Source organism: Numida meleagris, chromosome 4 (genome assembly GCF_002078875.1).
Source record: "Numida meleagris isolate 19003 breed g44 Domestic line chromosome 4, NumMel1.0, whole genome shotgun sequence".
Classification (NCBI taxonomy): Eukaryota; Metazoa; Chordata; class Aves; order Galliformes; family Numididae; genus Numida; species Numida meleagris.
This window is the reverse complement of record NC_034412.1, coordinates 17,436,306-17,508,147: the sequence shown is the minus strand read 5'-3', so window position 1 is coordinate 17,508,147 and position 71,842 is coordinate 17,436,306. Positions and strand designations below refer to the sequence as shown.

The window sequence follows — 71,842 nt, the reverse complement described above, 5'->3', positions numbered from 1 at the left end:
AAGTCTAGACATATTTTTTTCCAAAGAGAGATCTAAATTTTATGCTACCTGGTTATAAATCAGACCCAGAGATACTTTTAATCCACCATAGCAGATAAAATATACCCAAGAAGTCCTGAATATAAATTCTGAACAAGAACATTATTTCCCATGTTAAAAAAGTCACATTTTTTCTCAAGCCAAACCTCTCACTCAATTAGTACATCACAAGTAGTCTAATGAATCTACCAAAAGAGAATAGACTCCATTAGTATGTGGCATTGCTGAGCTGACAATGATTAACTCACATGCAAAACTACTAAGGGATGGATAACAAGCCAAAACCATTTTTCAGTAACTTTCAGAAACATGTGAGATTATTTCATTTGCATACAGCACTATATTAAGATTCATTGCCAGCTGGTCAGAAATATTTATTGCAGATGGTAATGCAGCTGGCAAGAGGTAGATTGTCTGGGGCAAACTGTCATGATCGTAATATATATTCTCCTTTCAGTAACTTTCAGTGTATTTCGTTGCTTACATTAAGAAGTTAGTCCACATCGTGAACAAAATAAGGATGTCAAGGAGATCAGAACTGCATTAAATGCTTGCAGAATATTAAAAATGAACTGTCAAATGCTGTAGTTTGATACTTCTTTGACTTCTGACTTTGAATCATTATTCCTCTAACACCTAACTACCTTTTATTTCTCTCTTTGCTGTTTAACTACAATGGATAAGTCAGGCACTTGACTGTTTCTTTTTTCTTCATTAGTAACATTTTTGCGATTTTTAAAATTAATTAACTTCCTGTAAGCTCCCACAGATTATAGGTTCCACATAAAAATATCGTGCCAAAATCCAAAATGAGGCTGATTACATGCTCATTCTAATGCATTCATTTTCTACCAACACGCTTATTTTCTGAAAAGGCATATTATTCTGAGAACAATCTTTTAGGAGTGGCCAAAATTTGTAACATTGCAGAATTCATACCAATGCCCTCATGTCCCCAAGAGCTATATAATTTATACAGCAGACGTAGAAGAGGGAAGGGCTCTCAAGCATAAGAAGCTAACGGCACTCCTAGTATCCCATAGCTTCATGTGTGAGCGAGGCCAAAAATAGAATATAAGTTTTGCTATTTCACCTCCAAAAAATCTGGAGATTCGGAAGATTTAAGAAACCAACATATATTAACTGCCGGTTGTTTGTTGTAGGCCTGCTCAGAATATTCCCACAGACACTCTCTTAATAAAAAAAAGTAAAATCAGTAGAAGATCCCCAAGCTGAAAGTCCTGAAAATGTAAGCTCTTGGTTTTTTTGAATGATCTTTTTCTCTGCAAATATTGCAGGTAAAGAGGTCATTTGTGGAATTAATTGACCATTAAACAAAACATTATTTTTAAAATGCATAAATATAAAAGCTGTTTTATTTTATTTTTGGTAACAAAAGTTGGAAATTTCTCTGCAATATTATTTTCTGTTTTTTGACAGATATTGATTTTGCAACTCGTAAGGTTGCAAAACACTTGAAACAAACAAAGGAGATTATTCAAGATGGAGATAACTTCAAAACAAAAACACTCAGTACTTTGAGAAACTACGAACTGAACTACACTGTGGGAGTGGAGTTTGAAGAACATACCAAAGGACTCGATAATCGGGTGGTTAAGGTATATACTATCTGAGTTCTCTTTACACGACAGTCAGTATCAGCAATAGAAGCTCCAAAAACTAGACTTTACAGACACTTGAGGGTTTTTACAAAGCAGAACTAGTTTGCATCTTGAGATAGTTTCCTTTCCTGCTACAATCATTTATACTAAATATAAATCAGGATGGATGCTCACATAAATGAAGATAGTCATTAATTACATGTTTTTTCTAATAAGGGATTTTTTCAGCTTTTCTGTGACATGCCTTTACCTATTTAGAAAGTAACAAAATAAGTTTATTTTAACCTGTGTAACTTCCTTAAATAAATTGTAAATCTATCATTTTGATTCTAGGATCTTCTCCGCATAAACATTTTAAGCCCAGAATCAGTAGGTTCACATTGGATTTGTGCTGCTCAGCCTCAAGAGGACAGTTTAAAATTTGAATGCTGTTTAAAGTAAGCCTGCACTCAGCTATTAAACATAAGTGAGCTTTGAGAAGAGATAAGAAGAAAATGTGAGCCAAAGTTACCACTGGTACAGGTGCAAATGCAGACCTACAGACAGCCACAGGCAAGAAGGCCTTGCAATACAAGTTTTAATTTCTTAAGGATTAGAACTCAAAGTTCCCACAGGAAAGTTTGGGCATATCTTCAGACACCTTCAGTGAGCTATGCGGACAAGTAATGTTTGGATCAAGGATCATATTGTGTATTAGCACATCTCTACCTCCTACAATAGAGTCAGCTAGAAAGTCTTGTGAGGCATTCAAACCAGACCACGTCAGGGAAGTTAGTGAGGAAAACAATATGTATAATCACTGATTAAATTCATTTACTGAATTCAGCTTCATGTTTCTGTATTGATACTGCTTCTGTTTTATTCTCTTCTCACCCCTAAAACACATAAGCAATATTTTCAAAGGCAGAAAGGGTGACAGATTTTAAATTTTTATTGATTGTCCCATTCAGGGTCTTGAAAAGCTTGCATCACCTGCCTGTCTTGGTCATCATTCCCTAAATCTAGCTCTAAGGAATCAACAGTTACATCACTTCTTAAATCCTTACATCTTCACCACTATAAAAGGCATTTTCTTTCTCTCTGTGCAAAATCACTTCACTTGCAGACTTACTGATTTCCTCTTTATTACCAATTACTTGGGCAGAAGGAAGCACAGTTTGTACAATTATTCCCCTACCTGGTTTATTCATTTTTGTATAATGTCCTATTCTGAACAAATGATACTATTTGTTTCTAACAAGAGGAAGAGGAAGGAGGAAGCACATCAAGCCATTAATCTCCAGGTTACTCTAAAAGAATTTTCTGATCATTCAATAACAAAAAAATGCCTCAAACACATGAAGGTAATAAAACTGCTAGGCAACATTTAAACATAAAGTGGGCATGGATAATTTAAAAACCATGTAGCTTAAAAATACTGTAAATATGAAAGAACTTAGCTGAAATGGAATGAGTTTTGTCTTGCTACTACTAGAAAGCTCCCTTGTAAGAGAAATAAATCATCCAACTCTGAACTAAAATATGAATTAGGATCCAAATACTCTTGGAGATTTTTAATAACTCAACTTCCACTGACTGTAACCAGTCTCTGCTGAGGATTTAGCTATGATAAATGCAATGTCTTCCTAATTGACAAATCCGGAACAATTCAAAAGAAGTTGCTCTGTATTTACTGTAGCATACACAAGGGCTATTCTAAAAGTAATGTCTCCTATTTTATTACATCGGCCCACAAAGTTAGAGGCAGATGATAATGGGATGGCAGTAGAGGTTGAACCTTCCCACCAATATTCCATTTTGTTGCCATGTGACAGCAGAGGTGAAGTCTGACAAAATGGCGTCTGACATAGAATTGCACCTGAAGCAAAGGCACGCAACTGAATTCCTCCATGTGGAAAAAATTGCACCCACTGACACTCATTGACACTTGCTGAACATTTCTGGTGACCAAACAGTAGATTCAGCACAGTGAGGCAGAAGCTGGTGCATTTCAGCAGTGGCAACAGCAACAGTGGGTCACCTCCACAGGTGCAGATTTTTATGAGCATGGCATGCAGGCTCATCACTAGCAAAAATCCACAGCTAATGGTGGTGACTATGTTGAAAAATAGTGTTTTGTATCTGAGAATTTGTTCTATCAAATTGTGTTATTATGCTCTTTGTATCTGTTGTAGTTTCCAAGGAAATAAATAAGAGGCAATACTTTTGGAGCAACTTCTTAAGAGTTGAGAATTGATCCTGTAAAGACAACTCACTACAGATATGATCATCCTGCTCCTGGACAAGATCTGTTGAATCCAGTACCTTGTTTATTAGTGACAGACTCTGAATCACACAGAACCACAAAATGATTAAGAATAGAAGGGACCTCCAGGCATCACCGACTTCAGTGCCTTTGCTAAAGCAGGGTCAGCTCAAGCACACAGTCCACCACTGACACCAATCAGGGTTTCACTGTCTCTACAGATGGATATTCCTGAAACTCCCTGTGCAACCCATGTCAGTGTCTGATCATCTTCACAGTTAAAAAGTGTTTCCTTGTGTTCAGATGGAATTTCATGAGTTTTAATTTGGGTCAATTTTCTCTTTTCCCATCACTGGGAACTACTGAGAAGAGCCTCGCTCACTCATCTTCATTTCCTCTCATTAGGTATTTATGTGCATTGATGAGATTCCCCTTGAGCCTTCTCTCCTTGAGGTTGAACAGTCCCAGCTCACTCAGACTCTCTTCTTATGAAGCTGCTTCAGAAAGACTTCCCCATAAAAGAAATAACGACCTAGGAATGATCTAAAAGATAAATTAACCTCTTGGAGGTTTTGGATATCAGAATATCTTCCCAATAGTTGGAATTTCTTCTGATAGATAGTACTAGAATTACCTAGATCCCTTAGGTCAAACAAGCCTTTGTATAGAATAGTATACTCGAGGAACATACTGCCAGCCTTTCTGGAGAGAGAAATTCAAGCATGACCTCTACAGGGCAGAGCAAGAAGGTGTGAAAAAAAAAATTCACAGTTGTGCTAAATCCTTCAACTTTACAATGCCCACAAAGCTGCAGTTATCTCATGCATCTGTACGCTTTGGCAAATCACATTCTCCAGATTCTAACGGATATGAGCGGATTAGTCTCCAAATCTGCAAAACTCCTGTTTTATTTATTCATCATCTCTGATAATTAATACTGTTATGACTTTCTGAACTCATACGCCTATGTTCACTGGGTGACCAGCACTGTCCCATCCATATGCACAGTCATAATGGAGGTTAGGTCACACAGTCACTCCCGCATCTGCTGCTTATTCCACCTGGAAGAAGGGTCTGGATGTGAGCTCCAGGTGGAATGCACCAATGCACCAATGATTCCATTCAAATTTCTATCTAAAAATTTATTTTTCTGTTAAGCTTATGGCAATTTCTGCTTAAAGTTCTTTTGTGACAGTGCATGAAAGATGATATATAAATACATGTATTGTACAAGATAATGTAAACATACACTTCCTCTTGTTATTTTATGCAGAGCTAGAATAAGTATTAGCACAGCACTATCCGGGGTATAAGCCCCCAGAACTCCACTCATGAAACCTTATGATCTTTTCATTAGCGACTTTAAACAGCAAGAAAAAAAAAACGATTTCCATGAATTTTTTTTTGACTCAGCAGTTCACTAGCTGGTATCAATGCAAACTTAGTGTATGTGAAGAAATACATGGAAATTGACAACAAAGCTCTGTAAAAGGTTCACATCAAAACACTGCTGTCATCTTGAAAGCATTCAGGGTTTTGGATAACTGGTTGGTTTGAGTTTTTTTAGGGGGAACAAAGAGAGCAATGGTTAGAAAATGTAACTGTTTTTTTCTCATTGTTTGAATTAGCTTATTTTCATGTAATCATAAATTTCTTGTTAACATATCTGAATTAATTATTTGATTAATGCAGACGCTAGTGACCTGGGATGGTGACAAACTGATATGTGTTCAGAAAGGTGAAAAGAAAAATCGAGGCTGGAAGCACTGGATTGAAGGAGACCAGTTGCATCTGGTAAGAGCTGCTGTACAGATACATAGAATATAACAGTCTGCAACAAAGTACAGTTCTTCCATTTCAAACGTTTTCTTACTTATTCTAGTCAGAAAAGTCTTTATTTAGACAGCTCTGATATCTGAACTCGAAGGAAATCCCTCTCTCTGCTTCATCTCAGGAATGCTCAGTTTCTTTTCACCTGCTCCCAATTAAGACATAACCCTGCAGTGCTTTTTTTGCTCCAGTTCACTGTCCTCCAGCTATTAACCCTTCTTGTTACATTGCACCTCTAAAGTCTTCTCATTCTCCTTTAATCACTGGTAGGAAAAAGAAGAAAAAAAATAAAGTAAGGGAAAAAGATTGCAAGAAAAATGTTGGTTTTTGTCCTTAAAGAAGCACTATGTAATTTTACAGAGAACTATGTAGTAATTCAGATCAGAAATCACTCTCCGGGTACTCAAGAGGAGTATCTCCAATTATTTTGTGCTAGTACAATAACAACAGAAAAAACTGGAGCCCAAAAAAGAATGCAGTGAGCCTGATAGAGGCCGGAAGGGCTGTGCAGGAAAGGAGCACTCATTGGAGTATGGAAAGATTTCAAAATAACAGATCACATAATTAACAATATTCCAAAGTTTCTTGGGAGAACAAACAAGAAATGGGTAAGATAATGTTGGATGGTACAGTAGGTGGGTGCAGAAAGATTATGAAGAAGACTTTATTAATTTCTGTCTCGTGATACGCATTTAGATATCTACTCCTTGATAGTTTACCCTACAGATAGTTGGTATGGTGAGCCCCATTGCCTGAAGTCTGTATGCTTGAATGGTCAAGGCAATTAATTGAAAAAACAGTATATGTCACTGAAAGCCAGCTGTCCAGCACACATTTTCAACTCCATTTTAATACATAGTCAAAAGCTGATCTAACAAAGATGCTACATTCTGGCTCCAGGATTGAGCCTAAGACTCAGGGAAGCAGAGAGACCAGGCAGACTCTCACAAGCATTTCCAGGAACAATCTTGCAGGTTAGGGCAACTGTTGGTCAACCTAGCTGCAGTTCACTTTCAAGCCTTATCTGGCACAGCAATGCCAGCTAATTGGACGACTAATAAAACAGTGTACATTGCAATGCGCAAGTGTGCCAGACTTCAAGAGATCAGCTGTGGTGCTATGCAAAAATACTATTCCGATCTGGCTCCTAAAAAATGGCTGGGCGCTCCTCTGAAGTACACGTTCCTACCATTTTGAAGCATCTTCCCTTTTTTGTTTGTTTTAAATTTCCTTGTTTCAATAATTCTCATGAATTACGAGGTAACATGAAATATGAACTCTTATAGGATGTTGTTTTAACAACGGACCATGAAAAAGACTTGTATTAAAGATCACTTTTAATGTACTTTTTGTATATATTCATCTTAGAGCTCAATTCATGTGTCAAAATCTAATTACTGCAACATGCGGTGCATGCCTGCTGATTGATTTTATATAATTCATTATTCGTTCCTTATGTTCTCTTTTTCGTAAGTGTATCTTTGTAGTGTAATAGCAGAATTGTAGAAATTTCGGGGGAGTGTAGAGGGGGGAGCTTCTGGCTATGCAACTTGCACAACTACGTGCTTACTAATTGTTTTAATTCTGTAGGAACTGACGTGTGAAGACCAGGTGTGCCATCAGATATTTAAGAAGAAAAAGTAACCAGAAAACCACTTAAACCTTCATCACACTATTGTGCTTATGTGTTTTGTCTAAAAAAAGAAACAAACCAGATTTTGTAACAATTCTTTGAAACAGCTATGTGAATGCAATTTTGTGCATGTTTATGAAGAGAAACATTTTATAGAAACAACATCAAACAGTTATAAAGAGCATCATTTTTTCTTTTTCTTTTTTTGCTTTTCAGTCTTGGAATTAAATAAAAGTAACTGTCTTTCAAATAATGCTTTCCTATACCTTTACAATCTATTTAGTCCTTTCCAAAGAGACATCTTTAGCAACAAGGCTGAAAATGAACAGTCACAGTTATCTCAACCACAGTATGTCTCTCCACATTACGAGAGAATGTGAAATGCTGTGGCTCCTTGAACCAGTCAGTTAGAACTGGCACTCTGCTAATAATCCCAGTGCAGAAGTCAGCTGTTTGAAGCACACTCTCCATTCAGGAGTTGCTCCATGAAGTTAAAGCTGAGGCATACTTACGTCTATCAGAGGAAAACTGCTGAGTTTACACAGACTGCATGTATGCTGTGCATGCAGAGTTTACACAGACTGCGTGTACCCATGCATAAAGAGTACCCAGCATACGGCAGTCTTTACTTTGCACCTAGCTTTTAGAGTTTAAAAAGAATTTTAAAAGACTTTGAAAAGTAATTTCCATGCAACTGTCTTCAATTTTATTTTCAAAAGACTTCATGCTTTTTGCTATAGGCAAGTTTAAATTAACCATGGGTGGTGAGAGCTACTTCTGTAGATGGAAACTAAACTAATTCAACTAAACATGATGCATGTTCCACTGAAGAAGGGTTTGTATGCACAAAAGCTTGTCTGCTTTTTCCATCTGTACGAACCATCTGCAAAAGTCCAAATCTGATTAATACGTCACTAACATTTAGATGGACAGGTGCATAGAAGTGTAAATACCTATGCAGAGCCATTTTTATGAATTAGACTTTTCTCCTCCTGATAAAAATATGATATTGACCTGATATCAAACTTCTTGCATACTTTAGCTGAGCAATGCTCTGATGATAGTTCATAGTGCAGAAACTGCACTTGGAACTGGTAAATTCCTTCTTATTTGTTTCTACTCAGCCCCGATCTGGACTTTCCTATAGAAAAATACTTAATTCCTACGTCTAAGTCTCTAGTTATTAGGCTTACAAGGACCACAGTTCATTAAGCTTTCAAAATATTATCAGAACTAAGTAATCACCACAAGAAAACAACGTACACGTTGTAATCAGTGACATCACTCATATTTGGCTCTTGCCAAGAGAAAGCTTGCACAGCACAGGGTTTTACAACTCCATACAAATCATTAAACAAAAGAAAAGTTCTTACATATCCTGAAGAACGGTAATTAATCTACAAATGATGAGGAAATTATGAGGAGATTGATGTGGAAAATAAACATTCATTTCTTATTAAGTTTACAAGCTATATCTAGTGGATATGGATGAGAAGTAAATGAAGTAGGCAACGTGGCACTTGAGTAGACTTTGATTAGAGAGAAAACTGTATCTGACCTTATATTTTTGCAAATTCAGAAAATGAAAAGTCTTGACTTTTTAATGTGGGAGGGGGAATGTTCAAGTTTGTCTATGCCCCAAAACAGCAGTTTCTTCCTGAACATGCTGATATGCAAAACCTTGCAGCCTTTTTTATAACTACATTACACAGAACTGGGGACAGAGGAGATACTCATTGCGTTGCATTACAATTACTTCCAAAGGTATACTCAATTGCATTATATTTGTGGCATTAGGTTAGTCTCTAAGCTCTACAAAACCCCTTATCTCCTTGTCAGCAGATTAAATACTCACACTGAAGGAACAGACCTCACTGGTCAACCACAGAACGCTTATTCACATTTTTCAGCCTGCTGGCATGCAGTACTGTTTCAGCTGTTTTGAAGGACTACAATTTGCATTGATTCTTTTCTTCATAGATACTATTACTCAAATACAGCTAACAGGAATGGAATTTACCAGGAGATTTCTAATCCAGAGAGCAAAAAAGCCTGTACTATAACAAAAGCAATTCCTAATGAGTACAGTAAGAGTCAGAACCATTGCCTGTCACTGGACTTTTCAAATGACAATGACACAAATGTGCATAGGAAATGTTTACAATGGGATTTCTAAAAATTTCTGCATTGAGCTTGTCTTGCTCCCTGAAAGCCAACTGGTTAAAAGAAGGCAGCAACACTGCTGTAGGATAATGTTGTAAATGCTCCCACTAGTAATGTTCTGTGGTTACTTTGTAAGATGCTGCCTTTCTGTTAAGCTCTGAAGGTCCATGTAAGTACTACGTGCACAGAATGGCTTTCAATTTTCCCATAAATACCCTACTCACTCCACTGATTTGCTGCACGTGAAGTATGTCTATTCCACTGCCATCTGGCAAAAAGTCTGAGGTTTCTAAATCAGCAGTATTTTAAGATCTAACAAAGGCAAATAGAATTTCACCTCCAAAACAGTCATTTAATTGCATTTGTGGTTTTTTTTTAACCAGAGGTACATATTTTGCCCTAGTGGGGGGAGACTAATAGAAAGGATGGAAGCATTCGGATTTACTCTGAAGGGTTTTTTTTTCCACTAGAACACATAATTTTCAGGTTTAATTCATGCTTGAATGGAAGGGCAGAGGTTGCATATATTTTAATTTCAGCTTGCTGATTGCACATGTTATGCAGATGATGAAGATTAGAAGAAATCATTTTGTGTATCTGATCACTTGTTTTTTTCAAAATGCACTCATTTCTTTCTACATATTTGTAGGGAAAAAGAATGATAACAACAGAAGAATATGTTTTTTTTCTGGACGTAGCCTAAAGCTAAAGATTGCTTAGATTTGCTGAGTGATCAGATGTAGCAGAAATGCTAAGTCACAGCCTGAACCAGGGATGAGCACCTGGTGGGAAGGCAGGGCCAACCCAGGGGAGCTCAGGTGCATGCAATGCAGCTGAGTGACAGGAAGGGGTGGAGCCAGGATCCACCCCTTCCCAGGCCTCATTTAAGGGTTGGTATCTTGCTAGAGAGCCCTGTGTACCCGAGGCCTTTGAAAGGTAAGTAGTTTTTCTTTCTTTGTTTTTGTATCTGTGACTGCTGTCCTGGGGCTTGTTCTCATTTGCTGCAGCCTAGGATTGTGCTACTCTGCTATTATTGCTGTACTTTCTACCACATTATAGCATTATACCAGACTGGAGCAGTGCTCTTCCAAGATCCAGTGCAGTTGTCCTAAAACCCAGCTGAATTCATGCATACGTCTTTTCAACATGCTAATTGAAAAACACTTCTACTCCACTTCCAGTATCCTAGAAAACACATTCTACCTTGATCAGAGAAAGACTAATGTGCTGTAGTCACAAAAGCAGGTAAAGTCTTCTTAAAATTCAGTTGCTATCAAAAGCAAACCAAGTATATACTCTCAAAATGTATATATTTATCTCATAAGTATACTTTTTTAACTAAATTTCAACTTTTGAAATCATTATAATGGCATCAAACTGTAGATTAAAGCATTGTTTTGCAAGCTGTTCTGCGTAAGTCAGAGCACTTCAGTGGAGTCAATCACTCCACTTAGCCAGACTGGATCTTGAAATCCAGTTGTGCTCATCTTCTGATAATACGGAATATATGGACTCTGAAGTTGCAGAATGTAATGCACTTAGAACTCAAAATATCAGTGTCAGGAAACTGTGTTTTACTATTCACTGTTATTGATACTTGCATCAAAGGATCAATAAATGAAGACTGTGTAAGTTCCTGAAGATCTTAAGAAAAAGATTTTTAAGTTAAATATTTTTCTTTTCACTATGATGTTCAAAGCATACACAACAAAGAATATTCCCATGTGACAAATGGGATCTTTTCTGTTACATCCAAAAAATAATTTGAGAACTGACATTTAAGTAGATAATGTACCATGGAATTTTAAAAAAATATATTATCAGCAACTTAATCTAAATTGTAATTTAAATTGGACTCTCTAAAATTTTTTGGAGGATCAGTAGACTAGTTACAAATAACACCTGGACTATGAGCTTTACTGGTTAGGGGATTAAGGCAGAACTGAATCACTCCCTTTGTGTGAAAAGAGCCTTGGTTCTCTAAAAACACAGATTGCTGTTTGCTACTAATGGGTGCCTTGAGTAGCATTACAGCAAATTGCTTTCCTTGATGGCATAAACTGAATACACAGAAAACACGAACACTTAGTTAAAATGTTAGCACATCAAAAGTCACTAAAGGAAAATAAGTCTTTTCCAGAGAAGGGCTTTGTATGACCATAATTGAACTACTTCTGTTTTAGTGAACTTGTGCCATTTAAAATGCAATGCAGGACCAGATTTTCTACTGTCATAATGATTGCATAGCTGTTCTGCAGCAGTACAAAATGAATGCTAACTATGACTAAATCACAATGACAGGAATAAATTAACTGTTGGCCACTGGGCTGTAGAATCCAGTGTGGTCCTCAGAAAGTCTAGTCAGCTCCAGTCTGCACCACAATTTCAGCTTCCAGATATGGTATCTGCTTACAGTAACAGGTTACACCTCTTCCTATCTGCATCACCTCGCCTGTGTTGCACTGAAACATCCCTGCACTATGGAAGTCTATAGGGGCAATGCAGAACTACAAGAGGGTAATATTTATCAGTAGATGATCTTATAACTGGCTGAACTTTTCGAATGGAACAAGTTAACTCAAAGGAATTACAGAACATATTTTAGTAGAGTAGACCTATAATGCAGGTCCCTATTTTATAACTGCTGAAGTTGGATATTATCTGCTCCAGATACAAACTCATCAAATGAGGCTGGATTTTTCTCAGCAACACCATTGAGTGTGTATAGGAAGACAGCATTGTCGTATCATGCAAAATCTGGTAGAGGAAGATTTTTGTAAAGACTACAGCCCCTACACATACACACAAAATATATCACAAAGGAAAGAAATCAGACTGCCCAGAATCCCAGCCGGTTTGGCCTTGAACACCTCCAGAGATGAGGTATCCATATAGTTCCTGTTGGTCAACTTCATCCTAGTAACTGCTCCTCTGCAAATGTCTATATTGAAATACCACTTAACCAAAGATGAGGAAATCCCATCTTTTACTGAAGGGGAATGTGTTGTGGTTTTCCTAAGATTAATGGTAGATAACTTCCAGGTAGAAACATTCACACGGTTTACTGTGAAGCAACCAATCTATGGTAATTTGTTCTACTATGGTAACTTGTTCGTCCATCACAGACCTGAATTCAATTAGTGCAGAAACTGACAAATGAGGAGTCAGAACTACAGCACTTGTCTTGCTGCACTGAATGATCTGTGATTAAACAGATTTCAGTCTCTCACTAGCCTGGCCCACACAGGAATTATGCTGGTATTGACATATTTATATACATAAGTGGTATGTTTTTACAAATGTATGCGTACATGTCATAAAATAGACACAGTTACATGAGTGTTCAAATGTATTACAAAAGTGTAGCTTTCTCCCCCTTGTCTTCCTGGTAAGGAAAAAAACTGCACCAAATGAAGCACATGCATACAAGCAATTGCATGCTTATGAGACTGAAGTTAAAGGCAGCAGTCAATATTATAGTTAAATAATAACATTTAATTCAGTGAAATTCTTTCAAGATTGCCCTTTAAAAACAAATGACCATATTCTAAAGCATTCTTCTCCAGGAAGATTCACTTAAGAAACCGTTCCAAGAGTTCAGATGCAGGCACGAGTCGGGAAACACGGGGAGGCGCAGAATGAAGGCGCCACCTGGCGGCCGCGCTTCCTCACGCGCAGCCCGGGGATGCGTGCACTAGCCGAGTTTACAGGCCTCGACGTGAGCTCAAAGCAACAAATACCATCAGAATGGTAAATTTATGTCACCACACTTTGAATAAAAGCGTAAGAAAAATCTGTCGTGTTTTTCTTTTTAAGAACATAACTACTAAGACAATGTGTGTATGCAAACACACCACCTCTTTACAAGCGCTTTTACTTTGAGGGGATTAAATTCTAACTATGTATTAGTTACACGTTACTAAAAAGCATCTCATTTAGTTTGTGCAGTCTTATAAAAATAGCCCATATCCAATTCATAAGGGTGAATTCAACTGGCATCTTCACAAAGTAAAGGATATAAAATGAAGTATAGGTGACAACTATTATTGTAATTATGGCGGGAGTGGGGGCATGAACCTGACTGCATTAGACTGAATTAGAGAACTGTAGCATTTCCAAGAAGACGATGTGCAATTCTGTGATAGTTTATGCCAGCTAAAGTGATGCTCCTTTTATTCCCACCCCCATGAAACCTCAGTGCTATGCATGGTCCCAGGGAGTGAATTCATCTGACCACAAAGAAAGTTCTTTTAGGGAGCTAAAATTAACACCACAAAAATTTACAGCTTTCTAGTAAAAAGTCTTCGGGTTTTGATACTTTAGTCAATTCACTGTAGAATCAGACAAGCTATGCTGCCATGCTGTAAAATAAATAGTAAGAAGCTGCAAAATGAATAATTTCCTACTGCATTAACAATCTGTTTGTAAACAAAATATTCAAGAATTTTAAAGTATTTAATCATTAGCTTTCCCAACCAAACAACACTTATGGGACTAATAGAACAAAAAATTATACAGAAAATTAAAATATACATCAAATGGTTATCACTCGTCTGCTAATAGTCTAGTCATATAACAGCAGTTTACCTTTTTAATGTTTAAAATGATCCACATTGTTTTTAAATGCATGATTTTACCAAAATGTTTGCATTAATACATGTATATAGCACCTAACTACTGCTTTCAATGAGCATCCAGCCTCACCTGACTATGTATATGCTAGAACGTTGGATAAAACATTTGTGCTTTTAAACCAAACCAGCCATTTGAAACTTGCTTGTTTATCATCGTTACCATTACCGGAGCATATATAAAAGCATTTCTCTAGCTCCCATGAGAGAAATTGAACCAGAAACACTCAGAATTAAAAGCCTAAACTTGATGAAACCATGACGCTAGCTTAAACTATGATTTTACATTGATGCTCGCTCCTCAACAGTTTAAGTACCTCATCTTTGCAAGAAAACTTGCCCACAAGACCTGAAGTCTGCAAATCCCATATCAAGCTCCATTTATGTAGTATATTGTTAAAGACTGAAAAAGAGATAGCAAAAGCTAAAAGCATGAGTTGGTACAGTCTGACTTAAAATGTAAAGCCACCAGATACAGATGGTTGTGATAACTTGCACTCCTCAGACTGGATGAAAAGGGAACACAGTACACACTGCTAATATTGAATTACATATATGACCGTGTCTCTGCGCATGGAAATGTTTAACAACTCAGTTTCTATGAGAAACAGGAAAACAAAAGAAACAGAGCTTGTATTGGACATCTATATGTAACTACATTGTTAAAAGTGCCTCTGGCAACATGGTATTTATTTGAAATTAATATAAAAGAGTGAGGATAAAATCTAACGCAGCTTTCATCACTGCCTACTGTCATACATAGATCTCTTGTTACTCTTCTGTAGTGAAGAAAAAGCTTCAAATGCAAAGACTGCTACATTTCAGTGCTACAGAAATGCCATGCAATGCTGTGACTGCTAAATTTTTGAATTACGAGAAAACCTCTAACTATGCAGCTCAAACCACAAAGATTGAGAGTTCTTATACTTTCCTGAAGAAAACCTACATATTACAACTAATGTGGGGGGGGGGGGGGAACACCTGTTGACAGAGCTGCTTTTTATTTGAGAGGTACAGCTTAAGAGGATGGTTATGGATTAGTCACATTTTGGGTTTCTAGAAGCTTGTTCTGATACCCTGTGTAAATGAGCATGACCTGAAAACAAAACCTAGTAGTAGGGTTTGGGTTTATGTGCCTACCACGGCCCAAGCCTTATCTGCATTGGAGCCTGTGATAAAACACCTGCTAGGAAATCATAAAAGAAAAGATGGTTTGTAGCAGAGCATTGGGTCACGCGGGATGAGCGCTGAACCAGTAGGACTGTAGCAGTGAGAGTGACAGCTATCGTTGAACCTCAATTTCCTTCCCTTTGTTAAGAAAATACACAACTGAAAAAATTATTTTCTGCCCTACATCACTGCAGTCCCATTAGATTGGTTTTAACAGCATTCCTCTCCCTCTGAAATAGATAGTAACGTAGGATATTTAAGATATTAGTACTGTGGCTCATTTTAGCTCAATAAAAGTGTGATCTGAGAGTTTCGTTCTGTATTGTTATATACCTTGCATACTGTCACGGTATTATCTAAGGGTCTGCGTCCGTGACAAGGGGGACAGGCCCGAAAGAAAAAAAAACGAGAAAAGAGGAAGGAAAGAAAAAAAAAAAATTGCCGGCGATAAGGGCCAGCCCCCGGGCGGTCCGGTGGCTAAAGCGGCGGAGAAGCCGCGGAGCCGCAACCTGGGAAAACAAAGGGAAGAGGGAAAAGAAAAAAAATAAAAACAGCGGCACCAATCTGAGGAGGAACAACCAACTTTACTAAATATATCAAAATGAGGCTAGTAGAATTATATTAGAGAGTTTTACAGGCTGAAAATCTTACACAGTAAACTGCAGGAGGACCACGTGCTTTCTCCGCCGGGCAGGAAGGAACAGACCCCGCGCCTCCCACACGGCTTCACCCCCTCCCTGGGGGTGCACCGCAAAGACCCCTGGGGCGTGCACCGCCTCCCCTCCCCTTCAGAGGGCCACACCAAAAAAGGTAGTCTGCAGTAACCAGGGGATTAACTCTTTAACTGCCCGTACCTTACATGATGTAATGATGTGGAATACCGACAACAAAAAATCACAAAACCATAACACACACACAGCTGTTACATCAGGGACTGAGACCTTATCTTCACATCCGGAAAACACAAATCTGCTTGATCCAGAGAACACAAACAACTTTGATCATTCCAAGGCTATAGTCAGTTACCAAAGTCTGGCCCCTAACCTTTCACACTGACTAAGTGTCCCCAGTGTCTTTCTTAATCTTCCTTTCATTGCTGCTCAACTCTGTGTCAGTCTTGACTAGCATTAACAGAAAGCAAACGTGGTATTTGCCACTTGCCAGAGTGCTGGAGCAACAGCTTGTTCTGATGACTGGTAAAACTATTCAATAAATAGTCCGTGCAACCATAGGAAATATCCTACCCCGAAACATTTCCTAAGCATATTTCAACCCTGTGGTTATCAACGATAAGGTGATAATACATAATAGCAATTAAAAGTGAAAACAAAATGGTATTTCTGTTCACAAATATCACTGAAATTTTAAAATATAGCCTGAAGTAGTCTGAAATTTTAAATTGACTACGAGACTGATAGTCCCTAAGAGAAGAAAAACTGTGTTTTTTTTTTAGTTCATGTTGTCTCAAGACTATATTCAGGGCAAATTAAACTGCTTGCTGAATCAGATCTTTGAAATAGTTTGACAGACAGGTTTAATGAAAAGCAGAGAAAATTGAACAAGTTTATCTGAGGCCTCAGAACTCAAAAAAAAAAAAAAAAAAAGAACATTAATACCAATATTCAGCTACAGTGGAAAGCATGGTAAACTGATAAAAAAAAAAAAAAAGAAATTATATGCTCTAAACTTGGAACACCTGAAAGGATATATACTGCTGCATTTTACTTCTGTGTTTTCAAGGCCTGCCCTTTTGCCACTGATCTTAATGGAAGTGGAATCATGCCAAAATTGTGACTATGGCCTCCAGAACATAAAATGTGAAGAAGTAAGTGTTAATACATCAGAAGTACTAGCGGGTCAATCAAGATCCTTCTCGGTAAGTGATTACATAAATGACATACAGACAGCACTCACCTGATGAATCAAATTTACTCAAAGCAGCTGTAGTACAAGAGGGTGAGAACTTGTGTCTCTATATTACGCACAACAGTTCCATTTACTCTCATTAATAACCTGAATTTTGTCAGTGTTCCTTGCTTACAGAAACCCCTCTTTACATTATTACCACTTGAGTAAACTACCACCATTAATCCCTTGTATTTTCTGTTTAAAATCAGTCTGCTTAAATTAGAAGCTGCTAAAAATATTGATGGCTGTCCAGCTACTGATTTAAAGAAGATGGCATTTTTTGCTTTTTAAGTACCTTTTAAACAAGGGATGAACCTTTCTATTGAAACTTGAAAATACAAGCTGACATAGGTGTCTTGTTCAGATGAAGACATATAAAAAAAATCTAAACCCACGTGTCTGAATTTTGTCAGAATTTTAGGATCAACGGCAGGTAATGAAGGTTTCAGGTGATAATATTTTAGATGATTTCAAGCGCAAAACTCCCAGTCCCCTCTTTACGTACTGCAGTATCTAATTGTTTTGTATGCACTATATAATGATTGTATTTGAAACAAGAGCTATTTTTTGAAGCTCCGTTTATGCACAATCAGATGGAAGTATTATGGAGTGGATAGGATTATTTTTTCTAATATGAACACTACACTCATAACAGTTCTGCTAAAAGTTCTGATTTCTTTACTAGTATTTTAATTCCTTGTTTTCTTATGAGTTTAATAGTCTGATCTCCATACGCGAGTCAGGTTTGTATCCAAGGGGAGCATGTTTCCAAGATGTATCCCTTGACTGGTAACAAAATGAAGCAGTACAGTATAGGATGCTTTTAATTCAGATTTACAGTGGGCTTTGTCTCACAGCTCTGTCACATCCAAGTTAATAACACATTTTCTTTAAACCGGCTGTGTTCCATCAATCTTTACCATCTTCCAAGTTAAGGCTACAGTGAGTTTTACTTCAGTTCACTGCACCACAACTATTAAATCTTGGCAATGAACAAGACTTCACATTAATTTTGTATATGAAATAGATATTTTGCAGTACTATAGAGTTGACCTAAATATATAAAAGCTGCTCCGTATTAAAAAAGAAAGGACCTAGCAAGAATAATATAGTGATTTAAGTTACAAAATAACTCACAGAATACTTGGAGAATAAGTAAGCAACTCATAATGCTACCTCAACAAAACAAAATCAGTCCAGCTCAGACATGCTTGCAAACTGGGATCCAAAATGAAATGCAGTGATCCTGGGAGGTGCTAAATATCCCCATGGAGAAAACAAGCAATGGTTGATGGAGAAACAAAGGAGAATTTACATAGCACTGGTGGCATCCTGGCTAGAACAATCAAGGCACAGAAATATTGAACCCTCTGGACAGAGCTGCTGACTGTAACAAGCAGCAGCGCACTGTATTTATTACACCAGGTTTGGATCTAGCTAAGGATACCTGTTAGATTTTCACCTGAATACAAATTTCCAAGCATACTGGATGAGCTGCATGGATATGGCTCTATTGCAGAGCTCTTACCTGAGACAAAAAAAAATTGGATTGGTGTTTCTTTGTTAGCCTTCCCCCTTTCTGTTAAAAAACATTTGGTACACTGAGGCTAAATGATAGCTGCTCATAACCAATATTCCAAAATGCTTCCATCTTTTTGTCTGGAATATCAATAATGTGCTATTTTGTATCTTGAAATGGTCCATCCTGCTCCCAGAAAATGTTTTATTGACACACAAATTCAACAACTGCCAATAATTTCATAGCCAAAAGGATCTAAGCTGAGATATCCTGAGAAGCAAGAGCCCTCCAAAGAAGAAATGACCAGCGTGCTGAAACAATACGATAGTTGCTTCCTTTGGACAACAGCTGTATGTCCAGATGCAACTCCGTTATAGATTTAGTGTTTCTACCTAACTCACCTACAGCAAAAATATGGAAAAATCCACTAGTACTTAAAAAAAAATTGTTTTTGTTTACCTTTAAAGAATATAATGTGTCAGAATACAATTGCTTCAACTACCAGCACTTAGCTGATTGTATAGAACACACTTTTTCTTTAAATATGAAAAAAAATCTTTTTAATGCTTTGTGCTGAGACTTTCCTGAGTTTCAGAATAGCTTTGTAAATATAAGAAATGTGTCCTGTGATGCCACGTTACCAGTTCCTTTATTATACACCTCATTATACACATTCATACCCGTACTCCACAGAACTGCTATTTGTGCTTCTAACAAGAAGGCAGCTGTACGATGCTATGAGATGCTGCATTGCAATTATTCTTGTACGGCTTTATTCTAGCTTCTTAAAGAAGCAAGGCCTATGATTGCACTCTACTGATATGTAGCTATTTCCTCATCTGCCCCATGTCATTCCTCCTCCTCTTCCCCGACAGTGGACTTAAAGATAGCAAATAATGGCAGGTGAATAAACCCAAGACTGTGCACTTCCTCCAAGATAAAGAAAATACTAGAAATTTTTTTCAGGCCCAGAAAGAAACAGCCAAGTGCCCAGCATGTATGTACGTTGCTCAGAGAAAACTGCAGCATTATTGCACAGCCAAGCAGGCAGGAGTATGAGTGGGGCAAGGAGGAATGGCAGAACAGGGCAATATTCACAAGAAGCAGAGTTTCCTCTGTTCTGTTACTCTCTAAGAAAATGTCTAGTTTATTTTTTTTTCCCAGAAGAATCTCTCTCAGTAAACTGGCAATAAAAATAGCCGTTGAGTTGCCTAAAGAACTCAAACTGGAGATTACAGTTATATTTAGTGTTCTTGTATTGACTGTCTTCTTAGAGACAGCCCATGGTTCCACCTACTTTATATATAACTGAAAAAGTGCCTGGTACAAGATATATAGCAAAAAACGTGAAAGGAAAACACATACATGATAATATTTTCTCTGTACACCCACTCAGTTTCCAGCAATTTGTGGATCATTTTTTTCTTGATTCAAAACTGCTACCATTATGCCTCACAACTGTGAGAGATGTTTCTCATCCTTAATACGTGGAACCGTTTGTTTCGGTTTTATTTCATTGCTTCTCTCCTTCTGCAAGGTCAGCCTTGGCTTATAGCCCATGTCTTTTTTCTGCACTTTAGTTTTTCTGTTATTACAGCTTCCCGGGAGAAACTAACTTCAAACTAATTTCATCCTTCCCCCACTATTTTCTTGATTAACTAAACTATATTCCTTCATCTTTCACATACCTCTCTTGCTATCTTTGAAACCCTTGTAATATTCTCATCTCTGAGCAAGACCTTGTTAAATTTTGTCAAGGAAAAATATATGTGTATTGTTCATCCTCCACTACCTACATTACCTAACAGAAGTATCTTTCCCCAGCATTTCTTCTTACAGAATTCCAGCTTGTTTCCTCAGCTCTCTAAAAATCATGAATTAGACTCTAAAATCTTAAATTATTAATCTTAATCATCTTCTACATACTGAAATTCAAGGGTCTTAAGCATTATTCCACAATCATTAGTATAACAAAAAATGAAGTGAAAAGAAAGCCTTAAGTGAAAGCAAAAAGTCTAAACTCACCCGTAATAGCTGACACTATGCCCCTTTTCTTGCTTCAGGCATCTCTTATCACTTATTTCCACTGGGCTCATGTTTTTCTAATTGTAAATGTCTGTCTTTCAGTCTTTGCTCTCTTGGATTAAAAGCAACAAGAATTGAAGTAACCTCTTTGTCATCCTTTTGTTTGTTTATGTCCTTCAAACTGTAAACACTCTGGAGCAATGTAATCCTTCTCAGTTTTGTCAAATGAAGCTCACAGGGCTCGTAATCCCCAAGTTCACATTTGTATCAAAAAAGTATTTTATTTAACTGAATCTCAATGAATTTAAATATATTTTGTGTTATTCCTCTCCTTTCTAGAATTAAATTGAGGGTTGCAATTTTTAATTAAAGGTGGAACTTTAACCTGGCAGCAAAGCCAGGAGAAACTTTCTCAACAAAGGCTGCTTGCGCTCCAGTGCTTCCTGACATCTCACATTCACCATCGTGTCTCTATTAGGTTCTAGAAGATGGCTGCCCTGGTGGTCCAAAGGGTCGACTATACCCTGGGGTGCATAAAGCACAGCACACACAGCTGGTCGGAAGAAGTGGTTGTCCCTCATACCCCGCACTGGGGCCGCCTCCCCTTGAGCAGGGAGGCGACCGTGAGCTTCCTCACAGGGAGTGGCGAGGCAGCATGGGGCCGCGTCAGGGCAGGGGCGGGTGGGCATTGGGGTGAGGTTCCCACCAGAGGTTTTGGTTTTAGCTTGGAGTTGTGTGGAGTCAGGGGTTGGCCCGGTAATCTTCGTGGGCCCCTTCCAACTCGGAATGTTCTATGATTGCATTACTCTATTAGGACTTGCATTAGCTGTAGCATTAGCCAACAAAAAAACAAGCAGGTGAGAAACATGTCCCACTGCCTTTCACACCCACAAGCTCGGAGGACTGACCGGGATCACATCTTCCTCGTATTCAGGCCGGGCTCCTTTCTGGACCTCATCATGCTCACCACCGAGCCCCTGCCCCCCTGACCAGTGCTGCCATTACGCAGCAGGAGATCACGGAGCAGGCGGTGGGGTGCAGAGCACCACCGACTCCTCTCAGTCAGGGAGAATCATAGAATTGCTCAGTTGGAAAAGACCTTCAAGATCATCAAGTCCAACTGCAAACATTCAAGTGGGCAGAGCCCCGTGGCTTTCTGCCACCGCCATCTAATTGTGAGGTACAAGGTCACACAGAACGGTGTTACCGGGGACGGCGCGGGCCCCTTTTCCGTTCTCGCCACGCGCTACAGCCGCTACAACCCTTACAGCCGTTCCCGCCGCGCGCGCTCACGCGCCCGGTTACTACAACTCCCAGAACGCCCCGCGAGGCGCAGCCAAAGCGGCACCGACTACACGTCCCGGCATCCCACGGGGTTCCCATTCTCGCGCAGCCCGGGAGCGTGATGCTCAGCTCTCGCGAGAGCGACGTGTCCGGAAGCTCCACGTCGGAGGGTACGGGCTGCCGGGCCTGGGACGCCTCAGCCGTCGGGGTTCCCGCGGGGTGACGCCGCGCCATGGTGAGTGAGAGTGGGGCCGCGGAGAATGGACCGGACCGTGCGGCGTTAGAGGGATGCAGCAGTGGAGCCGACCCGGCGGGATGCGCTGGGGGCCTCGAGGGTTGCGCCCGAGTTGTTGCGGGGGAGCGTTCGCGGAGCAGTCCTGGCGCTGCGGGCGGCCCTGTCACAGCGCAGCGCGGAGGGCTTGTGAGCACTGCGGCCCGGGGCCGTGGTACCGCCTGGGCCGGTGCTGCGGGTGGCCGAGACCGTTCTAGCGCTTGGCACGTCTCAGAAAATCGCTTTGCTGGTGATTAAATGGAAGGTCAGAGCATCCTTTGTAATCGAAACACTTAAACTTTCACCTCCCCTCAGTTCCTATGGTAGAGTGTTCCACTCTAAAATATATTTCTGTTCATGATTTTAATACTACTACTGTGATCTGCAAAAGTTTTCTGAGGTGACAACTGACTATTCTTCCTGTTTGGGCTTTTTTCAAGGGAAAAAGAAAGAAGATTTTTTTATTTTTTTTTGTCATTTAGACTGGAAGGAAAGTCCCTTTGCTTTCCTTCGGTAGGTCAGGGATACCGGGGAAGTGCATATGGAGCTGTGCGGAGCCTCTTCTTGTTTGTCTGTGCTGGATATGCCCTTTACAGTATGGAAGACCCATTGGTAGAGATGTATAGATTTCTGGAAATATTGTTCCTCCAAACAAAAACAAAGGCAGATGGATAGAAAAGAGCAGGCTTCTTCATAAAACAGGATTAACTCTGGTTATTTAAGGGGCTAATTTTGGCTTTCCTTCCTCCATCATGTTTTTATGTCCATTTTATGCTGGAATAACGCATTATTCTCCATTTTTTTCATTTCTAGCCTCTCCGTCTCGATATTAAGCGAAAGCTAACAGCCCGGTCTGACCGGGTGAAAAGTGTGGACCTACACCCCACAGAGCCATGGATGTTGGCTAGCCTCTACAATGGCAGTGTCTGCGTTTGGAACCATGAAACACAGGTGATAACTTTAGCTTTCCTTTACTGTGATTTTTTTTTTTCAAAACAGACAAGTGTATAAATTCTAACTTTCAACAACAAATACACAAGAAAAATCTGAAAATGCTGCTATAATTGACTGTGCTCTCCCCAACGTGTATACAAAATCACAGTAATAATAAGAAAGTATTATCTTGAGCTTAGCTCTAATGATGCTTCATTTCCTACACGTTTAGTTTCAAGAATACAAGGATAATCTCCTTTGTGGAGTCTTTGCAAGCTAATGCCTTTCCTACTGATACGTGAGAAGCCTCTGTCTTGGACTTGCAATCTGTAATTGTGAAGGTTGTAGGAAGTGCTAGACCTCTGCTTCTCTGTCAAGCATAGCTGAAATTGGGCTGCAGATTTAGAAATGATTTGGAGGTGTGAGTGGTGTCTGGAGGGAATGAATGGAAAAAAGAAGGTGAGCACACAGGCAAATATCGTCTTGGATACAGATGCTGCTTTAAAAAAGTGTATGTGCTGTGTTGTAATATCCCTTGGAGAATTGTCAATGACAACATATCGAACACTGTTAAGAAAAGCTGATTTCAAAACTGATATTTTCTCCACTGCTATAGACTTATTATTTTTATTTTTAGACTTTGGTGAAGACTTTTGAAGTATGTGACCTGCCAGTGCGAGCTGCCAAATTTGTGGCAAGGAAGAACTGGGTTGTTACTGGAGCAGTAAGCTGTCGTCTTCTTGTGATTTCCATATGCAGTACTAGTTTCTTTTAACTTGTTTTCATGCCATTATTTTGTACATCGCATAAACTGATCCATTATTAATATGCCAGAGAGAAAGGAATACTTCCCTACACTTCTCCAGTAACTTTTTTCCTTTTAACATAAAAACTTAAATTTTTCATTTCAGAGGAGAGCAATCTAATATAGTGGCTAAATCTAATATCTAATGCAAGGTAGATCTACATTCAACTTCTGCTATCATCTGGAGTGCACTTAGCATGCAGTTTTGACTAAATAGTAGTAGTGCTACTTTAACTAAGCTGAAACTATTGACTTTTCTAGGTAAGATGACTTAAAAGCTGCTTTCTACTTTTGTTTTTGGCTATAATCAAATAAATTTCTTAAGAGTTTTGTTCTCCTCTAGAAAAATGCTCTGGTTTTATTTCTTGCAAAGCAAACTCATTGAATAGTTTTATTCTAAACTTGACTACACATTTTTCTTGAGGGAACGAGCATTGATCAATTTTTAATCTGGTGTCCAAACAATATTATTGTTATGGCAAATTGAAGTAGGTGATGTGTGTCAAAACATGAACAGTGTCTTGATGTAGTGCTGTCTTGCTGAAGGGTTCAGCAGTCTGTTCCTGCATCAGCCTTCAGATTGATCATTGAAAGTTGTACGTGGAAGGCATGGGTAATCTGTTGGAAAGTCAGAATTTTCTCTGATAATGTTTGTCTATCTAAGTTGAAGTGATGCCTAAAACATTGTCTCCATTTTTTTCTTTCTAGTCTTCTGCCCTGTACACACAGTAAATAAACACTTTCTTGTTATTTCGCTGTCTTATACTGCCATGACACAGTTAGTTAAAGCAACCATAAGTCAGCACTGTTTCCCCAGAAGTACAACACTGTCTCTCCTCTGTCAGCACAAGAGTTCAAAAAGCTGCATGGGGAACTGGATTAGGAACTGATGAAAGTTAATATCTATTCTTATCAATTTAATTTCACCTGGATCAATTCCTCAGTCTGTTTCATTGTGCAGCTGTATTGGTCTTAGCTTTCCCAAGGGAGGCTGGAAGCAGTGGCAAGGAAATGGTAAGGAAAAGGCAAAGCTGCTTTTAGGAACAGGGCCAAGTTTTTCTCAAAGTAACTCTGAAAATGTGATGTTATTTATTGCTTATTCTTTATGTTTCTGTAGGTGTTTTTTCTTAAACAGACGTATATGAGAGAGGAAAAGGGTGGAAAAGAAAATAGTTTGGATAAAACAAGTAACGTAGAATTTAGCACAACACCTAAGTAAGGATTTGGGAATACTGCTTCTAAGAATACTGTTTATGAAATAAAGATATATTTTCTTTTGTTCGCTTCCTTCCCAGTTGAAAAATAATCAAGTTGATATCAATTTTCCATTTGTTTTAGTGCAAGAACCTTGCTTTTCATTTTCATATTAAGCATTAGAAACTTTCAGAGCGCTTCATTTCAAATCAAAAGATCATTTAAAATGCATCTTTTTAAAATGAATTTTTAGTTGAACTTCATTTTATAAATGCCTTGAAATAAGATTGGGCAATTTATAGACTTCTGAACCAAATTATAATTTGTCTCATTAGGTAGATGCAGAAAATAGTTTTTCTTGAGCATATCATTGTTAGAGACTCTTCAATAGTGGAATGTGCTGTCTAGCTACTCTACAGTATATTGCAATGTGTTATACAAAAGGTACTGTTTTAATTTTTTATTCTAATCTCTTTCACAGGATGACATGCAAATTAGAGTTTTTAATTACAACACCTTGGAAAGAGTGCACATGTTTGAAGCACATTCAGACTACATTCGTTGTATTGCTGTACATCCCACACAGCCTTTCATACTGACAAGCAGCGGTAAGAGTTTTTTGACGTATTTTGATATGTTTTTCATCAACCATTTCTACGGTTCTGTCTAGATAGGGATTGCATGTTTTTTTTCTGGTTTCTGCTGAACAGAAATCTTTCACCAAGTAGCTAGCATGTAAATTGTTATTTCTTTACCAGATATATTCATATTTTTAAATGGAATATAAATTCTATTTAAAATATTATATTATATGTTCTTGGCAGAGGATACCTAGGAATCTTGTTGCTCAATTACTGCCCAATGAAAAGTTCACGTACGTGCTAATTAGTTGCCTTTCTAGAGTTTGCTTCACTGGAGCTCCATTTTTTTTTTTTTTAATACTTACATAATTGTTTGGAGTATATTTCCAGCTAACAATCTGAATTGAAGCGGTAGGTAACTTTCACCTCTTTTTCCCAACATACTACAGAATTCTGTTATTTGAGCTCATCTATGCTACTTAGGAATGGAAAACCACAGTATGCCAACAAATCTTGCTCAAGAGTATATGCATCACTTTTCTCAGTCCTTTTTACTTTTGGAAATCTTACTAATACGTCCTGAGCACTGTTAGAATATAGTGAACATTTTGTGTTGGAAGCACTGTAGTTATTTCTGTTATTATGTCCTGTTATTTTCTAATAATACGCTTGAAATAAAGATACCAGGAAGCCAGCCTGGTTGCTTCTGCTTCCTGTTCCTTAGTGGTCATTACAGTAGGTGCTGAAGAAGAAAGCACAGGTTTAATTCTTTTATATCTGTCCATTATTTTAAAGTAAATAATTTAGTGCCTTAATATCAATTCTTAATCTAAGACAGATTTATCTTCTGAAAAGAAACAGTGTGTTTATATGATCTGGGCAGGCTCATTTCTTAGTTTTATAATCTTCTTACTGGAGAATCTTTTAGAGAAACGTGTATTCCCTGTGGTCTTCCTGTAAGGAAGGACCAGTAATCTTACAGATTGAAAAAATGTTTATCTTGAGTATTATTAGCATTGCCTCCTTTCAAAGAGAAGATGTGAAGGAACCTTTAAGTTAAACTTATTATTACATTATTTCAGAAGATGTTAAACTAACTGAAACTTGATTTTTGTGTTTTTGTTGTTGTTGTTGTTGTTGTTGTTGTTTTTTTCCCTCAGATGACATGCTTATTAAACTCTGGGACTGGGATAAAAAATGGTCTTGTTCTCAAGTGTTTGAAGGACATACCCATTATGTCATGCAGATTGTCATAAACCCGAAAGATAATAATCAGTTTGCCAGTGCCTCCTTGGATAGGACAATCAAGGTAGAGAATTCTTTGTTGTTTTTTTTAGTTATTAAGTAATTATTAGAAGGAACACAAACCACTAATGAGAACAATGGGTTATAATTCTTAAAAGTGGGTCAATAATAGAATTTCTATTGTACAAAGATGTGTGCTGGTTGAGTCACTATACTAGCTATGCACATAATAGGTAATTCAGTAAACTTACAAATTACCTGTCACCTCTAATCATTGATGTTAAACTTCAATGATTGCTGCATTCCTCTTGGAAGTCATACATATATTGGGATGGGATAATGGTTGTACTATCAATGAGTAGTTCAGGAGAAGTGAACCTATATATACAGTGGATAAATTCATTAAATGTATGCATTGAAAAACTTAAAAAAAAAAAAAAAAATTGCTTTTCCCGTTATTTGTATGTCATTTGCTGTCAGTGTTTTAAATTGATTCTAGAGGTGTCTTTAATCTTATGACAGTAGACCCTGAGTTTCATTTGCTGTGAAACTGTTACTGAGTATCTGGGACTATAGGTTTACAATCATCCCAAGAGTAAGAGTTCCTCAAGTTCCCTGTAAATTACCAGTATGTTGGCTGTAAAAAGTCAGTTTTGATTTCATCCATCTTCAGATGTTGAGATTAGATGTGTATAAATATTGCTGTGATGCGATGATCATGGGAAAATATCAGAGTATCTACAGCTTGACTTCTAAACGTGCGTTAGAATACATACTCTGTTTGGCAAGGTTGGCCTAGATGAGAGAAGATGAAAATCCAGGAGCAGTTTTTTTGTTGTCTTTTTTTTTTTCCCTGGAAAGGTGTGGCAGCTTGGCTCCTCTTCGCCCAACTTTACTCTGGAAGGCCATGAGAAGGGGGTGAACTGCATTGACTACTACAGCGGAGGAGACAAGCCGTATCTCATTTCAGGTGCAGATGACCGGTTGGTTAAGATCTGGGACTACCAGGTATGTGTTCAGCTTCCTGCAATGTATTGTATAGGCTTTGCCATAGCAAAATCATGGAATTGTAAAAAGGAAAAGGACTTGAAAACACCAACAGGTTTTCGTTATCCTTCCTTAGGAAGATAAAAGTGGGGACAGAATTTCATGATACATTTTCCAGATGTTGTTAACTCTTTAGAGAGTATGCTGTGAATTCTACAAATGAACTTAGAGGCTACTTAGATTTGACATTACGGTGTTATGAATAGTGTTTATTTTTTTTCCTTGTCCATTTACTTTCTGGACTCATTTACACAGGCACATGTGTTCATGCACACGTGGACTTGACAGTTCACAGGGTTCATCAAATGAGTTGCATTATTGCCTCATTTGTATGCTTTACAGGAAAGAAACAGATGGAATCCAGAGACAATTGCTGGAACCTAGAGCTCATAAATTCTTCCTGTGTATAAATGCATTAATAGCCAGAAGGACAAGATGAAATCTGTTAGACGAGAATTTCAGGTTGTTAAAGTGTAGTGTCCTAGATTAAACCCAAGAACAGAGATTAAAGCTAGTAGTATTAATTAAAATATGCACTATAGCAATGATTGTTGCATAACTGAGCTTAAAGTTTTACCACCACATAAAGCTGTATATATTAATTACATAGTCTACTCCTAGTTGCTTCAAGCAGAGTAGACTTTTCTTTTACAGCTGTGAACGAACATCCTTGATGAAGATATTAGATCTTTCTTCGCCTATAATTGAACTCAGTTATGTTTTGCTCTGAATTTTTTTTTTTAAGCAATCCCAGCTGTCTGTCTGTTTTCAGTTTGTTGCACTACTTAGCCTATTTTGTGAGCAGAAAACAGAAACAAGTGCATCGAAGGAAATAAATAAACAATTTTCCTTTGGGGAGGAGAATTTAACTCAATACAATCATTGTTTTGTAATATATGTTTAATGCTGCTACTTCAACATCTTGGAAATAAATGTTTCTGGAAGAAATCTAGAAAAAACGTGCTTTCAGATAGATTTCTGGATTTTATTTATTAAGAAATGAATGTTAAAGTGTTGCAAATGTTTATTATCTGTACGTGTCCTTTCAACTCTTTTTTGCAGAATAAAACATGTGTACAAACACTGGAAGGACATGCTCAGAACGTGTCTTGTGTCAGCTTCCATCCTGAATTGCCTATCATAATCACAGGCTCAGAAGATGGTAATTATCTGTTTTCTGCTACATAAAGGATACAGAAGGAAGTTATGGGAGAGTGTTTTGTTGTGGTGTGGCTACACATCTCATACTGTTATACTGGGGGAAACGATAAGGCATGTATTCCTTTTTTCTCTAGGAACTGTGCGCATTTGGCATTCAAGCACCTACCGCCTGGAAAGTACGCTCAACTATGGGATGGAGAGAGTGTGGTGTGTGGCCAGTTTAAGAGGATCCAATAACGTGGCTTTGGGCTATGATGAAGGCAGCATTATTGTTAAGGTACAGTTAATTACTTGAAATGAGAGATGGTGATTCATCGCTGTTCTGTGTAAAGAGCAACTAATTTTCTGATTCTAATATATAAAATACTGATCATTTAGCATTTGAATTGTCATTTTTAAACAAAGCCGGGATATTTCAGTAGATATGTTGAACTGAAAAGGAAATCAAAATTGTGTTTTCTCCATCTGCTAAGTTCTTATGTTATGCTTTGCTTCCTAGCTTGGTCGTGAAGAACCGGCCATGTCCATGGATGCAAATGGAAAAATTATTTGGGCGAAACATTCAGAAGTCCAGCAAGCCAACTTGAAGGCTATGGGAGATGCTGAAATTAAAGATGGAGAGAGATTGCCACTGGCTGTGAAGGATATGGGGAGCTGTGAAATATATCCTCAAACAATTCAGCACAACCCTAATGGACGGTAATTGATTTTAGAAAAAAAAATCAGTTTCCTTTTTTTTTAATTTTTCTCTTTTTCCCTTTATACTGGAAAACTTACTGCATGTGGCCTGGTAGTGACTGAGAGCCTATGGGGAGCAGGTGTCTCACAGCTAGGCAATGGAAAAATCATAGTAGTATGGGCTTCACCCATTTGCTTAATAGCTCATATCTTAAACAAGTTGCACGTTGTAAATAGGGCAGCAAATATACCAACAAAATGTATAATGTAGTAGTAGCAAACCAAATTCTTCTCGATTTTTTTTTTAATTTTTTTTTTAATTAGGTGAGCTGAATTGGAAGAAAAGGTAAAGGGATACATGGTAGAAATGCAGCAGAGTGAAGAGCAGAAGCAAGAAGGGAGAGCAAGTAGCTAGCAACATGAAGCAGAAAAAATCCATTATGTGATGGGTTTTGGAATACACAGAGTTGTTCTATTTAATTCTGTCTGCATTTGCAGTGATTGTATTGTGATACAGGCTTTTGATATCTTCAGATAATTCGTGTGTTTGATCTAGTGCACTGAACATGGATGTCTGACAGACCGCATCTTTCTCTTGCTCTAGGTTTGTTGTAGTGTGTGGCGATGGTGAATACATCATTTACACAGCTATGGCTTTGAGAAACAAGAGTTTTGGTTCTGCACAGGAGTTCGTATGGGCACATGATTCATCAGAGTAAGTGTTGCAGATTTTTCCTTTGTATTAACTTAAATTTGCTGCTGCTAGATTTCAGTCTGTACAAACACTAAGTTGAGCTGAAGACAAAAAAAAAAAAAGGATTGAGTAATGAACTTAAAAAGGTATTATTTTAAGGTCTTCTATTTGTTGTGCTCTGCTAATTTTTGAAGATAAATGCAGGGGGTTTTCTTGTAGCAGTTTACTATTTTAGTAGTTTGCTACTTTGACAGGCAAGTAATTTTTTTTTATAATGTAATCTCTAGATACGCAATCAGGGAGAGCAACAGTGTTGTAAAGATATTTAAAAACTTCAAAGAGAAGAAGTCGTTCAAACCTGATTTTGGAGCAGAAGGTGAGTATTTACTTTTAGAATACACATGTTGATGCATGTGCACAATTTGCAAAATGCAAAATTCTTCCACCTTCATTTTCTTGCAGGTATCTATGGCGGCTTCCTGCTGGGAGTTAGATCTGTTAATGGTTTGGCATTCTATGATTGGGAAAACACAGAACTGATCCGCAGAATTGAAATTCAGCCCAAACATGTAAGTTTTGAGAGGAAACTGAAGATATGAATCTACATGCACATGTCTATGGTTACTCAGTTTTGACTAGTCTGTTGATTTTTTTTCCATAATGAAGCCAAGCTGTCGATCATAAAGTAACAACATCTCAAGTTTATCTCTGCCTTGTAGTGAAAGGGAAGAAAATCTTATGTATGTGTTGGCTTTTTAGTTCCTAAAGCTGCTATGAGAGTTTGTACAAATTAAAGCTAAAACATACTTTCACCCTTAACCTGGGCCCTCTGAACCACTGCTATTATTGATTCTCGTGACACAGATCTTCTGGTCTGACTCGGGTGAGCTTGTCTGCATTGCTACAGAAGAGTCATTCTTCATTCTGAAGTATCTGTCAGAAAAAGTTGCATCTGCCCAAGAAACACATGAAGGAGTCACTGAAGATGGAATTGAAGATGCATTCGAGGTACCTGTATTTAAAAATGGAATGTGACTAGGATCAGAGATTACTCTGGCAAGACTTGCTTCAGTGTAGCAAAGTTAGTCTTTAACATAACACTGCTAAATTTCATTTTCGAAAACATTGAGTGTTACAGAATATACATGTCAACAGTGAAGAACAATGTTAAATCATTTTATTTGGGATGGTTTTGACTATTTGTGGGGAAAGAACCAGTTCAAAACCCCTTGTGACACATCTTGATGCCTAGATTCCTCTTCAGTCATTGTTTACTATTTACACTGTTATTAAGGTTATTTTTAAAACTTGCATTTGGGTGGTATGTTCACAGAACTTTCTGCACTCTTTGTATTTTGAAATCTGACAGAAGTTTGAAAACAAGTGAAAAACAGCAAAAATTTCACGAGGAAGCTTATCTTTTATTTATCTTGCTTAACACTTAGTTTGGTACTTCCTTCCTGGATTTGTAATTTAGTTAATTATTGAGATAGAGATTTGTTAACAACATTTTTTTGTAAAACCGGAGGCATAATTTACAAAACTTGTAGTCTGTACCTGAAGTTTCTTTTGCAACTTGCCCTTGTGTCTGTTGAAGTACAGAATGTTACATTTAGTTTGAAAACACAGCAGTTTTTCTGCTATCTGAAAGTAGCTTTTTATATACTTGGTTAAATCAAATTTAATTTGCAGGTTCTTGGTGAGATTCAGGAGATTGTGAAAACAGGCTTGTGGGTTGGCGACTGCTTTATTTACACCAGCTCTGTGAACAGACTCAACTACTATGTTGGAGGAGAAATTGTCACGATTGCCCATTTAGACAGGTAAGTTGCTGCATTAGATTGTAAGAAAGCTTTAAATGTTTTTTCAATAGAAGTTAGGACAAGGTAAATCTCCCCCCTTGCCTTGCTGTATTACTTTTGATTATGTTAATATGCTAATGTTCTGAGGCAATTAATGTAATCTTGCATAGGATAAATAGCATTACGTGAAAGCATGGGTATAGAGTAAAAGTTCGTGCAAATATTCTTGCTACCATTGGATTTTATTATGAAGTACCTCATAGTGAACCTATCCAAGATGAATAGTCTTTGTTTTGTTTCAGGACGATGTATCTTTTGGGGTATATACCTAAGGACAACCGACTTTATTTGGGTGATAAAGAGCTAAACATTGTTAGCTACTCTTTGCTGGTCTCAGTGCTTGAATATCAAACTGCTGTGATGCGAAGAGACTTCAGTATGGCTGACAAAGTTCTTCCCACAATTCCAAAAGAACAGAGAACCAGAGTTGCGCATTTTCTTGAAAAACAGGCAAGAGAACTATTTCTTAGTCATCAAAAATGTAATCAGCTGATTATTTCTAATTGAATTTGCTTTGTAAAAAAAACTACTAAAAAAGTCACTAACTTCCTGTAAGTGTAGATTTTTGTTAATCATCTATACTTGTTTGGAACGCTGTAATCTTTTCTTTGGAGGGATTTTGTTAAAACATCTAGAATGCTGTTTGACCTGACGGATCAGAGCTTTACTTCGGTTTTTTTGTGTGTGTGTTTTTTTTTTTTTTTTAATTTCAGGGCTTCAAACAACAAGCTCTTGCAGTATCTACGGATCCAGAGCATCGTTTTGAACTTGCTCTTCAGCTTGGAGAATTAAAAATTGCTTATCAGCTTGCAGTAGAAGCAGAGGTAAACATACAATTTCTGGTGATTTGTAGTGATTCTGAATATAAATCTTAAAGGCCCTGTTAAGGAAAGGCAGTGTGAGGATGCAGTACAGCTCTGTGAACACCATAAATATGCCTCCAACTTCCTTACTGAAGTTTCTCTGCCTGTAATTCAAAGGAATTTGAGCTGTGGGATAGGAACAGAAGCATGTTGTCTGCTCAGAAAGATACAGGAACTCTTCCTGGAGAGTAAGACATTCCAACCATGAACAAAGCCTTAATCTTCAGTGTTGAACAGAAAGAGGAGAAGTGGCAGAACTGAAACATCTGGGCCTTTGTTCCAGCCTTGAAAAACTTGCATCATTTCTGATGTACTAGGAAGACTGACAGGCAGTGATTTGTCCCATAGCTATTATTAAGAGAATTTGTTTCACCATTCCTTTTGCAAAATAAGGATGTGATAAGGAGTAAGGTAATGTTCATCATTAAACAGGGAGAGGGGAAGGTAGAAAGGTGTCGTGTAATGACAGCATGACAGTGGTACACACAGAACAAACTGCAGTAGTCATATTTTAATGGGAAGTATACTGATAGGATACAGAACCTTAACAGGCAAACTTAGAATTCATATTGAATGCTTTAAAAATCTTTAATGGTATTCAAAAATATGAGCTTTGGTTTTGTTTTGTTTTTTCCTCCCTCCCCCTTTGTGCCTTTAGTCAGAACAGAAATGGAAGCAACTTGCTGAACTCGCCATTAGTAAATGCCAGTTTGGCCTAGCCCAGGAGTGTCTCCACCATGCACAGGACTATGGAGGACTACTTCTACTGGCTACAGCCTCAGGAAATGCTAATATGGTGAATAAGTTAGCTGAAGGAGCAGAAAAAGATGGCAAGAACAACGTTGCGTTTATGAGCTACTTCCTGCAGGGAAAGTAAGTAGCGAGAAATTTGGATTGTTCTCATTGGGCTTTCTGAAACGCCAAGAACATCAAGTTTCCAAACGGTTAACTAAAGCTAACTTAGCTTCATGGAGAAAGACATAGCATGTATCTTTTCAGAAAAACATTCTATTTTATGATGCCTACTTCTTAAAATCAGGCACTTTTAATTTACTAACGTCATGGAATAAACAGCTGTAATGCAACAGTCTGACTTGAAAACTTACTGATAAAAATTATGTTTTAAAATCTGTTAGGCTTGACTCATGTTTGGAACTCCTGATTAAAACTGGACGTCTCCCAGAAGCTGCTTTCCTTGCACGGACGTATTTGCCAAGCCAGGTTTCAAGGTAACATCAGAGCGTATGCATATTCTAGGACTATTGTCAGAACTACCAATATACAACGAATCTGATTTCTGTCTCCAGGGTTGTTAAATTGTGGCGGGAGAGTCTCTCTAAAGTTAACCAAAAAGCTGCTGAATCCCTTGCTGATCCTACAGAATATGAAAATCTTTTCCCTGGATTAAAGGAAGCTTTTGTTGTTGAAGAATACGTTAAACAAAGTCTTGCTGACCTGCGGCCAGCCAGGGAATACCCCCTTGTCACTGTAAGTAAGAAGCAGGAGTTCCTGTTTTCTCTAGAAGTGAAAAATTTGAAGTTGTGCAAATTCAGCTTTAAGCAAGTCGATGAAATTACCTGAACATTCCATTAATATCTCTGCGCTTTTTTAGCCAAACGAAGAAAGAAATTTATTTGAAGAAGCAAAAGGCTTCGAACCATCGGGAGTAATGGCATCTCAGGTCAGTGTTACTACTAATTGATGAGGTCTAAGAAGTAGCGCTTCTGTTGTACAGGAACACCTACCCTGGAGAACTAAGCACCACGATGGTTGAACTGTTGCTCTTATTGGCTTGACTACAAGCACTGCACCAGAGTTCAGTGTTCTTTTGCGTCAGACTTGTTGGCTAAAAAAGTACATTAAGAAAAGTCATTAGCAGAACTAGCATTAGAATTATTTATTTTATGTGGCTGCTTAAGTTCTGTTAGAACTTTACTGAAGTGTGCATGAGTAATCAGAGTCCTACCATTGAATTCATCCTGAAGAAAAACTGCTTATCAAAAGCCTTACTGCCTCAACTGCTTCTACCATTCTGAAAGCTCAGTAGCTGGAACCTGGAACCTCTTACATACCACAGCAATTACAAATGCTTTATATTCATTGCTATTGTGCATGGCTAAGCAATAAGACTACTTCAGAAGTTAGAGTAGGAGTCCTGTTTGATTATTTGGAAATATCATAATACTTTAAGTAGCTCAGACTGATGTTTTTATCACCCAAGTGAAAGTTTCTACCTTGTGAAACTTACCTACAACATGTTAATTTACAATTACCTTGCGTTAGAAGTTGTAAACAAGGCCTGCCACGTTCTTCAGTTGTACTTCAGTTCTTCAAATGAATTGACACTGACTGAAGGTTGTTGGTTTTTTTTTTCTATCAACTGCTTTGAATTAAGCGGGGAAAAAAACAAAGGAACATGGTAGGTGCCTCTGAAGACTAGAAAACTTAATGGCTGTGAAGATGTGATTCTAAAATTACTCAGGGAAATTTTAGAAGACAACCATCAAAGCTTAGGGGCTGTTCAGAGGGGCTGTTGTTTACTTGCTTTTGTCAAAATAAACCACTCTTTTTCATTAGAAAAAGGCAGAAGAAGCAGTTCCATCTCCTAAACCAGAAGTGATGAATACAGTACTGCAGAATTCTGATCTACTTCCACCACGGGATCAAAAGGTACTGAAATATATCTTAGGAAGGGAAGGAGTGTCATGGCTAAAGACTGAACTAATAATTTGAGTAAAGTACACCAGATAATGTCACTTTTTATCTTGCTATGAACCACATTCCTGAGACTAGTGTGTGGATCCCTTCCTGTTGTGTGCAGAAACTGTACACAGTAATGTAGAACAATTCCTACAGCCTTGTAGGCTTACAAGGTAACAAGTAGAGTCACAGCACAGAACATAGTAACAAGCTGCAGTACTTGCAAGCTGCTTTCTTATTCAAGAACGCATTTTTTTCGGTAACTTATTGTAGTTCTTGTGCACTACCTGACTGCCTCAAGGTTGCTGAATGTTTCAGTACCTGATATGGAATTATACAAACTACATCTCCCGCTATCACAACAGCTACCTAAAGTGTATCCCTGCTGTCTGGACTTCTTTCCTAGACGCTTCTGGATTTGGAAGACGACCTTGATAACTTAGACCTGGAGGATATTGATACTACAGATATCAATCTGGATGAAGAGATCTTAGATGACTGAACAGAGTTCTAGATGACCAACCCAACTATTACTTACTCCAAACAAAGGAAGTTCTGTGGACTACACGCTCCCCATTAACTTGATTTTTATACAGAAGATGGACCATATTGCACGAAGGGAGAGGGGAAAACCCAGCAACTGTAAAAAAAAATTTGAGTATGCTGAAATTTAAGATATAGGCCTGCTCTTAAGCATCTTGAAAGCATTTTCATTTAACATGCAGTTCAATAAATCCTTTTAAACATTCCATCCCTGGTCTGTCCCCTATTTTGAGAAGCAAACTGAATTATAGGCAAGTGTTTATTCAACATACATCACCTTGAAGTAGAAGAGAATGTGACTAGAGGGAGTTAGGTTCAGGAGTACTGTACATTAAGCTGTTTCTGTAGCGAGTTCTGTTACGTTTTGGGACAGATTTTTCTAGCACGCACAGTTATCCAAGATATTTATTTATTGTAGAATCCTGTACAAAGAAAGTTTTCAAACAGCTCAAAATAATGATAAACTATTGTATATTTCATGAAGCTGTAGAAGTAGCCATTGCTTCTTGGTATGCCTGGAGGGCTAATTGTATATAGCCTTCTTTCTGTGATTCAGTTTTCACGAAGACCTAGAACCAAGGCAGGATGGAAATTAATGTACAGTTAAAAGCAGAGTACACAGTGAGATTCCATCATTGCAATGGTTCATGAGACAGCTCTACCCAATGATTATGCAGTTTTATACAGCTAAATAAATATACAGCAGTTCTAGTTAATTAAGGGAAGCTATCGACTAGGCTTCCAGTGTTTAGAAGCCTTATCTTCTGTAGTTAAGTATGCTTAAAATAGAGAAGTGTACCTTGATCAGATCAATTCCATGAAGTTTCCCTTCTTTAGCTTCTTTTGCTGACTGACATTCAGGATGAAGCATGTGATACAGTGTGATTAAACTTGTAGCATCATCCAGCCTAAATAAATAAAAGGCTTAGTTGTAACTATTACTTTCTCTAGATAATTTGAGTGTGCTTGCACAGCACAGACTTTCATACACTTTCACCTTGTATACATAGTCATTACAATAGACAGCTAAAGAGGCAGCCCATAATTTGCTGTAATAGCATCTTCTTCCTCCTCAGGAACAAAAGAAGCGTGCGAACACTGAAGTGCACCAAGTAACATACAGAAACTAATTCATACTGCACTTTAAGCCTAAACTACTACTGTTGAGCAGCCCTAAAGCTGAAAGCTGTAAAATACAAGGAACTGCCCACTAACAAGCATTAAGTGGAACAGCCAAACAAGGAGCCTTCTAACACTAACTGCAGTAGCTGGCACAGTTAACAGAAGTAGTATTAGTATTATTAATCTTGTGACGCTTAAGTCTATGATGAATTTAAAACTTGAATAAGGATTTTACTTCCATAAACCTAAATACAAACCAAAAATAGGCAGATAAATTGTCAGATGTTGGAGCATCTTTAAGTCTCGACATCTGAATTTCCCATTTACCATTTTGATTCCAAAAAACTTCCCTGTGTTTTTTTCATATCCTCAGGTTTGAAAGTAGGATCTGAGTAACTGTCAGGAGTTCCTAAATTCAATAGTAAGAAACTAATATCATCACTGCAATTTTGAGTTCTATCAGTTTTTCCTAGCTCTAATGATGTTTTGTACAATTAAGTATTATCTGCTTCACTGAGCTCTGAATGAGCTTAACAGCTCTTGTGGGAAAACATCCGTTTAAAATCCAAGTGTGTCTTTCTCTTCCCACTGTCTACTCTAGCAGCTGCAGTCAAGCACAACTACTTAGGAATTGCTCCAAAATTCAGACTGAGTCTTAAAAGCCAAAACAACCCAGGAGTTCAAAACTGTTACATTTTAAGATCAGCAGTGCCCAGAGTTGGAAATTTACTGACAATTAATTAGAAGGGAAATAAAAGTAAAAATTCAGCAACTGTAAAAGGTAAATTTCTGCCGACACCTACTTTGGTACCCTACCACTTTGACTGTGATGTAGTTGGTACTTCCATTCAGAATCCACGTAGCTAGAAACTACAGCTAGCCTAAAATATCACGCAAATGGAAACTTTTGGACTTCTTACAGAAATACCATTATTCTTTTTCAAACAACAGACCTTTATGTTTTCTATCAGTTTAGACAAACAGAATAGACAACTGACAAACACCACTTACAAGTCTCTGTTGATCATATCTATTAGTAAGCCATCCGTTTTCTTTCTGTTTACTAGGTACCACACCATGCCTCCAAAGTGCCTTGTTGAACGGAGCAGATCATATTTGGCATGTTTCTCAATGTCATCGTATGTTCGATGATGAACCTAGACACAGAAAAGAATTCAGTCTCAATAGCACAGGCAGAGCTTCATGACAGTTCCTCCTCCGTACCTCTCATGTAGATTTTTAAATTCATTTTTAGGCCTCCCTAAACTGTGGCAGTAAGCCACCAGCTCGACCATGCTACTTTAAAGCTTTACAGCTGTTTTAATTTGGGTAACACTGGGACAATCCAGTTCTCATACATAGATGTGTGTTAAGAGAAAACTAAATGCTACCTACGTAGCAATTTTGGGAGGGAGGGACATAACCTCTGAACCTTCATTCCACTGCCCTCAAGTTATAATCTATTTTTCAGTGAAAAAGAAGTTATAGCGAAGAGTTGCTAATTGAAGAAATTTACTTGAAAAATTGCTTAATGGAAGTTATGCTTTCCATGATTCAGGAAATTAGTTAATCTTAAACAGATACAATACAAAAAAACCAAACTTTTAATGACATATAGATTGATATATTCATTGGTACTTACAGTTAGTAAATTGAAATACTTCAGCTGGAAGTGTATTTTTATATCTGCTTTTTGTCACCAACACTAGTTTATTCTGTGCACAGCGCCCTCAGATGCATCAGTTATCTACATAGTTTTTTCAAATCCTAGCATAGTAGTTAAGATAACTCAAGCAGCACAACTCTGGCTGGCCAGTTACAGCTATTACCAGCAATTCTGGTTTGATACCAGAAGACTATGTTCTGTATCTATAGTTCTTTCTATATGGTTGGAAAATATCTAAAGGTGTCACTTTTCTGGAAAAAATATGGAAAGCCCATCGCAAAGATAACAAGTAATCCATGAGAGTGGAGGGCAAGAACACACCCGAACAACTGCGATCCCCACACAATATTTACGTTTACAAAATGATTCTTTAAAGTTCTTCACTAATCTTCTTATTCTTTTTTAAAAAGTGAACTTACTCTGATATAGTCAGCTGAATCTGGCTCAAACTGAGCAATGCACATGTTAAGGATATCCTCATGACGGTCTTGCTGAAAGACAGTCTGAAACAGTTCAAATTCAGGCACAGGTCACATATCACACAATTGCAACTATCCAAAATTTAAATGGCAGCCAAAACATTTATCTTCTGGGCAACACAGCACACATAACAATTACATGTGTGTTTACAGTATGACAGAATACTCACATTTACCCAGTTTGCAACTCGGAATTTTATTTTAAGTAATTTAAGCAAGCTACACTGGTAAGGAATTGTTCAAGAAGCTTAAAACACACAAATCAACTGACTTATTCAGAGCTACTACCCTGTCCAAACAACACAGCTTCACTATCACAGCACAATTAAGTATATAATAATGATCCGTTTCCAAAACCAGAGTGATCTTACCCCAAGGTGTTCGTCCTTAAATAATACTGGGGGAATAACTCTGCGCCCTTCTTTTGGGAAGAATATCTGTATCATTCGGTCTCGCTCTTCCCAGGTTGCCTTACGTAACACACCATTTGGTTCTCTAACTACAATGAAGCGTTCCTGGAAAGAAGTTAAAAAAGAGCATTATCTCCGACAACATTCTCTGCATAAGCAGAATCACTGTAAAAAAGATTCTTGTTTGATACAGTGCTCCAATACTTAAACCACACTAATACTACAGCGTCCTTCTGATTGTTAGTGTGCGTAGAATTAGAGCTTATACATTCATGCCTTAACTTCACTGTTCAATCCAACGCTATGCACACTCATACTAAAAGCTACAGCTCTGCAAAATTGAACAAATAACGTAACTAAACCCAGAGACAGGAGTTAGTGTTGCTGCTGGCCTGATCTCACATGTCCAGCACATACTAAATTAACAGTGCACGTGTTTTCTATTTTTAAGCGCTGGAATGTAATTTATCCTCAAGAGATGAAAGTCAGCATTTTGAAACATCTCTATATTTCTGTACTAAAGATCAAATTTACAACTCCTCAGCCTTCTTGCAGACTGCTCTGTGTTTTACTAAAACCTACCGCATGTTTTGGAATTAAGAATGAAAAGCTCTCAAAATACATTAATGGCTTGTTACTCACACGATGTGGAATGGCATAAGTTAAATCTGTAAACACATATTTTGCAGTTTCAGTTCCCTCAAGGACTTTGTCGTCTGCTAACACATCATCAATGGGCTCTCGTTCATCCAACACTGGGAGCATTCTCAGCTTCTCCTTAGCCTCCTCAACGGCTTTTCTTGTGGCCTTAAAATAAAAGTTGAATTAATTTTACAATTAAAAGTTAGAGAGTTGGAAAGCGCCCAGCGACAAGCACAGGCAGGAGGCGGGAGCTTCCCCGGGAGCCGCGGCACAGGGAGCCGAGGGCGCACGGCTCTGCAGAGCGCGTCCCGTGGCGGGGCGCGGCGCAGCGCACGGACCTCCTGCAGCTGGGCCTCCGTCAGCAGCCGGTACTTGGGCGGCTTCAGTTCCTGCCGAACCGGCCGGAAAACCTTCTGCAGATTCACACCCGTCATCCTGTACAGCAAATCCTGAACCGCTTCGTCCGTAAAAGCAGGCTTCGCGTCCTTTTTATCTGCCGGGGGATTTTACGCGCAATGAACGGGCCGCGCGGGGCGGACGAGGGGCGAAGGGGCAGCCGCGCACCCGCCCTCACACGAGGGCAACTTCCCGCCGCCCGCTCCCGGCCCGCTTCCCTCCTCCTCAGCCACCCGCGGAGCGCCGCAGACGCCCTCCACGAAAGCCGCGGACGGGCAGGAAACGCGGAGAAGGCGCTCCCGCCGCCGCCGCCCGCTCACGTACCGCCCGCGGACCCCGCGTCCTGCCCGAGCTCCCGTTGCACGCGCCATCCCCACAGCGCCCGCGGCACGCGCGAGAGCCGCACGGGCAGCAGCGCCGCGCCCCGCGCCGCCAGCGCCGCCATCTTGCGCACGCCCCACCCCGCCGCCGACGCGGACGCCGAATCGCGCCTGAGGCCTGAGGCACGTTGGGAAATGAAGTCCGCGGTCTCTCAGAGCGCCGCTCTCCGCGTCGAGAATTTCCGTCGGACAGAAAGCCGCTCCCAGTGCGTTCGTGTGAACGCTGCGGAGGCGGGAGTCCGAGCTGAGGTGGAAGTCCGAGCTGGCGTTCTTGTCAGAGCAGGGGCGACGCGGGGGCCGTCGGGCGGGAATGGCACGGAGCAGGGCTGCGGGCTGGCAGGTGTCTGCTCAGCTGGGAAATAAAGCAGTAGAACACGGAACTGAGGACGCCTCGCACGTTGCCGCCGCCAAGCCACTGCTTTTCCCCCGGTCAGCCAGGTGGTGGCAGGCAGCACCTGGCAGAAGGAGAAATGCTGTGGTAATTTACCCAAATTGAAGAACATCCTGTGGCTCTCCCTGCTAATTCGGCGCTTATGGGATGACTGAAAGTATAGTCTGATGACAGATAGTCCATGCGACCTGTAAATTGGAATAAGTCCAAACGACACCACGAGTGCTGTTGCCTGAGGAGTGGCACTGCTCAGTGCAGCCTTCTCCTCGGGTCGGTGGGAGGTCACTGCCTCTTGTGGTAGCCGTAGGCTTCCCTTGTGCGGAGCTTTAGCATCTTGGTACGGAGGGGAGGAAATAAGTAGATTGCTACAAGACAGACACTGAGGAGCTGGAGTGTGTCCAGAGGGCAGCGGAGCTGTGAGGGGTTTGGGGCACAAGTGTGATGGGGAGTGGCTGAGGGAACTGGGGTGGGTCAGTCTGGAGAAGAGGAGGTTCAGGGGAGATCTCATCACTCTGCAACTCCCTGAGAGGAGGCTGTGTGAGGTGGGGTCAGCCTCTGCTCCCAGGTAACAGCGATAGGATGAGAGGTGATGGCCTCGAGTTGCAGCAGGGCAGGGTCAGGTTGGATATTAGGAAACGTTTCTTTTCAGAAAGAGCGGTGAGGCACTGGCACAGCTGCCCAAGGAGGTAGGGGAGTCACCGTCCCTGGAGGAGTTCCAGAGCCAGGGAGATGTGGCACTGAGGCACACGGTCAGTGGGCACGGGGGGTGGGTCTGGACTTGGGGATTTTAGTGATCTTTTCCAACCTTAGTGATTCTGTGATTTCATTAACACAGTAGCTGTCTTATTATAGCTGGAGTATATTTCAATAGGTGTTACTTAGTTCATTATTGCTAGCTTGTCTGTACCTTCTGCTGAGTGTCAGCCACACAGACTGTGGTTAGGGGTGTGTGAAGCACAGAAAATGTATTACTGGCAGACAAGTCTCTAGAAGGGCCCTGAATGATGCAGACTGTAAAATGCTCAAAGCCACGCAGTGATGTAATCTGCTTGACAACTCCCTGTCAAACTGGGAAATACTTCATTTCCTGGAGGGAAGATCTGGAAACACAAGTAATATGCTTAAATTCTGTAGATTTCCAATTGTTTTAAAGTTTAGTAGGTTGCCCACTGATGTGCTGAAACAGAGTCTAAATTGTGTTACATTTGAATACGGAGTTATAGTCTTTGTTTTCCCTAAGACTTTTATAGCTTATGTTGGTTTTAGTCAGAATAAGGTTAAGCATCAGTCTAAGTATATATGTGTTTCTAATAATAGATCTTCACTGTACTGGGCAGTATTCTTATTTTACCTAGCTTTATTCAATATTCAAGCACATGTACTGAGTTGAATTTTATGTTCAAACTTATCCTTCAGTATCCTGGCCTTTGCCTTATCAGAAAGGTCCCAGGAAGGCATATTCTTCTCATGTTTATACTGGTACAATCAAGTTGAAATCATTGAGAATGAGAGTGCAAATCAATCCCTAATATTATTTTAATATGATTTTGTACTTGATTTATTTAAATAATGCCAAGAAAATTAAAAATAATGTTGAGGAAATTGAGAAGATGTTGTTTTTCAGCTCTTGCTTGGAAGATCTGTGGAGTGAGAGCTATACCCTACAAGGGAATTGGGAAGTTATTTGGCGACTTGCCTAAAAGGCACTTCAGACCTGTTCATGAGTTTGGATGGCAAGCCAACGTCCATTTTAATTCACAGAAGTGCTTAGAAAAACAACAGAATTTATTAGACTGTATCCAGGAGAGGTTAAATTCACATTTGTTCTGTACTGGAGTAATAACAGCTGCTGTGAGGATTAGCCTTTTGGCTGGCAGTATGAAGGGAAATATTAACTAATAGTGCTGGAGATAGAAGTAGAGCAGGTTAATGTGTTTTAAAAAATAATATGAATTTATGTTGGATAGGTTGGTTATATTTTATTTATGGTTTATTGCTGTACAGAAGTAGCAACTTTAAGTAGGATGTTTTTTATTGGTGTACTTACAAATACAAAACCAGCTTGAAAAATCAGTGGTGTGATAATTGATAATGAAGTAAAGAATCTTTCTTAGATTTAGTTACTATTTTGAATGCATCCCAGGACAATTGCTGTTGGAAAATTACAACCATCTGATGAGGGGTGGATGTCCCCTGTGAAGCACATTGGTGGTCCAAGTCTGGATTCTATTGGAAAAGTTTCAATACAAAATCACCTCCACAGTTGGCATTAATTTCCTTTTTGTTGGTACTTTAAGGAGAGGAAAAGGATCAGATGGCTGCCAATGCTGAACCAGTTTGGTTAAGATCTCAGGGAGAAGAAAAGCTAATGGGGAGCCTAGGAGCTTGCATTGTTGCTTTTCCATTTAATAAATAAAATAAGGGACTGTGGCCTGCCAGCTTCTCTGAATAGTAATTATGTCAAAATTGTGGTAGCAATTGTGGAAGGAAGAATTCTTTGTTGGAAAAACACAATGAAAAAGACAAAATGTGAGGTTTGGGAACTGTTCATCCTACTGCTGTAAGAAGAAACATACTGAGCCCAGTCAGAGTGTCTGCATGTCCACAGCTGATGACATGACCTTTTTAAAATTAACGGTTGGTTCTCTTGTTCCTGATAAGAAAGAATCTGGCAATCCTGTGGAACATTTTTCTGAGGGATGCAGTGGACCAAGTTGGAATCTGTTTTCACTAAATCTGCATGGATTAAACTGAAGAGAAACTACTTTTTCATAGAGAAGGCAGAGAGTGATGAAGTAACAGAATTGACACAAACCTTATTATATTGTCAGATAAGTAATTAAATAAATTAAATTTTAAAAACCACGTGGTTGGTTTTGGTTCCCTGTCCCTAGATGGAGTGGTTTATTTTTTTGCTAAAATTGTTGGGGTGGTTCTAATATTATTGTCTGTTTTCAGGCATATTATCTGCAAGCGTCTTATTTGGGAGTTTCTTTTCTTCAAGAGGCAGAGTAGTATTTTCTCTAGAATTGTCTTTTAAGCTCTGTAGCCATGGATTTGTACTGCCATCCAAAGCAATTGGTAGCTGTCCTCCTGCAACTTCCGCCAGAATCCCTTTATTTTGATAATGGTGATGAAAGCGGCCATTTTCCATCCTAAAGACCATACAGATATCTAAAGCTGTTTTATTTTCAGATTTCGTTTTTGTCCGTGGCAGCAGGGACAGACGGTGGTCTACTGTTCCGCTGGGCCAAACTTGCCTCTGAGGGCGGAGCTGTAGGCAGTTCCACTGGTCCAAGTGATTTAACAGATCACAGCTGAGATGCCCCCAGAAAATGGTGTAACTGAGGTCAACCATAGCCATTATCATCCTACACCGACAGCTGGCTTCTGTCACCTATGCAAAAATCCGTAGCGAGAGGGAATGGGGGAAACTTTATGAATGCAAAAGTCTGCCAAATGTTTTTCTTCAGTATTGTCAGTTTAACAAGTGCTAATAGTATGTATAACTTGAAGAGCAAATAGCCTAGATTTTGTTTGTGTCTTGACTATTTGTAATTGTTATTTCCAATTTGAAGGAAAAATTACAAAACTAAGGAGTAGCTTTGACTATTTGTAGTCTTTATTTCCAGTTTAGTTACAGATGAATTTACACTGTGCCTGCATGCTATATTTTCCGGGGCCACATGGGGGCAAGATTGAGATTTTAAAGATTGAGAATGAAAGTGCCTGAGTAATTACAGTGGATAATGTAAATGACCTAGATTTGTCTTTATCTCACATAAAGCTGCTATAATCTCACTTTAATAATGATAAATTGAATATATACAAATACTGCCTCCAGTAATTGAGATTACATACATTATTTATGGTAGGGATATAAATCCGGCTTTGGTTCATATTGTTTTCTTTGCTACACTGTAATGCCTTGAGCCAAAGCCCATTAAAGCCGTTGGAAGTCCTTCCCTGACTTCAGTGAGCTCAGAATTAAGCCCATATTTTTCAATAAATTTCATTCTTCTGTTCTGCTCCTATAGTGCTTATCTTTTAAATACAAATTGTTAGGGGAAAAACTAGTAAACGTTCGGTATTATTCGAAGTCAGGTATATGATATGAGTAATTGTTTTCCCCCTTCATACTCAATATTTAACTTCCTTCTCATTCCATTTCTGTTTAAAGTCCCGTCCCTTTGAATCCAAGTGCCCATCAGGGCATTGTGAACTAAACCTAGGCTCCAACACAAACTGTTACATATCCTCGTGCTTATAAGCTGTTCTAAAATCTCTTCAGTGGTAACTGTATTTTTTTTCTTCCATCCTTTTCTAGTAGTAACTGATTTTATTGACACAAACACTTCATTCTTCAGTTTTTTCAGTAGTAGTTGAATACATTTTTCTGCCAATGAATTGTTACTATTAAATAGATTATTTTTTCCCCAAGACTGATTTGATCCCTTTCAATGTTTTCTGTTCATTTTAGTTAAAAGAGCTGGTATCTCCCAAGCCTTCTTGTTGCTTAGTGATGCCAAGAAAGCATTCTTGACACTATGACAATCCCTTTTCATGTCCTTTTTGCCTCTGATGTGCCATCTCTGAGATTCTTTCACAACTTTTCTTCTGTTATATGTAATGATTTTTCTTCAAATTTCCTTATAGTTTTTATATTGCCCCTAAACTTTCCTGTTTTCATCTTACGTTGCTTTGAATTTCTTACCATTTGTTTTGCCACCTTGTTTTCTCTTTCTTAATTCCCAAAATTAATTGTTCGTAGAAATGACCTTCAGTATTTGCTACTTAATAATATGCAATTTTTTATTTTCATTGTTGCTGCTGTTTCCAAGAGCAATGCATACTTTTGCCTCGCTATTATGCTTAAATAGTCTCCATGATAGGAAATTTTTTTAACCATTTTTTTACCCATACCAGATTAAAAGACTATTACATTATTAAAATAAAATACCACATTTTCTAAAAGTGTTGCTGGACAGTTTTTTGTTCTATTTTTTTCCCTTTCCCTTGGATCCAGAATTTAGTACAAATTAAATTTCCTTAGGCATACTCACTGTGCATTTTAAAAAGTCGTTATAAAGACAGGATCCTGGGGGTCTGACAGAAAAGCTAAAACAGCTGCGCTCTCCAGCACAAACAACGCATAAATCTGCAGTATCTTCTCCTTGTGATCAAATAAATGAAAAAAGTGGCTCAGAAAGTAAACGACATTTTTATCTCAGGGAAACAGAACTAAAATAACCTAGCATCAGTTTAAATCTCAGCCATTTCTGCATTAGTCTGTTAAAACTGAACATTTTTTTCATTTTGTTTTAAGAAAAAAGATTTTGATTTGTCAAACAAACAGCTCTACCTGAAGGTTGTATTTAGGCCCAGATTAAATGGTTATTTAGCTGCTTAATGAGGAGTATATCTCACAAGACCAGTTTCCAGTTGCATTTATTCTTGTTACTTTCTTTCTGCCAAAGCAAATTGATAAAATTCTAGAAACAAAAATAGACATGAAATTAACATAGTCCAATAGTTCTTAGACTGTTTTCCCCACTTATTTCCAAGTAAACCTGTTGACATTTATTAGGTTGCCCAATAAAGTTTATAGGTGAACTCATATCCATTTTTGGATAAGTAGGGTACCAGATGTCTCTAGCTGATTTCCAGAGCAGCATGGACAAAAATGATTGACTGGGTGCTAAATCTGCTTAAATGTGGGGGGAAAATATGAGTGTTCTTTACAAAGTGTTTTAAAACTGCGTGGTGAGTGAATTACTGCATTTGTTCTTCACTAAGTATACAAATGACAAACTGTGAAGACCAAAAGAAAGGATAGAAACCTGTACAGTTTTTCTGGCTGATCTGTTCATTATTGGTTTGCTACCACAGCTCTTTTTCCCATGTATTCATAATCCCTGTATGTTTAGCCATGGCATTCTGTAACACTTGATATGAGCATTAACATATGTCAGTGTTTGTACACTTAGACTGGAGTAAGTACTTAGATCTCTCTGAAGGCACACGGTACATATCTAAATAATCTGGCGAGATCTGGTAGTGGCTTTATAAAATGCCTCACAGGGAAAATAAAGAAAAGCAGCAGACAATCTATCATGCTGGGAGAAATATTAGCGACAGGAATGTATGAGGCACAGGCCAAATTCTGTCCCATGCACTGTGTGCAGCGTGCCCCCATTTGTCAAATGGGAGAGTGGACAAGACACAAAATCAAAGCACTGAATCATTTTCCTCATTGGGAAAGGAGATGAAGAGCAATCTTACAACAAACAAGTGGAGTGAAAATTAGGATGACGAAGTGAATGTGTTCAAAGTCCAAATATTTGTGTCTGGTCAGATCTTTTTTTTTTTTCACAACTCCACAGTGAAAGGCAAATATCATGGTCCCCCCTTCTATTCACCCTATTCTGAGCTGCCTGATTCTGATTCCATCCCTTATATCCTCTCTAACACACATCATATTTTTTTTATAAACTCTTTCATCTTATTATTCAAGTAGAAACAATGAATAATTTTCTTTCAGGTTATTGAGCTGAATGAAGTCACAGAGGGGTCTAATGAATGCCAGAGCCTCCGAGAAGAAAAGAATGGAAGCAGGATCTTCTCATTTCATTAGCAGCAAGCCTCCAGATGGTGTCACAGTGTTTCAGGTAACTATAGCCTCAAGATGCGATTTTATGACCAGCAAAAGTTCATCTAAGACCATTCTGCTCCCTCTGTTCAAGCCTTCATTTGTGCTGTTTTGCTTGCTTGAAACATTTTGTTCTTCGTGATAGCCACTAAACAGACTCATTTTCTTCTGAATTTTGAATAAAAGAACAATAGTTCAGACCACACACAAATTTAGGATCTGACTCTGAAAGGTAGCTTTCACACTGCATGAAAAAGCAAACCAGATTCTGTTCCATTTGTGTCTCTGCAACAGTATGAAGATTTCCTAAACCTTACAAGGTATTATTGAGATGCAGCCAGTCCACGTGGTATTTTACAATAGAATACTGCAGCACTGTATTTTGTTTTTCTGTGTGTTCAGTGCAGTAGAATTACTTCCAAGTACCATTTCCTTTGTAAGTAGGCAGCAGAAATTTTGAATGATCATTACAATTAATTTAGCTATTGCTTGGCTGGTTTTGTTTAGATTCAAAACCAAAATTACAATCTGAGTGCTGAGGCTGCAGAAAATTAGGTCTGATCCTGTGAAGAACAGAGCAACGTGGCGTCAGTATTGTATAGTTTTGGAAATTGTGTCTAGAACTAACTGTGCATTTACTTCGCATGTTTGAACACTGAGGATACAATATCTGCCATTAGAGCAAGGCATCTTTTAATTAACCATTCCTTTCTGCTTCTCCTCTCATGCCTCTTTTTATGGAATACAGGATCAAACTTCTTTTAAATGCTGGTACAATGTATGATTCTGTGCAATATGCTACATGCTGTAAATGTGATTGTATTTTCCACTTATGGCGGCTAATTGATACTTTGCAGTCAGACTTTTTTTTGTTTTCTCTTTAATAGTTTCCTAATCGCTACACAAAATAATAATAATAATAATCAGATGAGGTTAGTATCTGCACTGTCAACAATTAGATATGATTTTCTTATATTGTAGTACTGTATTTCCGAAAATCAAAGCTAAACAGTACATATTACTGTGAAGTAATTTGGAGTATCCTTTCGAAGGTTTCAACGTTACTCCCCGTGTGGCCACAGAACAGGAGATGGCAGTGTGGGGCTTTGGGTCAAGCATAGGAGTGACAGTAGCCAAAGTCTCTCAATGCATGAAAGAATTTACGTCTTTGAAAAATATTTGTAAAATTTTTGTCCTTTTATTATGGAAACAATTAAAAAGTGAAAAATGTTCGAAGTTTACACTGAAAGAATTGCATAATTTCTTTTTTGTACATTATGATTACATGGGGAATATTTCTTAACATTAGATTGGTGAGTAAAACATATGCTCATCATTTCATCTACTGTAAGTCTCTCAAATCGATTAGTCAACCAAAAGGAAGAATGTTCAATTCTTGATATCATGAGCCTGCCCCTTAATATAGAACGAGAAGGAAGGAAGGATAGCTAGCATGTTGCCCTCCTCTGTCTCCTCGAAAAACCTTTATCTCCAGTCCCCTGGCATTGATGAGATTGGACTTTCTTACTATTCAGTAAAAGCAGAACTATTCAGGAAAAGCAACAACAACCTTATACCCTTATGTTTAGCTAGAGAAACATCTTACGGAAAACCAGTGCAAAGGTTGTTCTGTTTTCAATACTTAACTGGTTTTGTGTTACTTCAAAAAATGCTTTTAAAACAACCTGTCTTAGATAAATAACATGTTTCTCAAAGGGTCTGATCCTGCTAGTCTTTAAGAAAAAAATATCAAGTGTTTTGTGGTAATGTAGCTAGATTGCCTGTGCTGTGTTATTTTTCTGTGTGATATCCTACACCTGTCTCACTGCTTTGGGTCTCTCTTCCCCAGTCTGTGTGGGTCATTTCTTAACAAGGCAAATACAATCCCTAGCTAGGATGTGAGTTCTGTTAATAACTGCCACAGACATCTTGCTGACTCTGGATCACTTTTCCAGTTTGTGTTTTCTAATTCCCTTTGATTTAAAATACTATTGTATGGATAGCAAAAAAATGAAATGTTATTGTATATATTCTTACTTTAATTTTAGTTAGAGCTAATGGCATATATTTACTTCATAAATGATTAGAGTATTTTTTGTGTCATGTTAGGCATGCTTTTGACAAAATGTTGCTTCAATTTCTAGTAGAACCTGCCATTAACTGTGCAATGTCTTTTCAATTTTTCCAAATAGCGCTATTTTTTTTAAATGCTTCTTTATCCAGCACATAAGATTCTGTCATATATTTAGTAAGGTTACTTGTCTCGCTTCCAGAGATGCAAGCAGAAATAATTTTTAGGAGAATGAGATGATGATAAGACTTTAGTGTGCCTCTGTATGACTTTGCACGCAGGTTATTATTGCTGTATAAACAGGAAGATTTTTCATGGTGAAGACTCACCAAGAGTGTTATAGATGGAAATTGTTCCTAAGACAGCAGAAAACTTTAAATTCCCTCTGTCCACTGGTGCTTTCTTGGCAGGGCGGGGAGGCACAGGTGCCTGGGCTTCTTGGGGCAGGGTGATTAAGGGGCTGTTTAATATTCTTTTTCATTGAAACTAATTGAAGGACTGTGCATGGCTTGTAGATCCTGTTGGGTCATAGTAGATTAATCAGATTATAATCAGTAGATTAGGATAAATGTAGTGCTAATTCTTTCTCTTATTGTAGACAATGCTGCTTTCTGTACTGAAAAAGAGAGGCGTAACGAAGAACAGGGTTGATTTTTTTTCAGTTTCTGCCTATTGTCTTTTCCATCCCACTAGAGCATCTAGTACTGTCTTTTGACAAACACCAACAGTCTTGTCATTTTAGAAATATGTCCATTTAAGGAGGGAATAAATTATTCTTCATGGCAAGAGTAAGATGTTTAAGACTAATATTAATGACCTTTCTCCATCCCCAGTTTCTTTTTTGTTATTGGGTTTTCTGCGCCATGTTTCCAACTGGTGGTTTTTTTGAGTTGTTTTTGGTTTTTTTTTTGGTGTTTTTTTTTTTTTTTGACATTTTTGATCCCTCATGCACATCCCTTTCTCCATCCATTTTCTCTTTCTCTCCCCTTCTTCTTTTTCTTATAGAAAGGCATACCCTTGTGGCAGTTAATTTTGCTTGAGTCAACACCTGTCTCCACAGAAAATATTTTCTTTGGGTACTTATGTCCACTGTGTAAAAGTATGAACTGTTACCTCTAGAGGCCACCATCCTTTCTTTTTTAAAGGTGGAACACAAACAACCAAAGTCTTTTCTCAGTGGAGATAAAATCTGGGGATTTTTACAGTTTGCAGACTGACTAAAACTGAACATAGCAGCACTAAGTGAAACAAATATCACCAATCAATCATGAAAGAATTTTCCTGAGGTTTGAACATATTGTTTGCCTTTCAATAATTCAAAATAAAGTTGAAATCCAAACAAACCACAGAGCTGCCTCCATCCTCTTACAAAGCAACCAATCTCTTAAAACAACCAAATATAGATTATAAGCCGATGCTAACCCCAAATTATGACCCCCTAGTTCAGAAGACCAAGGGTCTTTGTTTCTTCTCTCTGACAGGGGAGCAGCAGGCATATCCCTTGCTGGGTTAGAAGGTGATGAACTTCACCAGCTCTGACTAACCAGGTCACCACTTCTTTCTGCAGCAGGACAGGCCATGGGAGAAACTCCAGCCCATTGACTGCTGGGATTCCACTGATAGGAGCCCCCAGAGCCTGGCCAGGCTCTTTTCTTTGGTGCCCAGCAACAGGAAAAGGGGTACTGGGCACAAACTGGAACATAGGAAGTTCCATGAGAAAGAACTTTTTCACTTTGAGGGTGACAGAGCACTGGAACAGGCTGTCCAGAGAGGTAGTGGAACCTCATTCTCTGGAGATATCCAAAACCTGCCCAGACGCTGTGTAGCCACCATAGGGAACCTGCTTTAGCAGGGGGTTGGGCTAGGTGATACGATTCAGTGACCAAAACATATCCCTTCTTACAGTACTATCCTCATCCTTGGCATTGACAGGAAAGAGGATACCAAACTAAGGGTGCTGTGTCTGAGGAGGTGTCAACACCTCAAGAGTCCCAGCACATGTGGAAAAGCCCTTCAAAACATCCTTTACAAATCAGATCATTTTAATAGTAGCAAGATTAAATGCTTTGTAGTCTCCTACCTGTGCTTTCAATGAGAAAATGGCCAAGACTTATCCAAAGTCCCTCACAGAAACAGGACATCCTGAGCTGTGGCAGATGGACTTCCTTTACAAAATTTTAATGAAAGTTTTCAACAATAGCTCCTTGTATGTGTTTGGGGAATTGAGCATGTGTGCTCATGCATACACATACTGTGAAAATTTACACAAACTTTTTAAAATAACATATACTATGAGGTGTGCATGTTTTGCTAGAAGAAATGTATTTTGTAAAGAAAACAATAATGATTTTATTCACTCCGTTGTGGCTCAAGGCAGGATTAGGTAGAGAGAAGGTTTCAGGATGTGAGTGACCACAGCTGAAGGTTTTACAGTGAGTGTTCTTTGGAATATCCTTGGAGCATAAAATTAAAATAAATGAAGAATAAACTTAACCCATGTATTAGTGAATGTAAACAAGTATTGAAAATAAATGGGTAAAAAAAAATGCTCTGAGGAAGCCAAAGGGCAATAATTAGAAAGGAATACTTTTGCTTTCTCTCTTCCTAGAAAAGACAGATAAGAAATTTTGTAATTTCCTAAACACATAGCAAAAATAACTACTGTAAAATACTAGTGAAAGTTGGCAAACTTCTTTTGAAGTTAATGATATAGAATAATTTACTGTGGCTGAAGGCCTGTTTGATGATAATAAATATAATGAAAATGTTAAATATATTTTTTTAAATTTATCTACTATCACTTTTTTAAAAGGGCAGGAAATGTCATGCTTAATAAAGCAAGAGAGTTACTATACTGTAACTGGAATGGCGTAGACATGAATACTCTAATAGTGTAGATAGGAATAGTGGTAAACCGTGTTAACCAATTATATATCAAGTTCATTAAATGCCATTGGATTGTCTTTAGCTTTTAAATTTTTACACAAAAACAACGTGTTATGAAATGCAAGGAGGAAAGATGGCACACTAATGCAGCTTTTCAAAAGTTGTTTTTGTTCTAAACCTTGGTTCCAGCTCAGGCATTTTTATTGCCTGTGCATGGCCCACTTTACACTGAAGGCCAGAAAGCCATGAGTCTGAGAGGAGTGAACTTCCCTGAGCCATTTAGTCAGCTATTTTAGCAGAAGTATGGCTGCTGAAATAAACAGTGCTTCTGAGTATCTGGAAGCCTGTCAGTAGATAGTCAAACTGATGCTTACGCTACATATTATGATGTATTTTAGTATCTCTCCTCAGCTTTCACTGCTTTTGTTCATCGAAGATCTGAAACAAATCAGCGAACAATTCTAAGTAACAGCAATATGTTGAGGGCAATGCATACCACCTTTTAAATGCAAGGTGAATGCTTATAAGAAAGAGGATTTCTAGTACTTATCAAAGAAAAGCATTCAGAAATTGAGAAAAGAAAAATTATTTTTATTCCATTCTTCACCAAGTTCCGGATAATTTGACCTTGACATGTTTGACATGGAGTAGTCACAATGCAAATAATGTATTCTGCAGTATCCTCTAGAGTCAGCACTTCTGGCTGAGTGTGGCTGTTGGTAATTGAACCAGCTCTGAGGCAAAGCTTTTGATAGAGGCATCCTTGTGCACAATATTTTGCTCCAACTCAACTTCAGTTGTAAGGAATTTCATCATGTTTCATCTATAGATAAAGTTTTGCAGAAGTGGTGAAGGTAAATACTAAAGAAATGAAAAAGGTTTTTAGATACAGGAAAGATGTCTAAGTGTTGGGTCATCCACCCACATAGGTGCTCATTGTATGTCAGTTCTTACTGGAATAAAATCAAACTGACACTACGCTATCCAGGCCTGGTTTCTTTTTAGTGCTTAAGCTAGTGAAAGCTCAGTAAACAAATGGTATCGATGAGATCAGTATGTTTATCGTGTTCATTTTGGATTTTTTTGTAAACAAAGGTTGACTCATGATGGAAATCTCTTGATTATTGTGTAAGTGTAATTATTTTATTTTACCTAGTAGTTTTTAAGATTATCTTACAAAACATACACAGAATTTCACCTGTTTGTATGTGGACTCCCAGGAATTACTTTTGCTTTTGCATATAGCCTTGTTAGAGAATCCTATGTTCAAAAGCAGTTAACAGAGGAGAATTCAGAAAAACAAAGTGTAATTATTGCAACTGGAATTTGGCCAGAATATATCCCTTATAATCAGACTTCATTTCCTTATATTAATTAAGATAATTCTCTGACTATACCCAGCCCAAATCAATATGAAAGACAAGTGAGTTGAGCATACCAGATGAGACACGGGCACCTTTAAATAGCTGTCCTCAGGATTCCAGGAATCAGATTTGCACGCAGAACAATGGCATGTGGATTTGGGGATTTTTTTCGGTGGTTTTGGTTGTTTGTTGTTTTTGTTGTTGTTGTTGTTTTTACTTTTGCAATTGCTGATTTTAGTTCATTTCTAAGGTGTTACTTTTCCGGGAGGGACAGCAGATGTCAATTTTCTGGTTAAGAGAGTTTAGATTTTCAAGGGCCGTTGTGAAATAACAAGCTATTCTTATGACGTTTTAACACAATAATATTGTTGTCAAAATCCTTTAACAGCATGGCAAACTATTTATTCAAAACTCTTTGCATCTTATACTTATATGGTAAACAATGTAGCTTTCTAATCCCTTGTGGACTTGTTTAGGTTCGTGCCCATGCTTTCAATACCCTAGTCATAACAGCAGTGGCACCCTCATCCTCTCTTATTTTTTAGTTTTGTGCAGCACAGATTCCCAGAAATCTGTATCAGAACTGTGCTTTATGCTTTGCAAAAGTATAATTAAAAAGAAGTGACTAAATTTGACTGCTATTGTAATTAAGAGATTCTTGTATTGTTCTTGTTATTCCAGTGAATAACAGTCTTCCTGAGATGCCCTAGACAGGACGACTAAGGCTTAGAAAGGACAGCACTGAAAGAAATCACAGAATCACAGAACGGTTTGCGTTGGAAGGGACCTTAAATTTCCAGTTTGAACCCTCTGCTGTGGGCAAGGCTGCCTTTCACTAGATCAGGTTGCCCACAGCTCCATCCACTTCAAGGTGTCCTTGAACGCCTCCCGGAATGTTTGATTTAGAAGTTTTGTGTGATTATTGGAACTACAATACTTTTTATTTTTCTTCTCTTAAAGACTATGTGAAAAGTTTTTCTCATGTTTTATTTGCAAACTGGAACCTGGTTGGTATTTTTGGAAGACAATGAAATCTGGGCAGGAACCATTTTCAGCCTCCATGTTAGTTTGAATCCCTAAGCCCAGAAGGTATCAAACCTGGTAATTTCCAATTTTTATAGGCCAATAAACCAGCCATGTGTAGAATAAAAGTGCATTTAATATGCAATTAAATAAAGGAATTAGGAGAGGTAACAATAGGAAATGAGTATATGCAAATGACATCTGCATAAATTTAGATGGATTTAAATTCTTAAAAATAAAATAAAAATTAAAAAAAAATAAAATGCCTATTAGACAAAAGAAATATTTCATAATCTTTTACTTATGAGGAAATCTTTGTAGAGATTTGACTGACTCACATCCCACACTCTACAAAACAAATTTCCAAATACCTAGGAAGATTCATAAGGATTAACGTACAACGCCAGAAGAAAAAAATAATTGGAACAATAAATGGCATTTTGTCAGGCACATTTCAGTGGAAGCAGTTCTCGCATGATTCTTGTGAGTCCCTTCCAGCTCACGCTATTCTATGATCTATTCTACGTCCAAGAGCACTAGAAGAACTTCAGCTAGAGATATCAGAAAGTTGTCAGTTTTATGCCTCAGGTCAGAAATCAGTTTACTATTGTCCTCTTTAGAGTTACTATGTATATAAGCAGGAAAATCATGTCCAGAACATCTTTGTTCTAGTGCCCTTAGAGTCTGTATGAAATCTGTTAAGGAGTCTACAGATACCATGTGGCCCAGAGACAATATACCACAGTGACCATCAGTTACCGCTGTTCTCCAATCCCTGTGCTTGTCAGACGAAGGAATTTAAAGACACGTTGTCATTTATTACTTCATGTTTTACTGCTGTGCATCCTTAGGGATGGTGGAATGTTTAATGTTATCTGATAGATAATTAGTCCTGACTTGTTACTGGGAATGTACCAGTAGGCGTGCATAGGAGCTAATTAAGAGGAAGAGGGCTGAATGCTGAGTCCAAACAGAAGATGGTTCTTTGGCACAATGTTGAGATCTGCTCAGTGACTGGAGACTAGTTGAGCTCTTGGGGGATTCTTTTGCATGTCCAGCCAAGGAGGAAGACAGGACAAATGTGAGCAACAGACCCACACCCTGCATTGCAGTGAAGGAAACTGTAGAAATATCTTTTGCTTCCACACCAGAAAGAATTATAGTGGACAAAATGAATGTGTGGCCCTGTATCCCGAGCTTCCTCTTATGTTATAAAGCTTTAATTTTGAGATTGGATTCTTGAGGATTTCAGTACAGAGCCTGAAGTTCAGGACACAAGCTGTTATCTTGAATTTTTTTTTTCTGTAGTTGTGCTACTTATGGGCTAGAGGAGAACCAGCATTCACTTTTTCAAGTTAGGACTTTCAATGAAATGCCTGTTTTCTAATAATTGCCAGCAGGTCCAATAGAGAGCAATGCTGGGTAAGTAGCAACTGAATATCTCTGAGAATCAAGATGCTTCACTTTCAGTACTTAACTGTGGTTTCACGTCTCCTAGAAATTTAAATATGGCTTATACAGTTTGTTAATAAATGTTGTGTTTTAGGGATATGTGGATAGAGTCATATGTTGTTAGACGCCTTTCATTTTTTTAAGATGCTTAAGAGATTGGGTTGTAGTATTACATTATGACCCTGGAACTGGAGTCTGATTCCAGTCTTCTCTTTCCCTTAAAAAGTCAGAAAGTTAGAAAGTTTAAGCAAGTCATTCTTTGGTTTAAGATTTGCTGCACATACTAAAATAAATCACTTCCTTCTCTGCTGCAAAATTTTGGTAAATTCTTCACATATCAAGTTGAAAATAACATTTTTCTAGCCTGCATTTTCTATTGTGCAAGATGCTTGCTTCAGTTGTTTATTGACTATAAATAATTAAAAGTTTTAAGTGCATTAAGCACTCAGGATCTGAGCATCTGTTAGCAATGCTGAAACAAGTAAAAATAATTACTATAATTTGATCACCATATTGGCTGTCACATAGGAAATGCTATCAAGTAAAGCCTTGTTCAAGATATGCAAGATATAGTCCAGTGACGCTGAGGACAGCACTGAGCTGTCTTGTTGAGGTTATATTTCTCCTGTAGGTAGAAACAAAATAGCTCAGGACATAATGACAATAACCAGGTAATCAGAGTGCTGTGCAAGTGACTTAAAACAGAAGAGGGTTGTGGGTTATTTATTTTAATGTTGCGCTAGTTCTTAAAGAATGTTCTTAAAGAATGAATGTGTCATGCTAAGTCATGGCTTGAACCAGTGATTGAGCACCTGGTGGGAAGGCAGGGCCAACCCTGGGAGCTCAGGAGCATGCAGTGTACCTGAGTGACCAGAAGGGATGGAGCCAAGATCCACCCCCTCCCAGACCTCATTTAAGGGTTGGCAGCGGAGGCAAGGGGATCTTGCTGGAGATCCCTGCCTACCTGAGGCCTTCTAAAGGTAAGCAGCTTCTTTTCTGTATTTCTGTGCCCACAGCTGTTGCATTTGAGCAAATCCTCACTTGCTGCAGCCTAGGACCTTCCTGCTTTGCTGTCATTGCTGTTCTTTCTATCGTGTTACAGAGTGGAACCTTTTGCAGCCAGAAAAACGCAGAACTCAAAGGGGTATGGAGTGGCACCTATTTTGCACAAATCTAAGGCATTAAAAGCCACAGAGGCCTGTTGAAATGACTCTACTACAGTTACTTTGTCTAACTGAAATCTCTCCCATATCAAGTATGGGGAGAGAAAGAACAGAAGATATCTCTAATTTGGACCCCTGGAGGCTAGATTTTGTGAGGAGAATGTTCGGAGTTTGAAAACCGCAAAGGAGGTATGGTTTATGAAGTGACGTGTCCTGTTCTCCCCCCCCCACACCCCCCTCTCTTTTTTTTTTTTTTCTTTTTTTCCTTTTTGGAAGGAAGCAGGAAAATGGAGTGTTGGCCTGGAGTGGAAGTAAATTAGTCCTTACTAATTCTACCTGTGTAGCAACTGGGCCAGTCAGTGGTGGAGTTCATATCCTTCTTTATTCCTTCCCCATTAACTCCTGCAAGGGGGTATGCTGCCTACTATAATACTTGTACTTTTATTGCCTAGCTTCTGCTTTTGGTAAAATTGTTTCATCCGTATTGAAGTCTGACTTTGCTGTTGATTAGGTACAAAAGTTGCACTGGTAACGTCTTACCTTTTGTGTTAATTAGCACACGCTATGCAGGTGTTGTCAGGATATAGGCATAACCTGCGCCGAGAGGAAAGAAAGCCTCAAACAACTGAAGTTAACTCCACAGAACTTTGTCAAAGCAGGAAATGTGTGACAGATCCCAGATTTCCTGTCTCTTCCACTTTTGCTATAACTGTAAGGCCCATGATTTCTTAGCTGAGGGAAGTGTTGTCCGATGTTCTCTTTCTTTTTCTGGCATACTGTTGCTTCAGTTTAATACACTAGTTGCTACCATACCTTTTGTATGCTGTGGCAGTTCTGTCCCATGACTGTTTCTTTATCATGTTTTGCGGGGTATACATGCATAGCGTACAGTGAACGCTGCTAATGCTGGGTACCAATACTGTTTAGCATTCGAGCAAATAATAAAAGAGACTAAATAAAAACTGGTACTAAAAGTTAACCGAAGAGTGTTTACAGATGCAGATAACTTACTGTCTGACTCCCTATTCCAAATATCCTGCTTATACTTCTTCAAATCTAAATAGCATTCTGAGAAGCAGTTTTCATGTGCATCACAGATGCTGCCTGTACTGAAATAATGTTTTTATGGAATTAGATTATTTAAATATTTATTTGAAAAAGTAATTTTCATTTTTGGATGTGTCACTTCGTACTTTGTAAAATTGATGCCGTTATGTGCCAGTTAAGCACTCTTTAATGAATTACAAGTTAATAGATGCGATGTTTTCAAAGGAAAATAGTTTTTTGTGGGTCTGTGATTGAGTGACATTCTATTAAGATTTTTGAACTATGCTTTGTCTTGACAGATGGAAATTAGAGGAATTTGGAGTGTTTATTATGTATCTTTAGATGTTCACGTATTTGTATGTATCGGTGACAGTCTATGTATTGCTGAATGTCTAATTTTTTTTAGGTACTTTGCCACTAGATTAAACTTTAATAGTTTTCATTCTGTGCTGCTCAATTTGCCCTCATGTGGTTCTTCTTTAGGTAACGTTACTTGTACAAATTCCAAATGAAGGAGAATCAGTAATTGTCAGCCGGTCTTGACAGCATTTCTAATGCAGTACAGCTATGGAATTTCATTCTATTTTGTTTTCTAAATTGTATATAAATAACTGAACAGACACATGGGAACATATGTTCTTTGCTAAATGCACTCTTCTTTATTTAAAGGATGAAATTTAGAGTACTTACTAAATGTATAGTATTTCGTATGCAAAGACTTCTTAGATTTCAGTAGGAAATTCCAAAAGCAGTGGAATTACTCTACAGTTTTAAAATGAAAAACAACTCCCAGAATATTTTCAAGCACATGCGTTATCTCTTCCTTTCTCAAAAAAAACCCAAATCCTATCTTAGTCATTGTCGCACACTGTATTTGCATTTGGAAACAGATAAGGGGAAGACCAGGTCATAGAACTTTCATTTCAGGAAGATTCTTAGATAGGTAGAGAACTTGCAGCATACGTCTTCTTGAAGTACTGATACTGTACACAAGATAGAAATTGCACATATGTCCAGGTCATAATCAACAGATACTTAAAACAGTCTGTTTAAAAAAAAAAAATCTGGCAAAAAATGACAACTTTGAGTTAAAACTAAATAGAAACATGAAAGAGCTGTAGTAAAAGTAGATTATTTTTGACAAAATCTCTATCTTACCTTTTTCTAGGATTTTGTGATATGGACCAATAGTGATATGGTATTAGTACTAAAACTTAGAATGTGTAGGTGAGAACAGCATCACCCAGCTGCTTGAATCCAGTGATGCTGAATCAGTGGGATGGAGAAGACTCAACTTTCAGTCAAGCTGTGCAAATGTCAGCAAAATGGGACACTAAGGAAAGGTTACAGTGGCATGTGGAAGTAGACTAGAAGTGACACAAGGTGCTAGGTAGAACATGATTTTCAAAGGGATCAGAGACTGAGAGTAAGCTGCAATTTGTCAATTAGTCCCTATAGGCATCTTTAGAATATCTTAGTCTTGAAGTTTAGCCCACTAATTTATTCATTAAACCCACTTAAATGTAAAATGGACAAACAATGTGAGGATATTAGGCAGAAAATCTAAACACAGAAATGTTATGTGCTCCTGTAGAAATCTGCAAGCAGGTTTTTTTTTTTTTTTTTTTCAGATTACTGTAAATAGAGAAACAGAAGAGTGCAAAGACAGACAGGCCTTTGCAGAACACAAGTCGTGGAGATTATTGGTCCAGGAGAGGTATAGCTGTACTTACACAACTTACAGAGTTATCAAGCTGTGTGAAGTGGAGCTGGCTTTGTGCAGAGCCAGTCTCATCACTCTTTCTGGAATGGTCAGCCCTGTGAAGAGCAGAAACACTCTACTTGCTTTGCAGGAGTCCTAAAGTATCATCAGTTTGTTATGCCCACGTGTCAGACTTATGTTGGTTTCAGGGAAAACGGAACTGTAAGAGACTGTGGTGGAAATGCTAAGTCATGGCTTGAACCAGTGATTGAGCACCTGGTGGGAAGGCAGGGCCAACCCTGGGAGCTCAGGAGCATGCAGTGTACCTGAGTGACCAGAAGGGATGGAGCCAAGATCCACCCCCTCCCAGACCTCATTTAAGGGTTGGCAGCGGAGGCAAGGGGATCTTGCTGGAGATCCCTGCCTACCTGAGGCCTTCTAAAGGTAAGCAGCTTCTTTTCTGTATTTCTGTGCCCACAGCTGTTGCATTTGAGCAAATCCTCACTTGCTGCAGCCTAGGACCTTTCTGCTTTGCTGTCATTGCTGTGCTTTCCATTGCATTATAGGGACAGATCTGAGAGGACTCAGCAGTGCTGAAACAGAGCATGCAATAAGCAGTGCAAAGATGCAGATCTCTGCAGCTGCTTGAAACATAAGCTAACCAGTGCTGACTCAGAAAGACACCCAAGGAGAGCTGTTCCTAGTATTATGGGTCCCAGAAAGTTGTCTCTGTGGCAGAACATGGAGCCATTGGGGGGTGTGGTGCACCACATGCACTGGTTCCTTCTACAACCAGGAGTGTTGAACACTGTTGTGCAGAGAGATTCTTTCCTCTACAGGAATCATTTCAAACCCAGAGGGACTAGCTACCTCCAATTCATTGTTATCCCTGTTGGGTCTAGCCTGGATCTACACACCTGTCCCTGCACCGTGCAGACTGGTAACCATTTTACTCATGCTTTTTTCCATGAATTTTACTTTTATCATTCACCATTGCAATAGATAATGGAGAGTTAACTGTATTACAGCTGGTTTAATGCAAGTCTGGTTACTCTTTGGGAGTAGTAACAGGGCTTGTTTCCTGTGTGGCAACACATGCACTGATTCTGAATTTACTGCCTTGCAAAACAAAGCAGAAGTTATCAGATTAAGGAATGACACTGCTCAGCTGAGCCCATTGCAAAAGAATAATGAAGAGTTGGAGGACGACTGTGTCTATTTTTCCTCCGCACAAAGCTCTGATGAACATGAAAATGAAATGACACAAATCCAGATATTGGACTCAAGCTTAAATCAGAATACAGCTGGGTGGTTATCACATTATTAAACTGTAACAAAGCATTAGGAGAGTTTTCATACAGGAGAGAAAACTCTAGCGTTAACGTGTGTTTGAGGAAAGGATGCTGTGGTTCTAAATTAGTTTTCCATTTTATGAGGGAGAAATCTGTAGACATCTTACCTGTCATCTCCTGACTGGTGCTTTGTATCAATCTTAGTATTTGCTATTTATGGTGTATAAAGAGGGCTAATAGTTCACAGCCATCTCTAAATAAGGTGTATGTGAAGTGCCATCCAGTGTTAGAAACATTTTTCCACAGCTGCTTTACTTCTGAGCTGGTGATGCTAGATGACATGAACTTCCAGTCTAAATCCTAATGGGCATGGGAATAACTGTGTTGGTCTTTAGTCATTCTTATTAGGGTATATAGCAAGTCAATCCTCAATGAAGGCACAGTGTGCAAATGCTCAGAACATGATTCTGCATGCTGAAGAGTCCAAAATATAAATCATTATGGCTGATGCAGTTGGGGAAGGGATCTGATAACATGCTATCTGGTAAATGGCTAAGAAATGATGTGCTCTCTACTAAGAGGAAAAAATATCACTTAGCATTTTACTATTTGCTTTATCTTGCACCCATGATTTCTAACCATGTTTACAATAATATGTATAAAATAGAATACAATAATCCCAGAGAACAATAGTTCCAAAAGTAAGGTCTCTGTATGTTCAGTGGTGTTTCTCTAGTGCAGATATTGGGCAGTGTTCCATGGTACATGGGACAAATCAGTACTTGGGCTGCAAGTAGAACAGTCTTGCCAGTAACGGTCTTTAAAAATGCCTAAAGGCATTTATCTCCCAGCTGCTGATGTCCAGTGCCTCGGAGAACCTGGGCAGCCAAGGAGGCAGAGCTCTGTGCTTACACTGAGCACCTGAACTCTGTTCACAAACCAAATATTCGCTTTTCTAAATCAAGTAATTACATTCACAGGAATGAAACGGTCTGCTAAATGACTATATTAATATCATATTGTCCCTAATTAACAAGTGAGATTAGCAGGAGCAGAAAAAGGTTTAACTGTACATTAATAGATATGGCAATACTATCTTTTTCTTTTGTCTTGTAACAGTATTTAGCTTAGAATTTGCATATGGAAATGTATTTACCTGCTGGTGTTCTATATATGAATTAGCTCTTTCATGGCTCTTTCAAGGATGGAAGTATAGGCAATACCAACAAATCTTCTGTGTCCCTTAATAGTCAGTTCTGGGATCCCTTACTTTGTTCCTTACTAACGGTGACATGACAAAATGCTACCGCTCTTCACACTGTGATGGTGTATTACCCCACAAAGTGCCATCTCCTGAGAAGATCCTGTAATGTAATAAACAACAATAGGGAATAGCAGGCTGCTCATAGTTCATCCTAACAGGATAAATGAATCTCAGAGGCATGTAGGGTTTTCACAGACAGTGCAGAGCTGAGTTGCTAGTTGCTCTGTGTCCATTTGGTAGTTGACCCTCTATTCTCCTCTGTATTTTTGTAGGTTAAGAATATTTATATAGCTCTATAGCTGCAGAATTATTCTTAAGATTGCAATACTTTATAAAGCCAAAGTGATATGAGTAGCATATGAAATTATTTTGATCACTATTTAAACAAGTTCATATAAAGATCATATAAAACAGATTATGTTAGAATGTTACACCATAAAGTATTCTACATTTAATAAAGTTATGGTGGTTCTGTCTGGTTAATGAAACAGCAGTGGTGCTACTGTAAACCAGTAGGTTTTTACCTTTTTCTGTTTTCAGTAAGTCTGATTTCTTTGTGAAGAACAGCTGTTAAATACTGGGACTATCTGAGTTCAAAGACATAATCTGAAAAACTCGTAGATCTGTAGTCAAGGAAGCTGTTTAGTTCTACAAGACCCCTTACTGATTATAGAATTAAAATATCCCTGTTAACAGCTGGGTGCATCTGGAGAGTTACTCAGCCACTTTTTCTTTCTTTATCTCATGATTGTAGTTTGTTTTTTGCCTTTTTTTCTTTCCAATTTGATATAACTGAGATGAAAATATTTTTTTTACATTTCAATTTAATTTCCCAAGTAAACTAAGATACTTTTCAAGAGTAGAGACTGAAATAATAATTATCATGTGGCCATACACAATCTGCAAAGTAATGGGAAACTCAAATACAACTTACTTTGAACAGAGGTATAGACATATATACATACGGTATTAATAATGCTTATCCAATTAGTAACAATTACAGCACTAAAAATGTTATCAGCAAAGCATAATACAGGCATGGGAGTTTGCTTTCATATGCAAGTTTAAGTGGTATAATAGTCACCACCAGAAGTACCTCAGCACTATTTACTGTATGCAGCCACGGCCATTCTCAATTCATAGGCTAAAATAGCTCTATTTTTACTTAGTCTCTCTCTGTCCTTCTAGTGTGTTCAATCTTTTTGGATGCGTACTTCAGAAATTATGGGAGACCTTTGTTTTAACACCTTCCTGATTTGCAGAGCCAGTTCTGCTAGGCATGTTGGAGCTAGATTGATAATATGTTACTGAAAGAAACCTGAATTCATTCATAAATTTTATCAGATAACTCCTGAGTAGTGATATAACCAAATTTGTATCTGCTTTGCAAATATAGCAGGGAGCTGGAGAATCACCTCTGAGAAGAGCATTCCACTTTGTCAAGATGTACTTTTGAAATGTGAAGGTAAGGGTTCTGTCTTCTGCAGGTGGATGCGATCACTGAACTGATGAATATTATGTATTTGGCAGCAAGGAGGGAGGCAGGATTTGAGGTAGTGCAGCTGCAGTGCTTTATCAAAAAGCCTGATAGTCTACCTTTTGCTTGAGCTTACTCATTGGTGATTTTGTTCATATGTCAGTACTTGCAGTTTAGGATTCTTCAAGGCCTTAACAGTATAAACTATATGGAATCACAATAATACTTTTTTCCCCATAAACGTATGTTTCTGTGATCTCTATAGAGCAATCTTCTGATGCTGGCAGGTAGGATCTCTTTTCCTTAAATGATATGTCTTGAATAATTATTAACATATAGTCAAGTCCTTTAATTGCTGATTGTTTACTTTGCCTAGTAGTCATTTTTCAAGCTATGTTTCGCCTTTGCACTTGAAAAATTTTATAGGAATTTATCATGAAGCCATGTGTGCCTGATGCCTTGTATTGTAGGCATAATAAACATGAATGTAGGACTTTTTGAAAAGAAAAAGTCATTCTGCTTCTGGAATAACTTGTATTATGCTTTGTGAAATTAGTTGAATTATTTTCTAAGAAGGTCAGAAAATATTAATGTAAAATGCAAAAATAATCAAGAACTGCTCAGATTACTAACTATATCCCAAAATAGTTTAGACAGACTACAGAAGACCACTTTGCTTGAAGAACATTTTGGCCTAACTTCTTGATAGTTCTTCAGAGAGATAGTAACAGGACCCTTTATATTTATTTGAAATAGGTAAGGACAAATCTGTTTTTATTTCTCTTTGTGGCTTTAAAAAAAAAATACATGCTTTTATTTGACTAGATGTTTTGGAATCAGAAAAGGCATTTTTAGTTTCGCTCTAGTGAGTGTTTTCTTTTGGCAGGGTTTGTTGTTCATAGCTGAATAAGCCCTTCTTATAGAACTCTTCCTGGAATGTTCTTGATCTAGAACTGGAGTTCAACATCTGCATTAATTTAGAAATCAGTGTTCACAGGGAACTCACCTAGCCATGGTGGCAACACGAGTAAAATCCAAAAGACTGTCCCTTAAATGGAAGGATCCGCCCCTAATCCTTCTTTTGCCCCTCTCTATGCTCTGTCCTTACTTTTATCTTCAGTGTGAGGGAGAAACTAGATGAGAAGCAAGACAGAAAAAAGGTAACAAAGTTACTAACAGGTTTTTTTGGAAGACATTCTTTTCTGAGTCCGCTGCTCTCCTTTAATAAAAGGAGAAACTGCTTTGTATAGCATCCCCTTTCTCTAAGCTTATTACAATGAAAATGGAAAGACCAGGGCATATCTGCTGAGTCAGCTGCTGCTCTGTCATAAAATGGAATGGAGGGGGGAAAAAAGTAAGAATACTGTGGTGTAGAGTTCATTGCGGAGTCAGTTCAATAAAAGTTGCGCTTCCCAGTTCTGGCAAAGCTTTTGGACATTTCAAAGGGCTTGATAAAAAGCAATAGCCTTGTCTCCCACACATTAAAGCTTCATCAACGACTTTATATGAGAAGAAGAAAAACCTGGCACAACAGTAAAGCAAAGGGTAAGGTGTTCCTTAGATGGGTCAAGGTGCTCTAAGTTCCTCTTGCTTCTCTGAAATAACAGCATTTTTTCTGGCAGCAGAACATCTGTACCCTCCTTCTGCGTCAAAGAAGCACATCTGTTCACAGTTATGGGTCAGTACCCGTACAGGAAGCGTAGTTGTACTGCACTCCAAAGATGCTGGGTCATAGCTCTCAAAAAGCATATTTTAAACTCTCTAATTAGTGAAGAGAGAGGAGAATAAAGCGAATGCAAATCAGATCCTTGAGACTTAAAAACTCAGACAGCTGCTTTCAACCTAATGAACTTCTATATAGATGTATAGGCTGCAACAGTATGTTTTTCATTCAATGCTATGTATTTTAAAAACAATTTATTTAAAAGCCTCTTTCTAAGAAGGAAAAAAAATACAGAGGAATACAATTTGTATCAGTAAGGCAGTGAAGCACATAATGAGCCTGGTGGGCTATCTGATCATACGGAGTTAGTAAAAACATTTTTCTGGAGTCATTTCTGTCCTGTCAACACACAATTGTCAAGATTTCCCCTCCTGTCAGTTAGCTCCTTGGGAATACTTCTAACTTGAGAAGTAATATTGAAGCATACAGCATAGTTTGCAATGCCATCAAAATCAATTTACTGTTGCTCCAGTGGGCCTAGTAAAGAAGACGTTTTATTTCTTTTGGTTTTCTTACCTCTGGAGTATTTTCAGAGGATTAACCTGTATATTCAATTCTTAAATATACATTCCTCTATAAATACAACTGTCTAACTGGAATATCTTTATTATAGGAAGATATTATAAGTCTGCTTAAAATGAAAAGTATACTTCAGAAGAATAGTGTCATCAAAGCCTTTTGTTCTGTCACAGGAAAGGCATGGAAAAGGGAAATTTAAAAAGCAAAAATGTAAAATAACTATTTTTTAACATCATCTAATGACTTGATTCAAAAGATTTAGTGGATTTCTTTAAAACATGCAGAAACAGATAAAAAGTAGACTGAGCTAATATTTTCCCTTAGCTTGGTTCTACTTCTAGATAACTATGAAGCTGACCTTCTCCACTTTAAACCCACTCAATGTAGTTTTATCACTTTAAGAATACCAGCTATTAACGTTGAACTTCAACTATAAAGACGTCCCACTACCTTGCTCTTAGAAGTATAATGTTAGTCTTCTGTTAGAAAGGAAATTATACTTCCACTTTCCCTGTTTTCTCTAACCATAAGTATTTCAGCATTTAGAAGCATTTTGGGAGTGCCTTTTTTGTACACTAGAGATTCCACTGTTAAACCCTTGAAAAAAGATCACTGCTACAGAGAACAATTTCTAACGCATCAGTTGCTAGAGCAAATCAATCTAGTCACTACTTCATCTTCATAGTAGCTTGCGCTATGTCACAATGAGTATTTCTTATTAAATAATCATTTGTGTGGGCTGGAAATGCTGTAAAACTTTAAGAACTAACATTTAAGATATGACTAGGGCTTGAAAATGTCTGGCATGTACATTAATACACTTCAGATTTTTATAGCGTACTCATCCCTGGCTTAGCTTCTCTTCTAGGTAGACAAAATCCCTGCCCCCTCCCAACAATTTAAGGGCAATAATGTCCTTGCAGATAAGCTATAGCTGAACTGCTGCCTCCTGAGGGTTTGGTAATATACTGTGTTGCAGTGAAAACTTTGGTTTCCTTCTGTTTTGTGGACTTCTGTCTGAATTGTCCATTGACCAACCACATAATAGACATTAGAATATCACTACATGACGTTAGACTAACACCTGCACTGATGCAACAGAATCTTAGAATTCCTTTACTCATTTAAGCAGTCGCAGCAAATACATATCTGAGGCAGCGTACTGAGTCATCGGGACATAACTTGATGCTGGTCTTGTGATCATAAAGAGGCTAATGTTTATATTTAATAACCTGTCATTAATAAAACTATGTAAGCTGTTTTTTGGTTTTTAATATGATTATATGGTATTTGTGATGCTTTCCCCTCTGTCTAGTTCTACGAAAAGTTGAACTCTATATTTATGCAGTTAGGAATGGTAAAAATGTTCACCTTTTGACTGCACAGCTCAGTCCTTAAAGGATGTTTGAATATCAGCTTTTTTCTTTTTCCCTGAATAAAGTTTTGGAGATACTCAAAGTGCATAAGCAGTAGAAAACTAAGAGTAGTTATCTGAATGAGACATGATGTAAAACAGTGGGATGGAGAGGGGAGAGCTTTCAGCATGTGTTCTTCTGTGATTTTGTGTTCTGTTGTGTTTGTAATATCAATTTTAAAATCTTCAGAATACTTCCTCACTGAAAACTGGCTTCAAACATTGCTTTACAAAGACCCCTGTGCACAGGCCTGTTAATCATGTATATGGATTGCTTGCTAGCACTGAAATGCATGCTCCTGTACCTCTGCTATTTAATGTGATATGTCATTTTTTTAATCTCCAGTATGGGGTGCAGGCATGTTTAGTTTTGCATGCATTGCTGAAGTCCTCAGGCATTCAGCGGTTAAAGCTGACCTTGTGGTTAGGCTTTGGAAAGAAGTAGTACTTCTTCCAAGAAGAAGATTGTCAGGATAGGATCACAATAGGAATAAAGCCTACTATCCGCGTTAACAATCTTACCTCAGGAGTAGCAAATGTAAAATCCCTGTGGTAAGTGAGAGAAGGTTGATCAAAATATATTTAAAGTCTATAAAACAGGCTAAAGGCTAATTGTAATAGCATATAGCTCAAGTTTCTTCTTTAAGAACTTTATGATTTGCAGTGGTAACAACAAATGAGTATAGTATGATGTTCCAAAGCATTCAGAGTAGGAAGACTTCGTGCTTGTTTTCTTGTGAACTGTAGTACCAGTTTGTCAACGATTTACAGATGTTCGGCCCGATTCCGTGATGAATGGGCGGGGGACCCACGTACCCATGCCCTGGGAAAGGGAAAAGGGGGGAAAAAAGTGCGGGGAGATGGGCCTAAAAACAAAACAGTGGCATCAATCTGAGGAGAAACAAACTAATTTACTAAATATGATATCGGAATGCAAAATAATGCACTATAATACGATATAATCACAATTTAAGCTAATAAATCCAACGCAATGAGAGAGAATGTCCAAAAATCAAAGTAGGCCTTTCTCTACTACCAACGATAAGACAGCTGGGGAGCGAGATGCTGCCGGGACGAGAGATGGGTGGAAAGAGAACAAGGTCTTATGATCTGCAGGTTTTTATCTTTCCCTCTGACTGGAAACAGTAACAGAGGAGCAAAGTCCTCTGGGGAATGTTGTAGCCCTTCCCTTCTGGAAACCAGGTACATATACTACATGATGTTATGGTTGGAATACCAATAACCAAAAATCATAAAACCACAACACAGTTACTCTTAGGTATTTAGCAAGGTCCTTATTAATATAAAGTTTATCTAATTGCCACATAAAGCAATGATGTGGATAACATTATAGGAGCATTAAACAGATTCATTCAGAAAATGAGATCATAATGTTTCATGTAGTGTAATGTATGCCCATGTGACTTGTATGTGGTTGATGCTTCATGTTAAAGTACATCAAGAAACCTGTGAAGATTTTCTGCAGCAGATATGGTAGAACACGTAGAAGAAGGCTGGCAAAGGTGCTGAGAGCAGTTAAAACTCTAGGCTATGATTTCTGTTAATGTTTAAGGCTGGCGGGAAGCATATGATTGTTGTATTGAAGGAGTTTTCCCAGGGATACTTTACTGGTTTTGTTGATAAGTATACAGCTGACCGATTGCTGTTCACTCTAGCAAATTATTTTGTTGATTGATAGCTCAGTTAATTTCAAAAGAAACCTTCTTTACTGCTGATGCAGCTGTGAATTCTAATCATCTGAAGCAATTAACTGCTATCTCTACGGGTGAAGAGGAGCCAACTGCAGAACCAAGTGTACTGAAAATGGGCCGTTGCAGATAACTGGGTGAGTGAATTCAGGCCTAACTTTTACTCCCTGTAACATTCCATCAGATTCCCTGAAGTTCCAATATTTACATATTAACTGCATTTGTCTCTGTATTATTAGATCAAACATTCTGTTTTCACATTGTTGTATTTAATTTAGCAACAAATAAATCGGATTAAGAAGGAAAAAACATCATGTTTTTGATTAAGGGAAATCAAACAATTTTGTTTTCCCAGAAAGAATACTCCTTAAGTACTCCATTCTGTGTCCTGAATGGACTTCTAAAGGTAGTTAACAACAAGCTTTCTCAAACTTCACTGGTGCTAGAAAAAAGAAGACTGGTTAGTGACAGAGAGGAAAGGAATAGAGAAACACGAGTTCTAGTGCTTTTGTTTCCGGTGAGGAGGGAAACAGTGCCTGACCACAAGTGGTCATTACATATCCCCCGGCATTTCTTTTCTTAAAAAAGCATAAAAGTGTTAAACCTGTGTCTACCTTGGTTAAATATAACTTGCCAGTTTTAACTTCCTTTGTAGTTTCAGATGGTTGTGATTTTTTTTTTTTTCTGTTGTAATCAGGGTTTGCTTTTTATTCCCTATCATAGGCCTTTAAAATGCAGGCATACAGCTTTTCTTTTTCAAGAAAAGGTAGAAAGAAGTGGTAAACTTCAGGGTTCTTTGAAATTTATTTTACTAGCAATATTGATGGCCAGAGATAGTAGTTGGTCTTCACCTCTTTGAGATCAGTTTTCCTGGCTACACCAGGTTATCTAGTAATCCCTTGTTTCTTCAATTAATATGTTGTAAAGCCTGATGTAGATATATCAAGCCATACTA

At 38.3% G+C, this 71,842-nt stretch overlaps 4 protein-coding genes across 4 annotated transcripts in view; 2 read left to right on the top strand and 2 right to left on the bottom strand.

The window, feature by feature from the left end:
• RBP2 (retinol binding protein 2) overlaps positions 1-7,546 on the top strand; it is a 10,433-nt gene extending 2,887 nt beyond the window's left edge. Inside the window, exons 2-4 of the mRNA XM_021396538.1 lie at positions 1,480-1,658; positions 5,599-5,700; positions 7,327-7,546. Of these exons, the coding sequence (XP_021252213.1) occupies positions 1,480-1,658; positions 5,599-5,700; positions 7,327-7,380 (335 nt within the window). The 3' untranslated portion in view covers positions 7,381-7,546. The remainder of the gene's footprint in view (positions 1-1,479; positions 1,659-5,598; positions 5,701-7,326) is intronic.
• COPB2 (coatomer protein complex subunit beta 2) lies at positions 22,147-36,854 on the top strand. The gene is made up of 22 exons (XM_021395665.1): positions 22,147-22,304; positions 23,154-23,291; positions 23,911-23,997; positions 25,754-25,880; positions 27,014-27,162; positions 27,960-28,106; positions 29,208-29,307; positions 29,441-29,583; positions 29,806-30,005; positions 30,589-30,699; positions 30,966-31,054; positions 31,141-31,247; positions 31,543-31,686; positions 32,371-32,501; positions 32,783-32,990; positions 33,254-33,364; positions 34,062-34,276; positions 34,540-34,632; positions 34,711-34,891; positions 35,016-35,084; positions 35,981-36,073; positions 36,510-36,854. The coding sequence occupies exons 1-22, from the start codon at positions 22,302-22,304 to the stop codon at positions 36,603-36,605; spliced, it is 2,742 nt and encodes a 913-aa protein (XP_021251340.1). The 5' UTR covers positions 22,147-22,301; the 3' UTR covers positions 36,606-36,854.
• On the bottom strand, positions 37,034-41,942 carry MRPS22 (mitochondrial ribosomal protein S22). The gene is made up of 8 exons (XM_021395666.1): positions 41,686-41,942; positions 41,304-41,458; positions 40,966-41,130; positions 40,285-40,428; positions 39,854-39,937; positions 38,780-38,925; positions 37,446-37,554; positions 37,034-37,215 (listed from the first exon to the last, which is right to left on the bottom strand). Exons 1-8 carry the CDS (start codon positions 41,804-41,806, stop codon positions 37,123-37,125), a joined length of 1,017 nt encoding a protein of 338 aa, XP_021251341.1. The 5' UTR covers positions 41,807-41,942; the 3' UTR covers positions 37,034-37,122.
• On the bottom strand, positions 41,853-42,737 carry LOC110398212. The gene is made up of 2 exons (XM_021395667.1): positions 42,229-42,737; positions 41,853-42,093 (listed from the first exon to the last, which is right to left on the bottom strand). Exons 1-2 carry the CDS (start codon positions 42,638-42,640, stop codon positions 41,894-41,896), a joined length of 612 nt encoding a protein of 203 aa, XP_021251342.1. The 5' UTR covers positions 42,641-42,737; the 3' UTR covers positions 41,853-41,893.

Bases quoted from the DNA above. Each gene is read 5' to 3' on its own strand.
- COPB2 (XM_021395665.1), top strand. The intron at 23,292-23,910 runs GTGATAACTTTA...TTTTATTTTTAG, and splicing joins TTTGGAACCATGAAACACAG to ACTTTGGTGAAGACTTTTGA. The intron at 31,248-31,542 runs GTAAGTTTTGAG...CTCGTGACACAG, and splicing joins TTGAAATTCAGCCCAAACAT to ATCTTCTGGTCTGACTCGGG.
- MRPS22 (XM_021395666.1), bottom strand. From the start codon at position 41,806: ATGGCGGCGCTGGCGGCGCGGGGCGCGGCGCTGCTGCCCGTGCGGCTC. The intron at 41,459-41,685 runs GTACGTGAGCGG...ATCCCCCGGCAG, and splicing joins GGACGCGGGGTCCGCGGGCG to ATAAAAAGGACGCGAAGCCT. The intron at 37,555-38,779 runs GTAAGTGGTGTT...TTATTTATTTAG, and splicing joins GATATGATCAACAGAGACTT to GCTGGATGATGCTACAAGTT.
- LOC110398212 (XM_021395667.1), bottom strand. From the start codon at position 42,640: ATGAGATCTCCCCTGAACCTCCTCTTCTCCAGACTGACCCACCCCAGT. The intron at 42,094-42,228 runs GTAAATTACCAC...TTTATTTCCCAG, and splicing joins CAGGATGTTCTTCAATTTGG to CTGAGCAGACACCTGCCAGC.